Here is a 72,089-nt window from a genome sequence, read left to right on the forward strand (position 1 = left end):
ATCTCAATTTGATTTCTAGATTTTTTTTTAAGATGGAAAAATAAATGTGGCATGATTCTAGGCCCCCCATATGATGGCTTATAGTGGCTGCTTCATATGATTTTGGTTAAACTAGAATGGCCAAGGCCCAAGGATGACTTGGGATATCCACGCACCTGCATGGCTGCATTAGAATGGCCTTGTCTGGATATGCATGATGAAAAAGTTTTTGTCCATCACCTTTGATGAAGAAAAAATGCACCATTTCACTGGACTAAGCCACATACTGCAATTAATAAAAAGGCAATATCTAAGGTAACTTAATTTTTTTCTCAAATTTTTTGACCAAAATATCATTTTTCTTATTTTACTTTATTTTGCTTATGCTTAGCTAAGATGCCAAAAATAGTAACAGATATCATAATAATAGTATGACTGCTTTTGCATCCTATAACATTCTATTATATCTTATAAAAATTATCAGGATGTCATAAAAAATGATAGAATGTCATAATAATGGTATGACATCATGTTATATTCCATGACATCCTATTGCATCCTATGACATCCTAAATAATTATCGAGATATCATAGAAAATAACATGATTCATAATAAAGTATGACATTATGTTGTATCCTATGACATCTATCACATTCTATATATAATTATCGAGATATTTTAAAAAATAATAGGATGTCATAATAATAGTATGACATCCTGTTGCATCTTATGACATCTTATTGCATCTTATTAATAATTATTGGATGTCATAAAAAATAATAAGCATCATAATAACGGTATGATATCATGTTAATTCTATATACAATTATCAGATGCCATAAAAGATGACATCATGTTACATTCTATATAAAATCATCGGATGCCATAAAAAATAACAAGATGACATCTTGTTGCATCTTATATATAATTATCGGGATGTTATAAAAAATAAAGAACATCATAATAATGGTATGACACTTTTTGCATCTTGTGACATCCTATTACATCCTATAAAATAGCAATAGGATGTTAAAAATATTATCAGGGATATCGTAGCATTCAACAGAAAAGGCATTTTGATCGGAACAAAATTTAATGAAAAGCTTTGTTGTACTAAATGGATGCCCCTATATTAATTACGCTACGCGGCCCAATCTAATAAAGTGGTGTATTTTTTCTCCACCGGACGTGGTGGATAAAGAATTACTTAATGGACACATGAACACAGTAGCACATGTTCATGGGCCATCCAGCCTCCCAAGTCGGAAGCATTTCAGACGGATCTGAGCTTAAATTTTAAACCTGACAGGTGGTTAAAACAAAACTGAACTCAGAATTTGATTAGCGTGGCTTGGGCTCCCTGTCCTCCTCCTCCATCCTCCCCTCTCTCTCCCCTTTATCCCCTCTTCTGTTTCCATTCCATAATTTTCTAAATTAAAAAAAATTAGGAAGTCCAAAACTTAGAGCAAAGCTAGAAATTTGAGAAAGTATCAAGCTTGGGTCTGGGAAATAGGCCAAAGGCTGAGCCAAGCCAGCCTCCAGCTGACTAATTTTGGTTATACGTCAGTTGAGTCCGACTTGGCCCGACTGATGAACAGATCTCGCGTACAGTGAAATAGATAGATGAGCCTTTCGACAAGTCTGGATAGTGAGAGGGATCAATGATTGGTGGACTACAAGACTAGAGTTATTGTCCAAGAAGAATTTAATTATTTGCATGATTATCTCCACTTATTGCAGCTATTTTGGAAAAGTCTGTAAAATTCTATTACTCAACTGATAAAAACAAATGTTGTCCATTTATTCGGACCAATAACGAATATCAAAAGCATGCTGATGATCACCAACAAATCTCTGGAAATACTAGTATTTTGGATGAACCATCAAAAGATCACCAAGTAAATTAAACCATAGAGACAAATTTGAATCTCGAGTTGCTGGAGATGCATTAGTAAAGATGATTGTGTGGTGACAACCAACCAGCATTCTATTGGTGAGCACTTGAAAAGATAAAAAGTTGGAAAGAAGATAAGTTAACTTGTCAATTTGCTAAGAGAAAAAGGCTTGCAATTAAAATCAGGAATGCAGAGGAAATTATCAGTAGTTATATCTGATGACAATGAGGTTTTTTTCCCATGTGAGTAAGAGAAAGTTTTGAGCCACTTGGAAGTTTGCAGGTATAGTGCTGATGGATGGAGTAAAGATCAAATGCCCTACCATCAATGATCCACATGGGAGACAAATAAAGAGATGTCGGAGTGGTCTCATCGCAAGATTTGCTAGGCTAGGCTATTTTTCACCATTTAAGAGCTGCAGGAGTTGATGATATTGTTCAACGTTTGCACCAACTATTACAGAGGCTTTAGGAGCATTATTGCTGCTGCTCCCTTCATGTGCAACATCTCTATTGGTTGCTATTCCTGAAGGTTTGCACGGTGGTTGTGGCCAGTGAATGGTCCAAACTCTATAATTTTGCCCTTTCCTAGCTTTGCTACTTTGGAGGGTAGCCAACAATTTCAAAGCATTTGTCTTTGGTGCAATGTCTACATACAATGCTTACATAATTCTCTAGATCTAGCTGGGGTCCATGTTTGCCATGCTTGCTAGTAGTTCTGCCTGCTGCATCAACTGATGGTGCTCTTGAAGTAGGAGCAAGTGCTCATTGCTTCTCATGTTGGTTGCCTTAGTATGGCCTTTGCTCATGTTTGGAAGAGGTTCAGCACCCAAAATCTATAATGTAATAACATTAGAAGTATTACTAAGCCCCACTAGAAATTAATGGATCTTTTCTTTCAAACTCTTTTACTGCACCATAAATACATTTTGTATTTATTTGGTTCATGGAAAAAATTTTCTTCCTGAAAAATTACTTCCCAAAAAGTTTTTTCTTGGGAATATAATTTTTATATATTTGGTTGATTATAGAAAAATAGCTTATTCATTGTCGGTGGGATGGCCTTTTGCTGAATAATGTCGGTGGAGTAGCTTTTGCAGAATCTTTGTCAGATTTTTGTCAGTGCAGAGGATATTTTGATAAGATTTCTTATCAGTGGAGTAGCTTTTGCAGAACTTTTATCCGTACTAATGGAACATCTTTGGTAGGTTACATTCTTGGCGTAGGTCTTGCTGATGGAAATGAAGGAACTCATGCAAAACTTGTATGATGTATTATGTACTAGTATATTTTGCGTCTAGGTAGATGAGAACAATGACCTTTCTTTAATGCTGGCTGCATAGTCAGTTGATGAACAGCTTTTGATGCTTCCGCTCTACTTCTTCTTCTTCTTCACTTACTAATTCTGATAGATTTTGCTGCTGCTAATCTAGAACTTGCAGTAGATTTATGCGGCAAGAATCTGATCATTGAAGATTCTATTATGACAAACTGTTGGGAATGTCGAGATAGCCATTCCAGAACTCTTGATTTGGTGGCCTATTATCATAGTATTAATATAATATTATATCAATATTTATAAGGATAATAATAGAAGGATATTTTCAAAAAAAAAGACCACCAATTTTCATCTCATGTGAAGTCTCAAAACCTATCTCCTCCATGGATTTAAATTTCTCATAGAATGTGAAAAATATCTTCTTATGAAAAAAGCTTTTTATATTCTTTCTTCTCTTAAAACTCCAATCAAATAAGATGACTATCCTCTCTTCCCAAAAATTTTCACTTCTTGTGATCCAAATAAGCCCTTTGGGATGGTAATATGGGTGCTAGATCATCCCATGAACCCTTCAATAAAATAGAATAAGCTATAATAGAGAGATTATATTGAAGCAAATGGGAGAGACCCGGCTTCCAACTACAAGATTGTGCATTTCCTTGCAAGAATAGATCTGGATCGATCCACATGTATCTTGCATAAGCTATGCAATCATGCAAATCATTCGCAAATGAGTTGAAAATCCATGAGATAACCATGGCGTTGTACTTCTCCAGGTATTCTCATCTATGGAAGGTAGTTCTGGTTTTGGGAGAGACGAACAAAACTGAATTTGTTTTATAGGTACAAAGAGCATTCTATATTATTCTCTTTCAAGTTGGATAATTGTTACCATTGAACAGACAAGAAACTAGTTTCATGTTTAGATTATCAAAAAGATGGCAGTACTAAGATGTCAAATCTGGTTCAGGGTTGGAGACTGCTGGTTTGGAGTGATGCCAGGTATCAGGTGACTTGGAGACTAGAGTTGACAAGGAGAAAGCTGCAAAAATGGAACAGGTTCGAGGTGGAGGATATCTTCAGAAGACTTGAGGCAGTGGAGGTAGCCATCTCGAACTTTTAGGAGTGAGAAGATTAGGAGGGAGGTCTCACGGAGGATGATATGGTGATATGGTTGTACTCTGAGGTAAGCTCTCCAAACACCACTCTCTTCTAGGGTAGCAAGAGATTCTATGGAGATAAAAATCCATGGTTTAGTGGATCAGGGTGGAGAATCGGAATATGAGATTATTTCATCAGGCTATCATAATCCACAAGCATAGAAATTAAATCAGGGTGATCAGGGGCGCTAACGACCAATGGCTGACATCCGATGAGGAGATCAGACAGCAGCTAGTGCACCTTTTCAGATCTTGGTGGACAATGCCATTGGGTGGGGTTGGGACTTTCATGCCACCCCTCAATGGTGTGGTCTCAGAGCAGAAAAATAGAGACCTCCTTTGAGTGGTGATCGAGGATGATGTGCGGTGAGCAGTCTAGTCCATGATAGAGGAGAAGGCCCCTGAACCATATGATTTTTCCCCCTTCTTCTTTAAAAATTATTGGCAAATCATTTGTTAGGAGATTGTTACTATGACATAAGAGTTCTTTGCTACTGATCGATGCATGACGCTTGGAAGCAGACTTTTGTGGTCCTTCCAAAGCAACAAGATGCCTTTGAGCTAGGTCACTTTAGACCTATGAGCTTGTGCATTACTATGTACAAGGTTTGTGCTAAGCTGTTGGTGTACAGGATGAAACCCATTCTTCCACAGCTGATCTGTTAAGAGTAGGGGGCCTTTATTGGTGGTCGTAGTATATTCAACAATTCCTCATTGCTCAGGGGTTCATACATAATCTTCATCAGGTGTCCAGCCATTGAAGTTCAATAGCAATTAAGCTTGATATGGAACAAGCCTATGGCTGAATGAGCTAGCAGCTCCTTGAGAGAGCATTGGAGGACTTTGGCTTCCATCCTCGATGGATTAGGTGGATCATAGCATGCATTCAGAGTCTTTCCTTTGCCATCTTGATCAACAGGACACCATCGGACTTCTTTCTTTCTATGGTCAGGCTATGACAAGGTTGCCCACTATCCCCTTACCTCTTTATTATTTGTGCTCATGCTCTCTTATGAGCTCTTTGTGTGGTGTCTCAGGGCTTGGTACTCGATCCATATGTGCCAACCTTAGGGATTGTGCTAATCTTATATTTACTATTCGTAGATGACTGCTTGCTGGTGGGTAGGGCATCTGTCCAGAATGTCGTTGGATTTAGGAGGATTGTGAAAGAGTACTATCTTGCTTCAGGGCAAAAAATGAATCTCTTCAAGCCTACGGTGTACTTTTGCCCAATGATGTCGACTCAGCTATGGCACCCATCAGAGACAAACTCGAAATTGTGGTGCATGATGGACCCTTGTAGTACCTAGGGGTCCCCATTTTTGGGTGTAGATTGAAGAGCATAGAGTGTGTGGGCATGGAGCAGGTGATCCATGAGCGCTTGGAGGGCTAGTAGGCTAGAGCCCTCTCCATGATGGGCAGAGTCATCTTAGTGAGGTTAGTTCTCAGCTCTATACCGTTTATCTCCTATCAAACTTGATATTGCCTAAGACATCAGTGCTCAAGTTAGAGCAACTTTTTCAGTGCTTTTTGTGGAGATCGCACCCGAGAGGTTGGAGTATACACCTTCTGACCTGAGATGTGGTGTGTTAGCCATTGGGGGATGGCAATCTTGGTATCTAATCTCTAATTGTGAGATGGGAGGCCCTGATTGCTTGGCATGCAGTTAGATTCCTACTCAATATAGAGAGCTTTTGGAGCACATTGATGAGGGCTAGGTATGGCCCTTAGCATGCAAGTAGGGAGTTCCTGATCAATCGGAGTTGCTCCTTCTCATGGAGAGAGATCTGTTTGAGAGCCCTGAAGGTGATCACCCAGATGAGATAGATTGTGGGGGATGGTCGGTCTGTGAACCTTTTGTTGGACCCATGGATTGCGGATTTGCCATTATGCCAATGGCCGACCTTTGTTAGCTTGGAGGTTGATGACTCTGATAGATTTTATGATCTCATTCGTTTAGATGATATGGGCTGGGATCTAGCGACAGTGAGGTGCATTTTTGGGGAGCAGATGGGAGAGTGTGTCCATGGTGATCCCTATTCATAGTTGCCAAGATATCAAAGTCTGGAGATCCTCCCATACCCCGAGAGTTGTGATGGCTGACCTATATCACTCCTATCGATGGGAGCCTATTAGGCGTCTGGATGCCTGGTGGATTTGGAGGATAGGTGTCCACCTAAGAATGAGTCTGTTCTTATAGAAAGTGGCCTGGGGCTGGCTTCCAACTAGGACGTTGCTGAGGGATAGAGGTATGGATCTCCCTACTGACTACCCATCCTGCGGCTTAATGTGTGAGATGGTAGAGCATGTCCTCTTTTGGTGCCCGAGGGCTAGATAGGTGTGGTATCTTGTGGGTCAGCATCGTAGGCTTGTTCTTACTGAGGCTCCTATTCAGGCCTTTCTGCAGGTTCTGAGATAGAGCATGAAAAATGGTGCAATCAGGGTGACTGCCATTCAAGTGGCATACACAGCTTACCACATTTGGCTGGCAAGGAACAACATGGTGTTTGAGTCCAAACAGTGCCTGACAAGATTCACCCGAAAAAAATACTCATTACGGTAATCGAAGTGACTGAGATGACCTTAAGGCCTTGTGAGATCTGGGACTCCCATCTCACTCCTATAGTGACTTGATGGATCTTCATTTCCTAAGAGCCCCCACCTCCAATGCACCTCAAAGTCAACTTCGATGGTAGTATCAGAGGCAAGAGCAGTAGTGCTGGTTTTGTGATCTATGGATCAGGGTCTTACCTAGTGGTGGCCGAGTGAAGCTAGCTCTTTGAGCCCATGATCCTGAGAGCGGAGCTTCACAATGCTTGGGTGGGGATTGCTTATGCTTGGTGATACCTACATGCTGACCATCTCATTATTGAAGGAGACTCCACCACAGTAGTGACCTGGCTATAGCGTCATGGGTGGAAAGCCACTATTTATCCTCTTCTACAGGATATCACAACCTGTCTAACGGGGTGCGCCAATCTCACCATTAGACATATTTTGAGAGGCTAACATAGCGGCAAATTGGGCGGCTGTCTATGTTGCTGAGCATACCGGAGATGTTTTGTGGACGAGTGTAGGGATGGCCTTGGACCATCTTAGGATATTTTGTTCTCTAACTCTTTTGGATGTATTCACACAAAATATATATGAATATTCCGCTTTCAGCAAAGAAAAATCAAATCAAGCATGAAAGGCTTGAGATGTATTTGTCTCGTCTTCTATTGTTTTGAATGGACAAAAAAATATCCAAATAAGTACTAGAACTTGATGCGATGCTCTAATACACTCATACCCCCGATTTGAGATTGCAAGTCAAAAGTCATGGCAAATGCCACATACACAGAATGCTCTACACAAGCATGCATAGTATTTCAATATGATACCATAAATAAGAAGCGAAAAAAATTCAAACAATTAACATTCAAACTTTAATTTAAACAACTAAATCAAAATCAAATATCTCACAAAATAATATTCTAAAATCTTGTATCAACTTTGATAAAGAAAATCTAATATAAAAAAAATTTGTCTCTAGTCACTTTTTCATAATGAATCTTTGAGTCAAACTAATTCTTCGAATCCATAAAAATAATTAAAATATAGAATAATGAGCTATACAATCTAGTAAGTAATGAATATTTTATTTAAATAAATCAAGCAATAAAATAAATAATAATATAATTTTAAATAATCATGCAAAATATTTTTTTGAAATCAAATCAAAATATACAACACTAGCAGAATAATATGCATGCGAATTCAATTTTTTTTAGCATTTATAATTTATTCAAAAATCAGTTTCTTTCAAAATATCAAGTTTATCTTGACAGTCATTAACCAGAACTATATTTGTATCCTATGATTTGGTTAGAATATAAATTCAATCGAAGTACCACTATATAACCCCCAATAGCAGGATATTAAAGTGCTGACATATAACCCTTACTAGTATAATATCGAAGTATTAACATACCCACTAGTAAGATATCAAAATATCAATATGTAACTTTCATTGACAGGATATCAAAATATCAACATACAATGGCTAGGTATTGAAACATAGTTTGGTTGCAAGTTCAAATTCATCTTGAATCAAAATTTTTTTTCTCAAGAATATATTTCATATTCTAAATCGAAAGATTTATAAAATTATATGACATCAAAATCAGTCAAATGCAGTTTACATCAAAATCAATATGTTCAATTTTGAATCATTTAATATTTTAGAAAAAAAGATATGTTCAATAATTTAAAATGCTATATGCAAATTTAATAAATTATAAATAATTTAATATAAAAAATATTTTATAATTTGTTAATAAATCTACAAAAAGAGTTATATTAGTTACCTTATGAGCAAAATCAAACTACAGATCCAATTAATTTTGAAAATCCCTCTTAGAGCCTAACATTTAAAAATTATATTTTCATCAAAATTTTGTGTGACTATTTTTAAGAATAAAAATTTGAAATCACAACACTCTCATAGTGCTGGTGCCCAATATTTCGATTAGTTCAATCTAAGACATCCAATAGATCAACTATAAATCAAGAGTCATGCTAAAATATAGTAATCCTATAGAAAATATTGATTGTGAGATCTAGTGGTGCTCGACTTGACTGAGGTGGAGATTAGCACACCTTTCGATAGCCATGATCAGGATCCTCTTCACTATGGTCAATCAAAATCATTGAGAGAGAGTTTATCCAAGATCTGAAAAACCCTTGTAGAGAAAGAAAATATGTAGAGAGAGAAGTTAGAGAGAGAAAGTTAGGAAGAGAGAGGAAAGAGAGAAGAAGAAAAGGGAGAGAAATGGACTCTCTCTCTTTCTATTTTCATTTTTTTTTCTTTTTTTCTTCTCTCTTTCTCTTTTTTTCTTTTCTTTTTGGCAACATAGTGGAGGAAGGCCTCCTCTTATTGATCTCCAGGAGGAGGAAGAGGAGATGGAAAGGGTGGTGAAAATTTGTTAAGGTGCAGCGGTACAATCGAAGATCTAGCAACAGATACTTAGGCATGGTCGGTGATGACAAGCAGTGAGAAGAAGTGCGAGAATCAACCAAAATAGGGCCGAACAAGAGCCCTTTGCTCATTATTCCTAAGTCCTAACCCACTTACTGGCAATTGGGGCCTTGACTCAAGCCGGAGGCTGGTGCAAAGCAGAGCCTAAGGCCCTTGGTGATAGGATGACTGGAAAGAAGAGAAAATAAGGCTGGAAATAAGGCCAGAAATTCAAAGAAAATAGAGCATCTTTATTTCAATAAAAATCGAGCAATAGTCGATCGAAAACTATGGTCTATAAACTAAGAAAGAAGTGGAGGAGGATAAATCAAAGATGCTGGCTCTTACTTGGCTTCTGGCGATGTTTAACCATGAACCATAGTGTTGATGGTGTCTACTGATCATGAAGAAATCTAGTGGCTAAATCTGATTAGGGGTTGGAATCATTGGTGAGGGGATCAAAGGGAGGCTGAGGAGGCTTAAATAAAGTGGGAAATGCACTGAGAATCCATCTCGGCAATGGATTCTCTCCAGCAAACTTGGGGAGGAGATTTCTATCGAGAATCTCTTTCTTTCACACACGCACCAAGCACACCCACCCCCTCTCTTTTTTGTTTTTTGGGGCTTTTTTTCAAATATTTGGATCGGTCAAGTAGACTAGGCATAGTTTCTTTTGGACTGGGTTATCATAGATACTTCGTAAACTTTTAAAGAGCCCATCTATGTCTTCACTCTTTTAAATATATATTACAACATTACATCTCTTGATTGAAGGATTTAGAAATATGTCAAAATAGGAAGATTTACATGATTATGTCATCAAATTAGAGAGAAGAAAGAAATTTCTTCAACCTGTTCAATCAGAAGTAAGGTCTAGGTCGTGTTTTCTTTGTTAATAGATAATAAAATTAATTTATAAAACCTTTATTTATACTAAAAAGATCCATCCTCACATGATTCAAGTAAGATTCCTCTTCTAATTTAAAAAAAATCATAGCTTTCTAAAATAGACATGACTAATGAAAATAATTATGCAAAAGCTAAAATTTTATAGAAGATAAATCTTAATTTTTATATTAATTTTTTTTAGAGCCACTTCATATAATTTTTAATTTGGGAGATATGCCTTATTCAAGTTTGTCTTGAAAATTAAATTTTTTATTTTGATCAATCAATTTCAAGATTCAAATAATAAAATTTGAATATTATTGTCGGCATTCTAATAAGATGATGTCACGTTATGAAGTTTAAAAAGTTATCTAATTTTAAAAAATAAACATCTCAATCATGCATAGTAAGGCAAGTTCGGCCTCTGGAAGTTTAATATATGGTATAGCTTTTTATTACGATAGATCTTGCTTAAATCCTATCCAAATTTTTATGCAGCAATCAATGTATCTGTACCAAATCTAATAATCCTACTAAATCATAATGTACAGCTAGATTTATAAAAAAATTAAGAAAAAAAAATGCTATGCAAAAATCACTGCTACGATGTTAATATTTTCTTTTATCCTCTGCACCGTCAAGTCAATTAGTGTACTCTTAAACTATTTAAGGCTCATGTACTATTACTTACATTAATATATTAGTGAGGGGATTATCTTACTCCCCTCGTTTTTCTTAAAAAAAAAAAATGTCAAATCTAATAATCCTTCCGAATCATTATGTACGACAAGATTTATAAGGAAATTAGGAAAAAAAAAAAAGAGAGAGAGAGAGCAGATTCAACCTATTGGCATCCTAAAAGGTTGTTGCCACATCACTTTTGCCTTAAATCCTTACTCTTACGTTGCGTCCTGTCAATGGGACCTCCGCCATTCCCGCTTGTACCCTTCCTATCTCCACAAGGAATAGTTGACATGAATTTAACTATATATAAGTTTTAGCATGAACATGCATTTAACTCATCTACATGGAGAGACTGACATTGCCACATGTACATTAAAGAACTACACCTGTTTTAGTAATTTTCGATAGATTTGTGCCATCAAGATATGTCTGCTCGTGGGGCAAAATATGATTGCCAAAACTACCTCTGAAATCTGATTGCAAGTTGGTAAAGCAGAAGATTAGAAATCCAGAGAAGAAAAATATCAAGTTTGGCTTGCTATCATTATCAGTAATCCCTATCATGAACCAAGTGGATCTATGGAGCAGCCAACAAGGAGATGGGAGGCAAAGATCATGAATTTGGTAAGACGTCCAGTTCTCAACCACAACATAAGCCAAGTTGAAAAGTCTTCAGTCATGGACAACCATGATGCTATGGGGGCTCCTCCATAAAATTAATTTTTCATACAAAGTTTTACTGGAGCAGTTATTTAGAATTTGGTTTTTAAAGTATATGACTATAACTCAAGAAGAACTACAAAATTTCAGCTACAAAAACAACTGAAAATGCAAGGAAAATATGATTGGCATTACCATCCCAAACTTAACACTAACAAGGCTATCTGTGTTCGACTCAAACAATTTTTTTCTTCATCATTAATTTCTACCAAGGATCATCTTAATTGCGGCTATTTCTAATCCTTCCTCACAACTTCCATTTATGTTGTTCTATGTCCGCTCCTCTTTCTTGTCAACCAAGCCACACATTTTGCTGAAACCTGCTAAAATCTTTCTTGCATGTGTGCATGAAATTTGGACAGTTTCTCCAATGATCCGATACCCAATTTTCCTGTGATATGATCCCTTCTAACTATAAGCTTCACAGGTTTTTTTTTCCAACATTCAACATTTACTTCGACCTAATTTTCTCTTTAAGGTCGATATTGCAGTCCACACAGCACTACATTCCTTTATACAATTACTGATTTTAAGATGGGAAATATTAAGAACAAATTATACATGAAATAGTTAGCAGATGCAGATGGCAGGCAAAACTGTCAAAACTTGTTAATCTACAAATAAACTTTGTCTGTAATAAAAACAGTTTGAAGCCATAATTTTTATACAGATGTTGCGAAGGAAGCAGAGCTTCACTTCATATTATGAAATCATCTAGCCTCAAAAAGGAAGAGTATACTCTTGTAATTTACAAGGAAAGGATCTCAATATCCCTTCTGCATAGAGGGCAAGAGCCATGTCTGGTAAGCCAGTTATCGATGCATGGTAAATGGAATACGTGCCGGCACTCAGGCAAGCTCCTTGCTATCTCTCCAATTTGGAAGTCCTACAAAGCAAATCCAGTCACTTGTCAATGCTAATTAGGAAGCTAATGCTCGATCAAATTATCATTTATCCAAATAATTTACAAAGAGGAATTTCCAACCTGCAGGCATACCGAACAGCAGATTCTGTCACCTGAGGCATCCACATTGTTATCTGTGGTAATTTCAATCTTTGGGAGCTTGCTGACAGAATCCTTCGACATGCCCACCGAACCTCCTGTTTCAAAGAAATCAGGAACCTCTATGTAGGGTGAGTCCATAGCACTCATCTGCACTCCAAGAACATCCAGAATTATCCAAGATAATTTAACAGCTAGTTTATCTCAATTGATAGAATTCAGCTCCAAACAAGTGGATACCTGACTCTGCACTGCACTTTGGACAGCTGGTCCGACCTTCTCTCGAACAAGCCTTCCACTCAAAAGACTGGCGACGATGTCCATCTGTTAAGAATCGAATCTCAATAAAATGTTTTGACAAAATTCTAACAATAAGCTTTGGCCTTGAATAAATCTTCCTTTTATTGTGAGGCTTTGGTATGACATGAGCAATTCTCTCTCTCAGAAATAAAAAGGACTTGAAAAATGTTAAGAGGAGTAATGCTACCACTTGGTTTGCATATACCAATTGGTTGCTCCCTATGAGTGTTTGATAATTCCAGCCTTTTTACCCTCCAAAGACTCATTTGAGTGCTTCAACTTACCAGGTATAAGATACTCCAAATCCCTGATTCATTGGAGTTCCAGAGATCAAGAGAGGATTCGACAACCTCGATTGAGAAAACAGCCCCAGAAATAGCCCCAATTCCAGCCCCTCGGAATAAACCGCTCTCTGTCGCCAGGCCAATCAAAGAGCCTGTAACAGCCCCTATGAATGAACCAACTACATCAAAGAACAAAAAGGAAAAACAATTATCAGCAAAGAATTTGCAACAAGTCTCATTGACCTCCTCTTCGGCAGAAAGTAATTGGAAAGCAAATATTTTTGCAAATCGAACAGGTGAAGAAAAGAATAAAAGGGGAAAGAAAACAACATTACAAGACCCAGATAATGACAAACAAAGCAAGTTGTGAAGAAAAGGCCTCATGAAACAATAATCATGAAATCGACCAAGGAAACAAAGATTGCATCCTTTTGGGAACTTCATTTCAAGTTTCTTTACTGATCAATTGGTACAATCATTCTGATGATTGGATTCTAGTTTCAAACATGGTGTAGTTCATTTCATTACCTCATTGAAAATAATTAATGAGTATTGCTCACCCTTTCTCCCCAAAAAATTAAACATCAAATCAAATCACACAAGCAAACCATATAACCCATTTGAAAATTAGCAAACACCCACATTAGAAATCAAAACTTGATGCATATCAAAACTTGGTGCATAGAAGAACCCACTTTACCAAATAAACAGAAGAACACAACTTCATGACTTGTTTTTGTTCCAATGTCATAGAAATTTCAGACAAATTGATAGATAAACTAGAAACAACAAACAGAGAACCAAAAGAGGCCCCTGGAACACCACCATCTTCACAAAATCTCATGACACCTTGACCAACTAGCCAGACACCATTAGAAAGAACTAATTGGAGGACAAAAAAACAGAGGAAAAACCAACCTATGGCAAAAACACAAGTCAATATGGCACAAATCACCCTTGTAACCATCTCAGAAACAATGGAGCTGTAGCTGCCACCTCCTCTCTCTCCCCTAATCCCAGAAGAAGAAGTCAAGGAAGAAGAAGAGGAAGAAGTAAACAAATCCATGTTAAAGGGGTGGTTGAGAGGGGAATCAAGCGCTTGTGGAGGGATTGAAAAGGATTTATAGGAAGTGGGAGGAGGAAGAGATGCTTCGCAGCTAAGGAGAAGAGGAAGGGGAGCGGAAATAGAGCCTTCGAGAAGGAGAGGGGTAGAGAAGAGGAAAGAAGAAATGGCCAACCGTGCAGTTATTGTAGTTTTAATGTGCCTTTAGAAATCTCAGGGACTTTTAATCTTAGCCATGAGCCTCTCCACTCCGTAGAGAGTCTTCGAGTCGCAACCGTGTTTGGATGGCCGTCGTTTCGTATGAACGTGGACTGTGGAACAAGATCGAAGGAAGATTCGGTGGGACTCTGGCAAAAATGTTTGAAGAGACCAGTTCGTCCGTGGCCTCTTTCGCCTTTGGGTGGCTCCTATCTTATGACGATGAGGTCGATACATGCACCGAATTTTCCTGCTTGCTACGTTACCACCAGCAGTCTAACAACTTTTTTCTTGCAACGTTTTTCTTAAACAAAATTACAAGTATAGACACATTAATTGATTAGTACAAAATGTTGGACTACAATCGTCCCCTACATCTGCACCGAAGGAAATATCTAAAATTCTCCTATATTTAGTATGCCTTCCTAGCAAAAACAAAGTAAATTACAGCGGCTCTCCTTCGAGTTTGAAAGGTAAACACTTTAGTCCCTAAACTATTTTTTTTTTTAATAATTAGATATTGATACATCTCGAATTTGACCCTGTTGTGGGCCTTCACTCCGGCCTCGATCGATCTAATCCTTTGTTATAGCCGAAGCGAGCAGAGATCAGTTATGGTTGACTTGACAAAATCCAAAGAGCATGATCCGAGTTCAACAGGTCATCCCAATTCGGCAAGTTGGCAAACTCAGATGAATAATCTTTCTCACAATCGCAAAAAGGTTAGGTAAGAAAATCTTAATTGTCAGGATTCGATCATGCCCTGAACAGCAACTACTAGCTGTCTCCGAATCCCAAATGCAGAAGCGTGATCATCATTAGCGCGATCCATGCATACTTTTTGAGAAAGATCAATCCCTCTGGCATACACGACTCTTACTCTCTATAAATAGGAGGAAAAGAGAATCCCAAGTAAGTTCTTGAGAGTCTCAAGATGCTCCATAACTTTTTCTCCCTCACTGTTCTCCACTTTTTAGCTAACTTGAGTGTTGGAGGATCTCCATCAGAAAATCTTTGGTCAGTAACTTTTTAAAGGTCCAACTCCAGCACATAAGAGACATCTTCAATATTTCATCTTCAACCGAGGACCCTCCCACCTCGTCTTTGCCTAAGGACTTCTTCTCCTCATCTTCTTCTAGAAGGACCAAGTCTGACCTCATCAAGTTGGGATTTGACAGCAATAGATTGACACTATAGAAAGGCCTTTGCACTCCAGCCACCATCAAGAGCTCATTGTGTGTGTGTGAGAGAGAGAGAGAGCATTCCACTATGCGATCATAAAGAGGAATTTGTAATGCCTCCTGCTGCTCCAACTGTGCACGACCAATGATGTTCAATGGAAAGCCATTGCGTCTGAACTAGTTCAGGCACCACATCCTCCTCAATCAATGTCGGCGATCTCCAATGACCAATTTAACAGCCTCATCCAGCATGTGTAGTCCTTGATTGTTATGGTACAAGGAATGTAACAGATTGCTATAGCCTAGCTTGCATTAGATGCTTCGCATTGAGATCAAGCTAGATTGGCAATCCAACACTCACCTCTTCGTAGTCTAACGTGGGAGATAGTCGACACAACCAATCTGCGAGCTCTAATCGAGGACAACATAGGTGCTCACCAACTCCATAGTTAGGGAATGACTCCACTTTGGGCAACTTCTCTCATCGACACTGAGACCTCTACATGGCTTGAAATGCCAAGGTGGAGAGGAGATTTCAGAAGATGCAGCAGTGGATCGAGGCTCTACAAGACCAAACTTAGTAGCACAAAGTGAAGCTCGACTTCAACACCGACCATCCATTCTCTAGGAGGATCATGGATGAGCTACTTCCCTCCATAGTTCAAGATGCCACAATTAGAGCCGTATGATAGGACCTCATACCCTGTCGACCACTTAAAGAGCTTCAAAGATCTTATACTTCTCTACAGAGTAACTGATGGAATGCTTTGCCTAGTATTCCATCTGCTTTGTATAAAGCTATCTGATATTAGTACTCGAGCCTTTAGCCCCAGTCGGTTAACTTTTTTGAATAGCTCGACCGACTATTTGCAACTCATTTTGTCAGCAATCACCGATAATGTCATGGCTTAGATTCGTTCTTCAGCATTAAGTAGTGGGAAGATGAGTCTCTTTGAGAGTACATGAACCGCTTTAATGTCACGACTCTCAAAGTATGCAATTTAGATCAATCAGTGGCCATGACTACTCTCAATGTTGGGCTGCTCAAGAATGATTTTCTCTTCTCATTTGAGAAGAGGTATCCTAAAGATTTTGCCGAGATGTTGGAAAGAGCTAAAAAGTATGTGAATATGGAGGAGGCATGGACTCGACATGGAGAGCATCCTAGCAATGAGCCCCAAGGAAAGAAAGAAGATGGCAAGCATGAGGGTAGGGAGCATAAGCTTGAATGCTGATGAGGTGATAAAAGATCATGCTGATCCTAGATACCTCCCATGATGATTAGATGAGGACTTTCTCAGATGCTGTTTGATGCAGAACAACTCTAAAGAAAAGAGAAAAAAACTAATCCTAAAGATCAAGCTTCCTTCTATTCATCAACAACAAATCACATCCGACTAGAGACATCATTATTCTCAGGATAGATAGTATAGTATAGTTGCCTATACTCTGCTCAAGAGACGTGATTGATTGATACGACATCAAAGCGAGATCAATCTAAATGATGCAGATGTTGAAAATTATATTCCAAAATCAATCGTCAGTCTGTTGACGATTGAGCTTATTATTATAATTATATATGAATTATTAAATTAATAAATATTATTTAATTTTCTCATCACTGTGTACATCTTATTTTGAACTCCTATTATGTGATGAAGTCTTTAAGACTATTTGATTCGATATAGGAAGATATATCATTTAGTCCTTAAACTTTAAGTTCACGATCAAATGATATACTATTATTAGGATGATAGCTATATCAAGTATAGGTCGTTATGTGCTATATACGTTGGTTGTCCTCCTAATCAAAGAGTGTGGAGACGATGGTATGGTATGCAATTGAGATATAGGAGTATATCTCACTAAACATGACCACTGCTGAGCACTCTACTATCAAGAGTAGCTCATGAAGGATATGGATATAAGTATCTATCCGATCTGAGATCACCATGATGACTTACAAGCAACTCACTGTGCTTTGATGTTAGACTATCTAAATTTTTAATTCAGTGATGAAAAGTTTACAGTCATGTACTTGAGAAGTCGGTGTGTGAGTCAAGATAGAATTGACCCCTCCGAATAAGTAGGAGTTAATGTATCAGTGTGTTTCAATTCAATAAAATCTCGATCGGAGTAATCCATATAATAAATTTTAAAAATTGAAATACAATATGGATGACCATATCAGGGTTGATAGTTAAATCCTAGGTCACCTTGAGTATTTGGATCAAAGGGATGAATTATACAGTAACCATATGCCAATAGATTCTTAAATGATGCTTCACAATCTTTCGACCTATTCGGACGTCGGTATCATTGCTAGATGGTCACTTTGATTAGTATAGAAGATTATTCATATACTACCAACTTAGGTTTGAACCTATGAGGTCACACTCAAAAAAATTTCTAACTAATCATATGGCTGATCGATGATTAAGAATCATTCTAGGATAAAACAGTCAATTCGATTGATGATTAATCCTGTACAAAATTACAATAAATCAATTCGCTAATTGTTGATGAATTGTAGGAGGATTGATTAATAATTAGATTGCTAATTAGTTCAATTTGATTTAGCATTGAAGTTTGGATCAAATCTAATTGAATTGGATTCAATTTGGTTTGACCTGATTAGGTTATGAGATAATCTAATCGCTAAGGGTGTTCGACTTCTGATTTGATTAAAACTTGAGCTCGATTAATTTTTAATTTGATTAAGATTTAATTGAAGCTATTTGCTATCTATTAGATTAGGTTTAGTGATCTAATTATTAAAAAACTGGGTAGGCAGCATGTATAGATTTTAAAAACTTTGAAAACTACAACGAAAATAAAATGGGTTAAACCCTTTAATCCCACATGCAAAAGATCAAATCTAATCCTATCCAAGTTCAGGAGAAAACACATATATACGATCTAAAATTTAGAAATAAATATGACATCAGATCTCATTACCTTGACACGAATAAATATTCACCACTTCTGATGATCATAGATTCGTAGATGCTCGAGCGCACACGTGTCCGGCCTCTACGCATATCCATCGGGATCAATTTCGAATTGATTTTTCTCGTAGAAGATTCTTCTTCTCAAGAAGAACTTTAGTCTTGAACACTTTGATCAACACCTTGATCTGGACTGTAAGATCAACTCCTTGATCAGCAGCCTTCTTCTTTTTCTCCTCGATCTTCAATCTCTAAGTCATCAAGTACTACCTCTTGGTGTGTGGAAGAGGGGACGCCCAACTCTTGGGTGTGAAAAGAAGAGAGGGAGGAGAGGAGGCATGGAGAAGGAGAGAGAAGTTTTGTTGATCAAAAATTCTATTAACTAAAAATCTAGAGACCTCCTTTTATATAGATACTACCTGACATATATAAGGAATCCAATTATCTTAAAAAGGTAGATCCTTATCTCATAAGAATCTTCTACCTTTTTAATCTGATTTATACTAATTAAAATAGATATAATCAGCCCCTTTAAGCATGTACAAGAGGCATCATAGGAATACATGTCAGGTAGTTTTGGCGCCCCACAAAATGGTTTCTAACCAAATAAGAAAGGAGCGTGGCCCCACCTCTCTCTTCTCCATGCCACACATGAGAAGGGCCGAGTCCCACTTGCCAAATCTAGGGGGTTGGCGCCCCTGGTCTTGCCAAAAGGAGAAGTTGCACCTCCCTCTTTCCTTCAATTCCACATGCACACTTAGAGATAATTAGGAATAAAGAAGAGATAATGTTAGGATAATTATGTCAATAATTGACTTAATCAAATCTTTTGGGCTCACAATTAAGAGTCTAATTAAATTCAAATGATTTAAGTTAGGTTCAATACTATAGACTCGATCAAATCGAAGTTTCAAAAAGAATTAGGTTTAACCATATGCTAGTATGGTTCTCATAAATCTAATAGGATTTCAATACACCCTAACCAATTAGAACTTCATAAGTTCAAATGGCAAATTCAAGATTAAATATCTTAATGTGTAACCCATAGGTTCCATTCTATCTGGTAGTAAGATATATTATGATTTCCATCACAATATCATCGAAACTCTTTTCGATGGATTGGAACATTTTCAATTTTATCCTTCGAATCATCAATATCAAGATGATGCCCGATGAGTCTCACAATCTACCAGTGACACCTAACATATGTAGTGACAATCCAGTAGAATGAAAGTATGAATCTCTAGATACATTATCGTATAATTTAATCCTTCTATCGTGAGTCTCGACTTGATGGAGGTCATGGAGAACTCGTCAGACCCCATCGCCAGTTATATGCTAGATTGGCTCGACTCAGTTCATTTGTGAATTTCGTAAAAAATTTTTTCAGTATTCATACTTGCTTTGGCCAAAGATTTCTAAACTCAATCTCACAAATCAATAAGATTCTTCTTTTCTATCAAGGTTGATAGATTCTATCTAGGTACATCCTACTCCAAACAGTGAACTGAATCTACTGAAGCAATATACACAGCAAGGATCAAATGGTTAGGATCAAGAGAACATGCAGTCAAACCCAGTAGCCTCACTGCGAATAGCTAATGACATCGTAGGTCAAAGACTACTCACACCACTGCAGCATCGAGAAGAACACTGATGAGTGAGTAGACATCCATATGGTTCTTGTATTGATCACGCTCAGTGCAATTATTCTCTAACAACCACCTGCACTTTCACCCCAGTGTCTCTACACTGCAGATTTGAAACTTATCTATCCATAAGAGAGGTAAACTGTACATCAATCTCAATAGATTGATCATGTCCTCCATGACATCTTTGATCGGAGCATTTAGAAATTAACCACTAATTAATGTATGTCTCAAATTTTAACTCTTTAAGAATATATAAAAATTATCTTTATTAATTTATAAGACAAATCATGGATACAAACATGATTGGAATGAAAAACCTTTATTGATTATAAAAAAAATTATAAGTACAAGTTTAGGTCTTAGAATTACATAATGTGTCAGCCAACAATTGACTTGTAGAGCACAAATCCAACAAACTCTCACTTGACCTAAAGTCAATTGGCCATTTACCTAAGACCCATCTTCTCAAGAAAGCTTCGATCTTCTGTTAGCTGAGAGGCTTGCTTAGTGGTCCCCACATTCAGTGTGGAGTCGACTCTCTGCACCTCATAAACTTCTTCTCGAGATATTCATATATGATGTGAAACCACCGCTCTATATATTTGGACTTTGGTAAAACTTGGCTCCTTAGCGAAGGCTATGGCATCGTTGTTGTCACAGTGCAATGCAATGGCATCTGATTGCATCACACCTAGCTCCACAACAAACTTCTTGAACTAAAAGGCTTTCTTAGCAGCTTCAAGGCGACGATGTACTCGACTTCCATGGTGAATCTGAAATGATCGGCTGCTTGAAATTTTTCAGATAACTGCACCATCATTACACAAAAGATACACTTCGATGTAGATTTTCTATTATTGACATCAACAATAAAGTTTGAATCAGTGTATCTCTAACTTTAGCTTCTTTCTCTACTAAAGACCAACATCAAATCTTTAGTCCTTCTTAAGTACTTAAGGATATTTTTAACAATAATCTAGTATTCTTCATCTGGATTATCTGATATCTACTCGTGACACTCATGGCAAGTGTTATATCAGGGCGTGTACATAACATGACATACATGAGGCTCCCTATTGTCGAAGCATAAAGGATCTTGCTCATGTCTGGATCTCTTCAGGTGTGTCAGGGCACATCTTCTTGGAGAGATGAATGCTATGTCTAAGGGGCAAAAGATCCTCTTGGGTTTTTCATGCTGAACCTCTTCAGCACCTCCTTTATGTACATATGCTGTGAGAGTCCTATCATTCTCTAAGATCTATCTCTATAGACCTTTATACCAAGAATGTAGAAAGCTTCTCTTAGGTCTTTTATGGCAAACTCTTTTGATAACTATATTTGACTGATGTCAGCATGAAATATCATTCCAATCAGGAAGATGTCATCCACATACAATATGAGAAATATGACAGTACTCCACTAATCTTTTTGTACATATATGGCTCCTCCTCATTTTTTAAAAATTAAACATTTTGATTATATCATTGAATTGAGTGTTCCAACTTCGAGATGCTTGTTTGAGTCCATAAATGATCTTTGCAGCTTGCAGATCTTGTGATCACTATCACTGAACGTGAAACCAGAGGCAGCTCCATATAGATATCTTCTCAAAATATTCATTTAGGAAGGTAGTTTTTACCTCCACCTGCCCAATTTCATAATCATGAAATGCTGCTATGGCAAGCAGAATATGGATGGATTTCAACATGGCTACGGACGAAAAGTTTCATGATAGTCGATGCTTTCGCATGGACTATAATCTTTCGCGACTAGCCTTGCCTTATAGATCTCTACCTTACTATCCAACCAATCTTCTTTTTATAAATCTATTTACACCCAATAGGTACAATACCTTCAGATAGATCTACTAAGGACCAACTCTGTTGGAATGCATGGAGTTAATTTTTGACTTCATCGCTTCCATCCATTTTTCGGAGTCTACATCTAATATTATCTCATCGTAGGTTTTGGGATCATTTCTAATGTCTCTATTTTCTACAAGAATGCTTCTTCTAAATCTCTGTAAGAATACCTAAGTATCTTTCAAGAGGATGGAAGACCTTAATTGATTACGAGGTGGAGGAGGTATCACATCTACTGGTTCATTATTGGTTTAGGTTCTTGGACTCGATGCTCTTCAGAGACTTTCTCTTCGAGCTCAATCTTCCTCCCACTGCCTCCATCTTAGATAAACTTTTTTTCAAGAATATGGCATGACACCTCACAATCACATTGTGTCTCAAGAAGATAGAAGTAGTATCCATGATTTTCTTAAGATATTCTATAAAAAAGTCCTAAAGGATCTAGCCTTTAACTTGTCTGCCTGTTGTCGCTTGATATGGGTCGGACATCTCCAGTTCTTGAGATACCCAAGAGTTGGCTTCTTATCATACCATAATTCATATGGGCAGTAGAATGGATTTAGAGAGAATCTGATTCAAAAGATGAACCACAGTAAGCAAAGCATATTTTCAGAAGAAGTCAGAAAGATCTGTGAAGCTCATCATGGATCGGACCATATCTAATAGGGGCTGATTCTTCTTTTCGGATATCCCATTGAGCTGAGGTATCCCTGGAGGTGTCCACTGTGAGATTATGCCATTATCTTTGAGATAGATCCGAAATTCTTCACTAAAGTATTTTTCTCCTCGATCTGATTGAAGAACTTTTATGAATTTTTGATCTATTTTTCTACTTCATGTCTGAACTCTATAACTTTTCAAAGTTTAGACTTTGGTGCATTAAATATACAAATCCATATCGTGAAAAATCATCGATAAAAATTATGAAGTAGATATAGCCACTCCTGACTTGTTCATCGAATGGACCACACACATCAGTGTGTACTAGGAGTGGCTATATCTAGTGGCCCTTCCCCTTGTCCCACAAAGGGCAACTTGTTCATTTTTTTTGAAGACACGATTCACAGACTGGATAAGACTCGAAAGTCAATGATCCCAGAAGATCATCTTTCTCCATTTGTTGAGTTTGTCTTCTCCAATATGGCCTAGCCTAAGGTGCCACAGATATTTTTGGCTAATCCTATTTCTAGTCTTTGTACCCTATACATTCACTATTTGCTCGTTAATATTTACACTTGCATCGATATGCAAATGGTAAAGACTATCAATCAAGAAAGTATTGCTACAAGTTTATTTTAAAAAAATAGAACACATATTTTATTAAAATAAAAATTATAATTATCCTATGCCAGTACAGAGATAGAAATTAAATTTCTATTGATACAGGTACATAATAATTATCTTTCAAAAGTAAACTAAATCTAACAGTAGTCGCAGAGGGTAGGTTTCGATGGTCACAGTAGCAACCCTTGCTCCATTGCCGACCCAGAGAGTGATATCACCTTCTCTCCCCTTAACTTCTTCAAGACCCTACATTGAAGTCACAAATGAGCACTTGAACCAGAATCAAGAACCCAACTAGAAGAAGAGGAAAGTGTTAGATTAGTTTCAATAACGAGCATTTCAAATGTACCTTCAGAAGGTCTATCTTTTTTCTACTCTTGACATCGTCAGGTAGGTCGGACGGTTCCTTCTCCAGTGGCCTTCGACGTTACAATGGAAACACTTTTTTTGTCATCGGCCTTCTTAAAAACCTGCTTCATAGGTGGGCCTCGTTCTTTTGTTTCTTCACAGACTTTTTCTTTTTCTTAAAAAAACTTCCTTTTGGAGGAAGCCCGCTCACTCCAAACTAAAACTGTGCCCTTGAACTCTTCAAAGTACCTCTACAGTCACTAGCATATTCAATAACTCAGGCAAAGTAGCATCGATCTTATTCATATGGTAGTTCATGATGAACTGCCGATATAAATAGGAAGAGATTGGAGGATTAGATCCACCTACAATTTCTTGTCCATGTTCATACCGAGTTTCTGAAGCTCCTCTATATCCTTGATCATTATCAGACAATGATCATTGACAGACTGCCCATCACACATCTTTGCTCTGAAAAATCTCTGAGAGACCTCAAAGTGAGCTGTGCGACTCTGTTCACCTACATATGACTCTGTTCACCATACAACTCTTATAGGTAAACCAGTATCTCTCTGGCTTCTCATGTCTTCATATTGTTGCTGAAGATCGTTGGACATGGACGCTAAGATATAGCACTTTGCCTTGTTATCTTCATCCATCCATTTTTCAAGTACAGCTCATTGATCAGCGGATGGACGAGTAGGTAACATAGGCATTTTCTTATCTAGGACATGGGTAAGCTTTTCAAAATTAAGAATAATTTTTAGATTTCGGAGCTAGTCTTTATAATTTATGTTGGTCAATCTATTTGTATCGAGGATTCGGCTAAGGGGTTTGAACTTGACATGATTATCTATAGAAAGAATAGTTTAGTTAGATTTTGTACTTATAAAGTTGTTTGTTCTAGAAACTTTAAAAATAAAAAAGGCTTCCACTATTTTTTTGAATCTCCCACACTCTCGATGGAGAAATAGAAACCTATACGTGATTGATTTTAAGTGGGTACCGTGGTCCTAATTAGTCTATACACACCTCACTAACAATTATTGATGAGTACAGATCAATGAGTGGACAATACTTTGTCCATTGCTTTACTAAGCAAGATATAGGTTTGATCTCTAAGTCCTATGGTCTCACCTAATAGTTATTGACACATTTCTTAGTTAAGTCAGATCCATTGTGTAAAATCATCATTGAGACCCTCATCTAACAGTTATTGGGCCCAACCCATCTCTATCCCGAGACATCAAATATCAATAGAGTGATTGTACCTTTCTGATGCAGCCCAGAACGATCAATGCCAGGAAGGCACTCGCATCTCTACAACGATAGAAGACCTCTAGACTTAATATTTAATGAGAAATTTGAGTTTAGATCTTTTTAAATCAGTAAATCTGACATCCGACTGATTAAATTAAGTCAGCACATCAATATGTCTAACCAGCCTAGTTGGCATGGGTGAACTCCAATCAACAAGTAACCTAACATGAAACTGAATCTCCCAATATGGCCAGATAAGTTAAGATGCATGGGGATCCCTCCATTGCTTTCTTTCGATATCAATTAAAATTGGTCAGGTCAGACAACGGAATCAATTAAATAACCACCATCTAAATACTTGCCTTAAATACCAAATTAGTCGATTAGAATCGATTAGATTAACCTATTGAAATAGGTCTGAACCACTGAGCCAAATTCGATCTTGAGTCAATCATTCACATCAACATGTGAATTGATGCGACCAACTACAACTAAACTTGATTTTGAGTTCCTTTGATCTAATCCTAATCAACCATCGATTAGGTTCAATCAACTGCTCAAAATCGAAAATAGATTCTAGCCTGATCTAATCAATTAGATCTTAATTGTAGTTTGATCACTTAGACCTAATTTATTTTTCTCTTACCCACATGCAACAACATAATTTCAGATCTAAAAATAATTTTTAGATTATATTTATTGCATGCAATTAGTGACTTATGATCTTAAACTATTTCAGATTTAAACTTAGTTTCATATATCAAATATATGTAGTTTTAGATCTAAATAAAAATACATCACATATACATCAAATTTTAGATCTAAAACTAAATTTAATATATATAATATATATAAAACTAGATCTAAAATAATGATTAAAATATTTTAAAAATATCTTTTCAAAAATTGATTCACATCAAACTAGGACAATCTTTACAATATAGGGATAAACCCTATATCAGGATAATCTTATATTAGTTTGATGTAAATTTTTAATCATTCTAATTTTAGATCTAAATTCAAATTAAACATATCATATATGCTAATTTTTAGATCTAAAAATTTGATTTAATTATTTTAAAAATAATTTTCAAAATCGATCAATCTTATGCTAAGACAATCTTTACAATATAGGAGGTAAATCCTATATCAGGACAACCTTATATTAGCAAAAATTAATTTTAAATCATTAAAACATTCATATCTAATGTAAAAATCAGATCATATGTATTTTCAAAAATCTGTGGCTCTGATACCACTGTTAGAAAACTGGTAGGCAGCATGTGTGAATTTCAAAAACTTTAAAAATCGCAGCGAAAAATAAAATGGATTAAACCTTTAACCCCACATGCAAAAGATCAAATCTAATCCTATCCATGCCCAGGAGAAAACACATATATACAATCTAAATTTAAAAATAAATATGAGATCAGATCTCATTATCTTTTGATAGATATTTACCGTTTGATGATCACAGATTCGTAGATGTTCGAGCCGCACACATGTCCACTTCTATGGGTATCCACCAGGATCAATCTCGAACTAATTTCTCCTCGTAGAAGACTCTTCTTCTCAAAAAGAACCTTAGCCTTAAACACTTTGATCAACATCTTAATCTGAACTGTAAGATCAACTCCTTGATCAGCAGCCTTCTTCTTCTTCTCCTCGATCTTCAATCTCTAAGTCACCATGCACTACCTCTTGGCATGTAGAAGAGGAGATGCCCAACTCTTAGGCGTGGAAAGGAAGAGAGGGAGGAGAGGAGAAGTGGAGAAGGGAGAGAGGAATTTTGTTGGCCAAAAATTCTATTAACTAGAAACCCTAGAGACCTCCCTTTATATAGATACTACCCTGACACATATAAAGAACCTACTTATCTTAAAAAGATAGATCCTTATCTCATAAAATCTTCTACCTTTTTAATCAGATTTATACTAATTAAAATCAGATATAAATGGTATATAATCTGCCCCTTTAAGCATATACAAGAGGTGTCACAGGAATACATGTCAGGTAGTTAGGGCACCAACTCTTGGCGCCCCACAAAAGGGTTTCTAACCAAATAAGAAAGGGGTGTGGCCCCACCTTTCTCTCCTTCATGCCACACATGAGAAGGGGGCTAGCCCCACTTGCCAAATCCAAGGGGTTGGCACCCCTGGTCATGCCAAAAGGAGAAGATTGTGCCTCTCTCTTTCCTTCAATTTCACATGCATACTTAGAGATAATTAGGAGATAAAGAAGAGATAATGTTATAATAATTATATCAACTACTTGACTTAATCAAATTCTCTTGGACTCACAATTAAAAGTTCAATTAAATCCAAATGGATTTAATTTAGGTTCAAGGCTATGGACTCAATCAAATTAAAGTCTCGAGAAGAATTAGGTTTAACCGTGTGCTAGCATGATTCTCATAAATCTAATGAAATTTCAATAAATTCTAACCCAATTAAACTTCATAAGTTCAATTGACAAATTTGAGATTAAATCCTTAATGTGTGACCCCATAGGTTTCATTCTATTTGATAGTGAGATATATTATGATCTCCATCATAATATCATCGAAACTCTTTTCAATAGATTAGAATATTTTCAATTTTATCCTTCAAAGGCTATCAATCATCAAGATGACATCCGATGAGTCTCACAATCCACCAGTGATACCTAGCAGTATGTAGTGACAATCTAGTAAAATAAAAATATGAATCTTTAAGTACAGTTATCGTATGATTCAGTCTTTCTATCATGAGTTCCAACTTGACGGAGGTGATGGAGAACTTGTTAGACCCCATTGTCAGTCATATGCTAGATTGGCTCGACTCGAATTCATTCGTGAATCCCATAGAAACTCTTTTTCAGTATTCATACTTGCTTTGACCAAAGACTTTCTGAACTCAATCTCACAAATCATATAGGACTTCTCCTTTTCTACCAAGATTGATAGATTCCATCTAGGTGCATCCTACTCCAAATAGCGAACTTGAACCTACTGAAGTCAACATACATAGTAAGACTCCAAATGGCTAGGGACCAAAGAAACGTGCAATCAAACATAGTAGCCTCACTGTGAATAGCCAATGGCACTGCAGGTCAAAAGATCACTCACACCACTGCTGCATCGAGAAGACACTGACGAGTGAGTAGATATCCATGTAGTTCTCATGTTGGTCACGCTCAGTACAAGTTATTCTCTAATAACTACTTGCATCTTTATCCCAGTATCTCTATACCGCAGACCTGAGACTCATATGCCCATAAGAGAAGTGAACCGTGCATCAATCTCAAATGAATTGATCATTGTTCTTCATGACGATCTTTTGATTAGGAGCATTTAAAAATTAACCACTAATTAATGTATGTCTCAAATTTTTAACTCTTTAAGAATATAAAAATCATCTTTATTAATTTCTATAACAAATCATGGACACAAATATGATTGGAATGAAAAAATTCTTTATTGATAATAAAAAAAATTAAAAGTATAAGTTTAGGCCCTAGAATTACATAATGTGTCAGCCAACAATTGGCTTTTAGGGCACAAATCCAACAAACTTCTACTTGACCTAAAGCCAATTGACCATATACCTAAGATCCATCTTTTCAAGGTGAGCTTCGATCTTCTACTAGCTGAGAGGCTTGATTAGTGGGTCTGTCATATTTAGTGCGGAGTCGACTCTCTGCACCTCGATAAACTTCTTCTTGAGGTATTTGCATTGATGTGAAACCATCGCTCAATGTGCTTAGACTTCTGGTGAGACTTGGCTCTTTACTAAGGGCTATGGCACCGTTGTTGTCGTAGTGCAGTGCAATGGTATCCGATTGCATCATACCTAGCTCTACAACAAACTTCTTGAACTAAAATGCTTCCTTAGCATCTTCAGAGGTGGTGATGTACTTGACTTCTATGGTCGAATATGTAATAATCGGTTGCTTAAAATTCTTTCAGCTAATCGCACTACCATTACACAAGAAGATACATCTCGATGTAGACTTTCTATCATTGACATCAGTCATAAAATCTAAATTGGTGTATCCCTCAACTTTCAATTTCTATCCTCTATCAAAGACCAACATCAAATCTTAAGTCCTTCTTAAGTACTTAAAGATTTTTTTAATAGCAATCTAGTATTCTTCATCTGGATTTGCTTGATATCTACTCATGACACTCATGGCAAGTGTTATATCAGGGCGTGTACATAACATAACATATATGAGGCTCTCTATTACTGAAGCATAAGATATCTTGCTCATGCGCTGGATCTCCTCAGGTGTGTCAGGGCACATCTTCTTGAAGAGATGAATGCCATATCTAAGGGATAAAAAACTCCTCTTGAAGTTTTTCATGCTGAACCTCTTCAGCACCTCCTTTATGTACATATGCTGTGAGAGTCCTATCATTCTCTTAGATCTATCTTTATAGACGTTATACCAAGAATGTAGGAAGTGCTGCTCGATATTAGTGAGAGCTTCATACCATGCCTATCAGTAGTAGAGATCATCAAACTGTAAAAAGATCATGAGTTCTGAACTCAACCAATGTGATCTAAAAGTCAGATCAGATTCAGGGTATCGATGTGATCAATGCAGTTTTCTATTTTATATTAGATTTTATATATAAATTTTTTATATCATAGATCCTTAATTGGTAGTTTAATCTGATCCAAGGTATGTTTAAAAAATTAAAGTATTTAATCTTTTATTTTTTACTGTAAAATTTTAAAAGTACATACTTTGAACTATCCATTTTTTCTTCAATTGGTATCAGAGCCAGGTTTCTTATGACATAATTTTTCTTTGCATATAACCTGATATTATATGTATTTAGATTTATAATTTAATTTAAATTAGATCTGATATATGATATTTAGATCTGATCATACAAACTGATATAAGATTATCCTGCTGTAAAGTTTATCCCTTACAGTGCAATATCCTAGTTTGTACTGATTTTTATAAAATTTAATTTTAATTATTTAGATTAGATTTAAATAATTAATTTAGAATCTGAGTAGTATAGTAATCTAATTGGATAGATCCTCATAGCCGTCCAGTCATAAGAAAAATCAGGATTTCGTAACTCTATTTATCCATTCGATGGGATCTCTTATGGCATGTAGGGATACTGTGTGATTTTTTTCATGATGATGAACAATAAAAAAAATTTTAAAATTTTATTTTAGATCTAAAATAATATATATTAGATCTAAAATTAGTATAAGCATGAAGGTTGACGAGGTGATAAAAGATCATGTTGATCCTGGGCACCTCCTCGTGATGACTGGATGAGGACCTTTCCAGGATGCTATCAATCTAGATCTCCACCTCAAAGATTCAAAAATTATACCCCTCTTAATGCCCTCCGAACTTAGATGCTTATAGAGATAGAGCACCAAGGAGATCTACCAAGGTCGAGGAGGATGATAGCCCCACCTCATAGGTGAAATACAAGAAAATACTGTCGATATCATCAAGATCATGGCCATAATATTGAGAAATATTGGTGGCTTAAAGTTGAGATAAATGCACTCATCAAATGGGGATGACTGAGGTGGTATGTTGAAGAATGACCGAATCGAGAGAAAACTAGGCTCGAACCATCTCATCTCGATGGTTTCTAGGAGAATAGGCCTATGGTGGGGGGTGATTTAGACCATTTATGGGGGGCAGCTCAACAATCTGACCTTAGAGCTGAGTCGAGCTAAAAAGGAGAAGTAGAAGAGGTAAAAGATTAAAAATAAAAAAATTACCTTCTCTGACACCGACCTCTAGGGAATAAAATATCCCTATGATGATCCGATTGTAGTAACTCTAAATATTTCAAATTATGATGTATGTTGTATTTTGATTGATAATGAAAGTTCAGCAGATGCCTTATTTTATGATGCTTTTGTAAGAATAGGTTTAGGTTATGATTAGCTGAGGAGGCTTGACTCTCTTCTGGTCAGATTCTCTAGAAATATAGTGCTTGTAGAGAGAGTCATCTCTTTGCCGATGACTACAGGTCGAGCTCCAAGGTAGTCAACCATCTAAATCGATTATTTGGTCATAAAAATTCTATCAGCTTACAATGCCATACTAGGTTGGCTAGAGTTGAACACTCTTTGAGCTGTGGTATCAACCTATCATTTGCTGGTTAAGTTTTCCACTCCGTATGAGATTGACGAGATCTAAGGAGATCAATAGCTAGTCAAAGAATGATACATGGCAACTCTACATGAGGAGGCTCTTGTGGAATAATAGCCCATGGAGGACCTTGATGTTCGGATGAGTTGATGGAATAGAGAGGGCAATTGGTTGAAGACCTCATGCCGATCGTGCTGGAAGAGTTTGACCCAACCAGAATAGTCCAAATTGGTTCCAACCTAAATGATGAGGACCATCAGGATCTTGCTTCATTTCTTTGATCTAGTATGAATGTCTTCGCTTGATCGATCTCAGACATGTTGGGTATAGACTTGGAAGCTATTATTCATTGCCTAAATATGGATCCAAAGCATCATCTTGTTAGCCAAAAGAAGAGAAGTTTTGTACCAGAGCACCAGAAAGCTATAGAGAAAGAGGTAGATAAACTCCATAAGGCCAACTTCTTTCGAGAGGTGAACTATCTCGAGTGGGTGGCAAATGTGGTGCTGGTCAAGAAGGCAAATGAAAAGTGGTGTATGTGTGTTGACTATACCGTCCTCAATAAGGTATGTCCAAAGGATAGTAACCTGCTATCTCGAATTGACCAACTGATGGATGCCACTTCAGATCATCAGCTTCTCTCCTTCATAGATGCCTTCTCTGGCTACAATCAGATCCGCATGGCCTCTAAAGATGAGGAGAGGACTACCTTTGCTACTGATAAGTGTCTTTTTTGTTACAAGATTAAGCCTTTCAGCATGAAGAGAGCGGAGAATACTTGCAAGAGGCTCGTCAATAAGGTCTTCAAGGAGTAAATCAAGAGATATATAGAGGTATATATGGATGACATATTTATCAAGAGCAAAGCTGTTGAGCACCATATTGTCAATCTCGAAGAGACCTTTGCGACACTATGGTGTTTCCACATGAAGTTTAATCCCAACAAGTATGCCTTCGAGGTCACCTTTAGCAAGTTTTATGATTTTATGGTATTGTAGCATGGGATTGTAGCAAATCCAGAGAAGATTTGGGCTCTTAAAGAAAAGATGCCGTCGAGGACAATCAAGAAGTACAATGTCTGATAGGGAGGATAACAACTCTTAATAGATTCTTCTTGAAATCGATCGAGAGGAGCCTGCCCATTCTTCAAAGCTCTTAAACAGATGAAGGACCTTCAGTGGCATGGAGAATGTCCAGCTACGTTTGATGAGATAAAGAGATAACTTGGCTCCCCACCATTCTTCAATAAACTGAAGTTTGATGAGGTGCTATATTTGTACCTTACAGTCTCTCCTCTAGCCATCAGCTCAATGCTCATCTGATAAGAAGGTATGCTTCAAAAATTATGTATAATGTGAGCCGAGTCCTCCATGACACAGAAACTAGGTAGACGAGGTTAGAAAAGATGGTACATGCTCATGATCTCGACGAAGAGACTATGTCCATACTTTTAGGTGTGCATGATCGCTGTTCTCACCAACTAACTAGTCAGGTTGGTACTTCACCGACCTGAGACCTCTTGGCTAGCCAAATGAACCACTAAGCTCAGGGAGTTTGATATAAAATATATCCCTAGGCTATCCATCAAAGCTCAATTATTGGTGGACTTTGTTTTGGAGTGCATTATCCTTGAGGAGCCAGAACCCACACTAGAACTCGAAACTGATGAACCCGATGAGTATTGTGTTCTCCATGTAGATGATTTCTCTAGTGCAATAGTGTCTGAGGCCAGATTGATTCTCACCAGTCCGAGCGATCATGAAGTATGTCCCACACTTTGGATTCAAGGCTTCATACAATGAGGCTAAATATGGGGCCTTAGTGACAGGACTTAAGATTGCTAAGGAGTCGGGAGTCTGACACTTAAAGGTTTATAGTGATTTGCAACTCATCGTTGGCCAAGTGCGAGGCAAGTACGAGACACAAGAATCCAATATGGTTAAGTACCTACAAAAGGTGAAAGATCTCACATTTGACCTTGCATCTTTAAACATTCAACAAATCTTAAGGTCCCAAAATACTAGAGCTGACCTCTTGTCCCAACTTCTCACCATAGGAATCTTTGACCTCAAAAGAAGCTCATATGTGGAAACTTTGGAAAGTTCGAGCATCGAAGAAGCTTTAGTCATGCAAATTGATCACGAGCCGAGCTAGATGGATCCGATCATCCAATTCTTAAAGGACAGAATGCTATCCATCGATCACGAGGAGGCTAGAAAGTTGAGGCATCAAGCATCTCGATATCCGATGTATGAAGGAAATCTGTACAAGAGGTCTTATTAACTATCATAGCTCTAATGCCTCCCACCATTAGAAGCAAATAATGTCATTCAAGAGGTTCATGAAGGTATTTGCAGCAACCATCTGGGAGATAGAACTCCGGCTTACAAAGTATTGTGACAAGACTACTTCTAGCCAACATTATAGTAGGATGCAGCCGACTTGGTATCGAGATGTGATCAGTGCCAAAGAAATATCAGTGTCCAACATCGACCATCCACTCAATACTGATTACTACACCTTGGCCCTTCATCCAATGAGGGATAAACATCTTCGGATCTTTTTTGATTGTTGTAGTGCAAAAAAAATTTCTGCTCATCACAATTGAGTACTTTATGAAGTGGATAGAAGCAGAGGCACTAGCATGCATCATTGAAATTAAGGTTCGCAACTTTGTATGAAAATCTATCATCTATTGGTTTGGCCTACCATGGGTCATCATCATGGATAATGGATGCCAGTTCGATAATGTGAAGTTTGTGGAGTTTTGCAGACAGCTTGGAATCACTCACCACATGACCTTGATCTGGCACCCTCAAAGAATGGTGAGATTGAAGTGACTAACCAAACTTTGTTGTAAGAACTAAAAATAAAGCTGAACCAAGCTAAATGTCTATGGGTGGAAGAGCTCTACAGTGTCCTCTAGGCCTATCGAATAACATAGCAAATTTTCATTGGAGAAACACCTTTCAACTTGGCCTTTGAGACTAAAGTTGTTATACCACTCAAAGTTGGCCTTTCTTCACTCAAGGTAGAGAAGTTCAATGAAAAAAGTAACCTAGATGATCTGTTGGCAAATTTGAACCTGTTGGAAGAGACACGAGAATGAGCTTGACTTCAAATGGTGACTTAAAATTAGCCCGATATTATAATTCAAGGGTCAAAGGAAAAGCTTTCCATGTAAGGGACCTCATCTTGTGAAGGGCTGAAGTATCTTGTCTCATAGAATAAGAAAAGCTGTCGCTGAATTGGGAAGGCCCATATCATATCGATGAAGTGGTGCATTCGGGAGTCTATCGACTCCATCAATTAGATGGAATGCTAATTCATTCGCCTTTACAGCTTGAAAATACCTTTCTAATATTTCTAACCTCTAGACAGCCAACGGACACTCTTCATCCTCGGATAAGTCGATTGGAGGCTAAAGAAGATTGCCAATTGGTGCTTCTCATCTCCGGACGAGCTTAGTAGAGATTGATAAATAAGACCAACTTGCACTTCTTATCCTCGAATGAGTCGAGTGAAGGCCAAAGAAAATGGCCAATTGGTGCTCCTCCTCCTCAAATGAATTGAGTGGAGCCAGAAGATAGCCAATTGGCACTTCTGATCCCTGGACAAGTTGAGTAGAGGCTGACCATCAAAGCCAAAGGGGTGCTCCTCATCCTTGGATGAGTCGAGCAGAGGCCAAAAAGATAGCCAATTAGCACTCCTTATCTTCGGACGAGCTGAGTAGAGGCCAACCATCAAAGCCAAATGGGTGCTCCTCATTCTCAGACGAGTCGAACAGAGGTCAAAGAAGATGGCCAATTGACTCTTCTCATTCCCGGATGAGCTGAGCAGAGGTAGACCATTAAAGTCAAACAGGCACTCTTCATTCTCAGATGAGTCGAGTGGAGGCCAAAGAAGATGGTTAATTGGTGCTCCTCAACCTCAGATGAGCTAAGCAGAGGTTGAGCATTAATGTCTAGACCCAATGCTTCTCATCCTCAGATAAGTCAAGCAAAGGCCAAAGAAGATGGCTAATTGACACTTCTCATCCTGGGATGTGTTAAGCAGAAGTTGAGCATCAAAGGCCATAATTGGCACTCCTCATCTTTGGATGAGTTAGATAGAGACCAAAGATAATGGCCAAACTAGCACTCCTCATCCTTAGACAAGCCGAGTGAAGGCTGATTAAAGGGTCAAACTGATGCTTCTCATCCTCAGACGAGTCGAGCAGAGGTCAAAGATGATGTCGAGGGATTCACCCTTTGAGGACTTTTCGATATGGTTAGACTAGTACTCCTTGTCATTAGATGAGTCAAGCAGAGGCCGCAGACTATATCAGCTAACTCTCTAGGGTTTGACCTCCATAGACAAAAGAGAGCAAGCAACAAAGACAAAGTTGAAAAAAATAAAAGTTTGCATTAAAAAGGGAGAAAGATTTACATCGGATTGGTCAGGCCAATTCAAAGTTAATTCAGCTTAGACCAAAGAATACTAAAATTACCTGACCACAAAATTTGCTCAGCCATTATCGAGCTAGAGTACAAAAGCAAGAAAGAAAAGAAAAAAGGTCCAAATTTTGGGCATCTACGGGGGCATCGGACTTCTTGATCGGTGCATCGAATTTCGCCAGCACGATCATAGGTAAAAGCTAGGAGGCAGCTTCAACAACCTCAATCGGTGCATCGTAAGTGTTAATCGACCCAACTCCCTCATTGGCATCCACACGCTCATCTGCAGCATCCATCGAACTGAGGTCAATGTCCCAAAAGAGGCTTTAGATCTTAGCCTTACAATCTGCAAAGCCCTCTAAGTAAGATTTAGCGGTGAACTCCAGCTTGGCCACCAAGAAGTCATTTATGGAATAAAAAGCTTGGACCTGTCTTAAGCTTCCTCTTTCACTAGGTGGCTGCCATGTGGAGAGCATCAATCACTCGAACCTCGACCTTCATCGACTTTATTTTAGTCTTTAGGGACTCAATCTCCCTATTGGCCATCACCTCCAACTCTGAGGCCTCAGCCACCTTCTTCTCAGCCTATGCAGTTCGGGCCTCAACCTCCTCCAAGGACTATCGAGCCTCCTTCAAAACTCCCACAAAGTAGTCCACATGGTGGACAAGCTATGGAAGAGATGAAGCCAGTAGAAAAAAAGGAAGAAGAAGAAAAAGAAGAAGAGAATTTTTTGAACTTACCCAAAGAAGGGAGTCATTAGAGTCCTTGATGCGATATTCAAGACTTTCCGTATCAATCACCTCGACGTCAACCAGAAGAATGGTGATCCAAAGTAGTTTACTGGCAACTCGATTATTCGTCAATAATCATGGGCACTGGGCCGTGCCTGGCACGGAGCCCACCGGATCAGGGTCCAAACGGGCTGTGCCAGGAATGACCCATTTAGCCCGAACCTCAACCTAGCATGGCCTTAGGCCCGAGGTCTGGTAGGCCATGCCAGGCACGACACGTGGCCCATCAGGTTTGTGAGCTTGATGGTCGGTCTTTTTTTTTAATATAAAAAAATAGCCCAAATAGGCCATGCCTGGCATGAGCCGTTTAAGCCCATCACAAGTCATACCCAGCACGACCCGTTTAGTGCCTGGCACGGGTCAAGCACGGCCCGTAATAGCTAATTCAATTTTTTTTTATTTTTTGGACCGGATAATGGCTAGTTTTTATTATTTTATCATTTTAATCCCCTAATAGCCATAATATGACTAATTTTTGGGGTAATTTGAAAAAATAAAAATATTAAGATTTCGATGACGATGATTGGTTGGATGCCGAGGCAAGATTTCAAGATAAAGATGGATATGATATAACATCTGATGACGATGATGACATAAATACTATCGATGTATAACGATCAGTAAGATCTTCAATTATTAATTTTTTAGATTTATAATTTTTTAATTTTTATCTTTTAATTATTGATATGAGTCATCTCTATTTCTTCTCTTTGTCTTATTGTATTCTGGAGGTCAGGCCCAGCCTCCTCCATTGTACCATTTTGATTGTTATTAATAAATCAGTTGGGATCCATACCAAACCCTCCACCATTACAAGATGGGTTTTTATATTTACAAAAAAAATCTAATATTTATATTTAATTTTGCTCCTTAATTTTTTTAGTTTATAAAGAAAATTATTTTTTTTCAAATTAAAAAAAGGGCCTGGCCAACACTTGGGCCATGCTTAGATCGGGCCTGGACCATGCCAAGTCATGCCTGGGTAGTGTCGTGCCTGGCCTGCGGGTCATGCTAGCCCAGGCCCTTATGGGCCATGCCGGACCTGGACCGCAGGCCACAAACCCTCAGTCCAGCCTGGTCCATTTTAATGGGCCATGCCTGGCACGACCCGTTACTATAGCAGTCGGGTCATGCCATTTCATGCCAGGCCGGGACATGTAATGGGCAGCCTGGCCCGTTGCCCATGTCTATTTGTCAGGCTCAATCTTTGGTCTTGAATACCCTATATGGGTTTTGCAGGAGACTTTTGTGATGTTAGATGTATGTCCTAGAAGTCAATTATTAGCTGATATATTTTTTATTCTATGATGTAAATTTATATTTAAACTATTGATTTAATTCATAAAAGATAAGTTTTTTTTTATTCAAGTATTATGTATTCTTGAATTATCTTTGAAATTGATGTTACGATACATATTCTAAATTATTGAGAATTAGAGGCATATATGATTGATTTTTAAATTACTCACGATTATAGGATAGTCATGGAGATGATGATCGATCTAGATAGATCGACACATGGTTCGCTTCCTTCGAAGTAGATGAGTCTCTAATCTATAGTGTAGAGATACTGAGTGACAAGTATGGATAGTTATTAGAGAATAACTAGTACTGAACGTAACCATATGAGAGATCATATAGATTTTTATTCAATCGTCAGTGATTATCTCGATGTTGTAGTTGTGTGACTGATTTTTTGACCTGTGATGTCACAGTTGCTCATAGTAAGGCTACTGTAGTTTGACTACACATAAGCATTAATTCGATTATGAGTCTTTATAATGGATGTTGGCTGCAGTTGGTTGAACTATGAGAGCAAAGTATGCATCTAGATAGGAACTATCACTCTTGATAGAGAGGAGTAGTCCTACAAGATTTGAGAAGCTAAGTCCACAAGTCTACGGCCATAGTAGTATAATTGATGAAAAAATATTTTTATTTGAAATTGCTATTGGACTTGAGCTGATTAGATCTATCATATGATTGATGATGTGGTTTGACAATTTATCCATAACCTACCTCTAGTCGGGACTCACGATTGAGGGATTGTATCACACATTAACTACACCTAGAGATTTTTTTTTGATTATGCTAGATTGCCACTATATATTGCTAGATATCGTTGATAGATTGTGAGAGCTTAATAGGATCATTTTGGATCAATAATTTTTATCGAGTTAGAGTAGAATTATTCCAACCCACTGAAAAGAGTTTCAGTGATATTTATGATAGAGATCATGGTATAACTCACCACCAGACAGAATTAAATTTATGAGGTCACATATTAAAGGAAGAAGATCTGGATTGGTTAAATTATGCTTATAAAGTATCAATTTATATAGATTTAGAGAAATCCTATTGGGTTCATGTTAATCTTATTAGCACCTGAGTGAATCCAATTCTTCTTATGGTTAGTTTGCTTATATGATAAGTATTAACCAATTCCTATACTTGATTTGAACCTAATTGAATTTGATTCAATAGGCTTCAATGGTTGGATGCTTAATTTATGGCTTGAATTAAAATAAGAAAGAATTTCTTAATTTTTTTGATTTTATTGATTGAAAATTCACTTTGATTTTATCAAGATCTCTTGAATTGAACTAATGGAACCATGTGGGCTGATTAGAGCATGTTTAATTGATTCCCATGTGATGGGATGCCTAGCATTGGGATGGGCATGGGTCTGGGCTGGTTGGTGCCCCATTGATTTGGTCCAAGGGATTTTAGGCTAGGACTTCTAATAAGATTAGAAGGAAGGATCCTAATTTGATTAGGACTCCCTTATATAGTCTATTTAAAGGACCCTAGCCGTATCTTTCATCTAATCTCATAGTTTTTCTTCCTTGCCACCACCTTCACTGTGCCCAACACCCCCTCTCCTCTCTCTCTCTAGCCCATGCCCTCTCTCTTTAGGCATCCTATCTCTTGGATCTTAGAGAGAGGTGGAAGGTAACTCCTTCTTGGTGTCAAGGGTTGGTGCCAAAAGATTGTTGGTGTTCTTCTTCTTCCTCTCAAGTTTGTTGGGATATTATTACAACTACTTCTTGATTAGTTCTTGATTAGTTGAGGGATCAAGAAGGGTGCTTGGTTTCTTCAAGAACAGAGAAAGAAAGATCAAATAAGGGTTGGTTTATTTAAGAATTAAGAAAAAAAGGATCAAGGTTTAATCTCTATCCAGACTTGGTTCAAGCCTATTTAGGCTTTGAGTTCAAGTGAGTTGTTTCAAAAGGAGCCAATCTAGATCGGTCCTATGGATATTCATAGAGGCAGGATACTTGTATTGCTGATTTAGAACCTGCTCAACTCCAGATCCAGGGATCGAATTGGATTCAACCTCAGTTACAGATTTGAGGCAAAAGAAAAGTGATTCAGATATGCAACTTGATCATGGGCTTTCATATCTTTCTACTAAAATTAGTTTATGTTAATTTTAGTATATGAACTAGATCTATAGGTGCTTTCATATGATGAATGCATATTTTGATTAAAATTATTTTAATCTGATATTCCATTGCATTTTAGATTTAAAAAATTTTTCAAATTCACATGCACTAGCACCTGTAGAAATTTAATATATGGGGTCGAGGTTGGAGGGTCGGCTCAGCAAGGAGAGCCGTGAGAAGAACCTCAAGGTGTAGCTGCACCTCGAAAGGATGATGATGCAAATGAAGGGGGAAGATGTTCCCCCTAAGCAACTAATTAGAGGGGAGGCACAACCTGAGCTCCTGAGGAAGAAGCCCCACTCCTCAGAACTAAACCCCAAGTCGGCACCCAAGGAGAGCCAATGGCTAGTTGGCAAGGACAGCCTCGCTTCTACCTTGCTTGGGGGTTGGAGCATCACCCGAGGACTTCTTTCTTTTACCAAAGTAGCACAGCTCCTCAAGTTCCTCAGGCTTCATGTCTAAAAAATAGAATTGCTAGTTAAAAAAAATCAAGGTGAAATATGAATTGCAAATATTTGCACTTATCTTGAGGATTGGTCGAACTCAACTCGACCTTATGTAGTATTTCCTCAGAAAAAGAGTGTACATAGAGGAGGAGCGGTATGGCTGAAAATGAATGTCAAGACTTCCTTTTCGGTGCCTGAGAGCATGGAAGCTTTGTTCAATGACTGCCGAGGTCAACCCCATGAAGTATCAAAATCCTAGGGCTACTCGGTTGAAATAAAATAGTAACATTCCTTCCAATTATGAATAGAGGAAGGAGCATCTCAGAAGAGGCACCACCCCATCCGAGGAGAAGGATATCACCATGTGACCTCTTTTAAGTGTTCCTTGAATAAGAAACACACGCAAAATAGGTAGATGGTTGACTCGATGTCGAGAAGGAAACAGTGGGAAAGGAAGGACACTATAAGGTGCTATTAGTTCGGTGCCACACAATAGGGAGCTACTTGAAATACCCTAAGAAGGTCTACAATTAAAGATTCAAAATGTAACCTAAGGCCAATCTTGAAGGATTCTTCATACAGTTTGACTTGACCTAGAGGAGCTCTAGCTATCCAGTCGTTGGGATTGACAAGCTCCAATTTGTGTCCTGGAGGAATCTGATATTGGAGATGGACAACATCCAAGTCCTTGCGGATGAGGATGGAGGCAACTTGGAAAGGGTCAAAATTTGGCACCTCCTCGACCTTAGAGCCCTTTGAGGAGGACTCACTATGGGACTGAGGATCCTCACCAGATGAATCCTGATCAGAAGACCAACTACCACTTGAGGAGTTTGAGGCGCTTATTTTTGACAAAATCTAAAAAAAAAAATGAAAGAAAACTAACCTACAGCAAGAACAACTGAGAAACCCAAGGATCAAACTTCGGGGGTTTGAGCTCGGAGATTGGATCAAGCTGAGAATGATCACCGCTATTGACGATGATCATCGGAGACTTGTCGAAAATCATGAAAGGGCCTTACCTCTCTCTTGCACAACAATGGAGTAGTAAAGCAATAAAAGTGAAACTTGAGGAATGGAGCACTTATATATAGGAGCTTGGATGGCTCCGATCTGGTGGTCTTTCACCTAGCCACTATTGATGGTGGCCAAGTAGCGGCCCGAGGTTGGCCAAAGTGGACACTATATGAATCTGCATCTCTAATGGCCCAAATCGATAGATCAAAGAGATTGAGTGCATGGATCGGTGACACATGGTAGGTTCTCAGCAATGTCTGAGTTTGGCTGCCTAAGCATATTAATCAAGCCCACCAAGATGGCCTCTGTCGGGAAGAATCCCGTATAAGTACAGAATATGGATTCTCCATCTAAGATCGCTAACTCTTGTGATGATGTCGATACCACAACAGAAAGAAAGAAAAAAATAAAAAAGAACATAATCAAATACGTGGATCGGCCCAAGGTTTACTTTCGTAGGACATGCAAGCTTCATTATGAAAGAAAGAACAAATACAAGAGGTGATCACATGCTCTCAACTTTCATATATTAATCTCTCTCTCTCTCTCAATAAGAAGCTCTCGACCCTTACAATGCTCTCAAAAACTCCTAAGGATGACCCTCTGTCGCTCTCTCTGCTCCATGGGTCATTCTTAGCTACTACAGTCTCTTTTCCCTGCCCACAGGCTGTCAAGCCTCTTTTATAGAGCCTAAATCAAGTCCTGTTAGATTTCAAAACCCGTCTTAGCCTCCTGATCAACCCTGCAAGCTTCCGTAGTCATCCGATCATGCTCGCATGCAAATTCTAGCCATCGGATTGTGCTATCCTATGTGTGAACTGCATATAGACCGTGTGCTTCTCTCTTGAACTATGGACCAGACCTCCTTGGGTGCGCTCGTGTCATGCGCTCATCCGTGCATGCGTGAGCCATGTGAAAATGGCCTTGGACAGCAGCGATCTATGGGGAGCATGTGGACTACGACTCCTCCTGTTGCTGCACGGTGGACCGTGCTGGGTCGTTGGGCCATGCACTGTGGGTGGGCCCACATGCTGTGGGTCACTCGCATTGTAGGCCGCACATGCCAGTGGGCCTGGGCACCCATAGGCTAGGCTTGTGGGCATGCAGGCTGTGCCTCCAGGCCACGCTACTGTAGGCTTCTCTATTGTGGGTCGAATTCGAGATGTCAAAACTCAACAATCTCCATCTTGACTTGACATTCGGCCTCCATATGACTTTGAAAGTTTCTAGATAATCTCATCCCTATGTCCTAGGATATATACCTGACTGTCCATAGATAGACAAATATAGGAGTCGAGCTAGGCCGCTCGATCCCATCTCCATCATATGCTGTGATCTGCTTGATCCGAGACATGTTCGAAGTAGCCTTCTGCGGCAAGAATAGAAACTTCATTGTGCAACATCGCTGTCATCCTCCCAAGTTTTCCATCTTATGCTCAATCCATCTGTACCTAGAGCTCCATCTCACTCTGAGCTTTCACTGGCTCCTGAAGCTCCATCTTGCATTGAACTATCTGTCAAGAGGTAATGTCCTTTATACCTCTTCTCCTTTAACATAATCCTATTGCCGCACAAAATCCTCAGGATTCCATCATCAGCTCTCCATCTGTAGCTGTGTGAATCCAGTCTGCTTAGTAAAATTGGATTTCTCTTGAAATTGGGTATGTATCGGATCTCACTCAATTTCTTCACTACTCCATCATGAGTCTATAAGCTGACAATCCTAATATCCTTGATTGCATAATTCAATCCATCGATAGATGAATAGTACCCTTACTGTTCTTTAGGGAGTCAAACAGCTCCTATCTGCAATAAACATGATGCAAACATACAGAATCTAAAATTTATCATGAAAAAAAAAGTAGATACCTCATTAGATATTAGAAGAACATCACCATTTTCTTCTATATCGCTGCCTAGGACTACTACCGCAGTAGCCCTCATTCGATCTCTAAGCTATGGGCAATCTTTGACTCGATTTTTCAACTCATCACACCTGTAACATTTGATCTTATTGTAGTTTCTTGACTTGGACTTGGACTGCCCACCTTGCGATCCTCTGTCTCTTCATTTTCTGCCACCACCATCTTCAATTGCCGCCATAGTCGAGTAGTCATCTGAACTCGAAGTTTGGTTCTCTTGCTTGAGAATCTTGATCTGAAGAAGTACATAAGTAATCTCATCCATCTTGATGGTGCTCTTCTCTATAAGAAGAGTAGTTATCAAAGACTCAAAAGAAGAAAGAAGCGATAAAATCAAGACCAACGTTCTGATTTTCTCCTCAACCTTCTCACCAACACTAAGGAGATCTATGAGGATCCTTTGAAAGTTATTGAGATGCTCCTATACGCTCTGTCCTTCGCTCATCTATAGTTGGTAGAATTGCTTCTAGAGAAAGAGAGAATTGGTAAGTGACTTCGCCTGTACATCTCCTCGAGCTTCATCCATATCGCCATCAGAGAAGTCTCGCTAAACATATGGATCACCACATCATCCATCAAGTACAAGCAGATCGTACTCACCATCTGCATTTGAAGCTATCTTCAATCTTTCTCCTACATGGTAGTCGACTTCTTCTCGTACTATAGAGCATCAATCAACCCTTGTTGGATGAACATATTTTTCACTCTCGCTTGTCTCATAGGGAGAAATTGCTCTTCTCATCATATCGATTGATCTCTATTTTAATTGAGCCTGTCTTTTCCATCTTCTTCAACCTCGATCAGTACCATCACAATCTGGACAACCACATGCTCTGATATCACTTGTTGGAAAGGATCTTTCATGAGTGTGGAATACAGATCCCTTATCTAAGATCGTTAATTCAGATGACGATGTCGATATCATAACAGAAAGAAATAAGAGAAATAAAAAAAGACACAATCAAATATGTGGATCAACCCATGGTTTATCTTCACGGGATATGCAAGTTTCACTATGAAAGAAAGAATAAATACAAGAGGAGATCACATCTTCTCAATTCTCATACATCAATCTCTCTCTTTCTCTTAACAAGAAGCTCTCGACACTTACAATGCTCTCAAAAACTCCCAAAGACGATCCTCTACTGCTCTCTCTACTCTACAGGCTATTCTCAGCCACTACAGCCTCTGTTCTCTACCCACAGGCCATCAGGCCTCTTTTATAGAGCCTAAACTAAGTTCTGTTAGGTTTCAAAATTCATCTCAACCTCCTGATCAGCCTTGCAAGCTTTCGTGGCCCTCCGATCGTACCCATAAGCAAATTCTAGCCATCAGATCGTGCTATCCCATGTGTGAACCATGCGCTGTTCTCTTGCATGGTGGATTGGGCCTCCCCGCATGCGTCGAGTGTCGCATGCTCATTTGCACATGCATGAGCCGCATGAAAATGACCCTGGATCACGGTGGTCCATGGGGAGTGCATGGACCGCAACTCCTCCTGCAGGCACACAGTGGACCGCGCTGGGTTGCTGGGCCGCACACACTGTAAGCCCCACTTGGGTCGTACGTGCTGCAGGCTATGGGTGCCAGTGAGCATGGGCGCCTGCAGGCCCGCCTTCAGATCGCACTGCTGTGGGCTTCTCTACTGTGGATCGAATTCAAGATGCCAAAATCCAACAACCTCGGCCCTGAATTTCTACTCTCTTTGACTAACCTCATCTCGAGCTTGGACTTGAGAGTGGGATGCATGTGTTGTGGGTTTTCATCCGAGCCTTAACCAATCTGATCCTTGGTTATGGCTTAGGTGAGTAGAGGTTGGCTATAGGTGATCTGACAAAATCCGAGGAGCATGATCTATGTCTGATAGGTTGTTCCAATTTGGCAAGTTGGCTAACTCAAGTGAATAATCCTTTTTATAATCATGAAAAGACCAAATAAGAAGATCCTAGCTATTAAGATTCGATCACGTCCCGAATGGCAACCACTAGCTGGCTTCGTATCCCAAACATAGAAGTGTGATCATCGCTAGCACAATCCATGCACACTTTCTGGAAAAGGCCAGTCCTCCTGATGTATGGAACTTTTACATGCCCTTTGTAAATAGAGAAAAAAAGAGATCCCAGATAAGTTCTCGAGAGCCTCAAGACACTCCACTACTCTTTCTCCCTCATTATTCTCCACGTTCTAGCTAATTTGAGTGTCGGAGGGCCCCCACCAGAGAATCTTTTGGTCAGGAATTGTTTGCAGGTCCAGTTCTAGCACCTGAGAGACATCTCCTTCAGCACCTTATCTTCAGTCGAGTATTGTTCCATCTCATCTTTGCCTGAGGACTTCTTCACCTCATCTTCTTCTAGGAGGACCAAGTCTGATCTTGTTGGCTTGGGATTTGATAACAATAGACCCGCATGACATGTCATTGCCTACTAATTGGAGCCTGACATGGACTAGCCATCAAGCTCTTTGAAGTCCAATAGAGTTGTTGGAGAAACCTTTGAGCCATCAAGTTCTTAACTCATATGCTCAAAGAGCCCCTATCAGTGGAGATCTACTCGAGAGCCTCTCATAGTTCCAGGCTAAGTACTATCCCACAGAGATTAAATCTCTTTTGAACTAACCGAACTTTGCTCTTTCTTCTCGCATATAGACTCTATTCCCACTCACTTCCACTACCTTCTTGATTTTTCTCTTCTTCTTCTACTACTATCTCTTTCAGAACCTTCTCTATTCCATGAGATAGACTGACTTAGGCATCAATGGTTCCTCCACCAAGAAACCCTTGCAAGCGAACTTCCTCTATCTGTGGTGTTTCAAAATGCTCAAAAAGGTTGGAGCATTGATCCGATCCTCTTCAACTACTTCAAGATCTCTAGCTAGCTTCCAAAGTCCTTGAGTCATCATCCTCTATCTCTCATCATCAGCTCTAGCTCATTAGTTTGAGTCAGATCGACCCTCATAGCAATAAATACCACAAGTTATTTTCTCACTGCAATATAGCTAAGGGTGGCAATTTATTATTCAACCCATCAAATCGATCCACAAATAATCTGCCTTAAGTAAGTTTGGGTTTGATATAAATGGAATTGGGTCATAAATAGGTTAACCCATCAAGACCTATTCATTAAATAGATTACATTCAGGCTTAGCCCTTCGACACGTTTAATTCATTTTGACTCATTTAGTAATTGAGTTGGGTCATACTTAAATACCCTTCCTAGACTTGTCGATCCTTAATTGGTGCCTGCTCCATCAATGCCAACTACACCTCCCATGCTCCATGCCTCTAGGACATCTATGCGGAGGTCCTTTGCATCCTTAAGCACCTCAGTCGAGGACTTGAGCAAGTCCTAGAGCTCAAACACTCTCCCTTCTAGGGGTGATAATTTTAGCCAACCTATCGAGCATCTGATTCAACCTGATCTGAATGAGATGGATTTTATTTGATTCGATTCGATTAGAATCTAGAGTAGGTATGGGTTTTAGAAAAAAATATTCAAAATAGATTTGAGTTAGATACAGATAATGGTATGTTCCAAACTAAATCTGATCTAATATAATCTTAATATATATCTCATATACAAAATTATAATAATTTTATATTATTTATATACCTCTGATCCGATCCACATCTTTACTTGATCCGATCGGACCTGGTCCGAGATGGGTATGGGGTGGATATGGGTGTGGGCTGACCCAACCCATATCCGATCCATTGCCATCCTTACTCCCTTCCTTCACAAATATCAGCCTTCCTTGATCATTCCCTAAAACTGATGTTGCCCTCACCCTACAAACATCCGGTTCTTCCTCCTACTAGCGCTCCCATCATACTTGACCAAAGCACCATTTTCAGGTTTCTCCTCTTGAAGCAATGTGTATTTCTTGGAGTTCCTCAAGAACATGAGCTGGCCTAATACCTTCTCCCATCGATATTTAAGTGCAAAGATGATTGCTCCAGTTATCACTATCCCCTCACCAAAGGCTACCATCAGTATAGTGAGTACAGGGATCGACTTCTATTGCTGCAAGGCTTCAGAGGTGAGGTCGGTGCTGAATCGAGCTGAAGAGCTGAGAGTTATATTGATGTGAATTGCGAACAAAACTTACAAAAGAAGTTTCAAAATCATGGTGTGCTCTATGATTTAGTACCTTCAGATGCTTAAATCAGTCAGAGCCTTGAGAATAGGTAGTGAACATGAAGAAGTAGAAAGCTAGAAGTGAGAGTTTGTGAATGAAGAGAGGTAGAATAAACTTTAAGTAGAGAGAACTCTGGATCCTCAATGAAAATTTTAGCAAAATTTTATCTCTGTGAGTTCAGACTCAGTTTGAATTTGACTTGGACTTGAGCTTGGACTTACCTTCCGGAGGGCACCTTGTCCCTCTTTTATAGAGGGAGCTTGCTTAGGCCTTAAGGAAAGGCTGTTAGGCTGTTAGATATCTGTAGATTGTTAAAGATCTATTAGACCATTGGATTGTTGTAACAGAACGGTCAGCTATGCAGAGATTGTGGGGTAGTTGTCCACATAGTAAATGAGCTGGAATATAACTGAAAGACAATTACGATTGAGCTAGATGACGGCTGTCAGATAATCATACGTACTTCTGAAGGCACATCGATAAGATATCGATGCAGAATAATTGATATCAGTAAATTTCTGAACTGGGCATCAGGTCTTGAGTGTCAGTAATCAGATCGATCAGAAATCGATATAAGTTTTGATTCTATTGAGGGAGATCAACAGATAACCAAGATGAGTGTCCTGCTTACTAGCAGTTCTGGACTAAGCCAATTTAGTGAATAATATTGAAGAAGTAGGTCGGTCTCAGGCCGATGTGATCTGAGAGGATTTTTATCTTAGATAATGATCTGATGTCACGTGTCCAGATGATGATGAGGTCGGCTCTCTTATGAGGTCAGTTTTTTGATGAGCCTCATGATGAGCTCCACAGTCGAGTCTTATATCAGTATTTTTGTCAATCCGAGAACTTCTGAGTATGAGTCCCGAGGACATCAGCTGAGGTGGTATGACCCCTATAATAACTTCTTTTAAAGTAGTAGAGTTGGTGATGGTGATTATTGCAATAGTATCAGTGATGTCTCCTATTATGCCGATGGCAGGTAGTTATTGCAGTGAGATACCAGGTGCTACCGATTTATATACCATTAGGGTTAAAAGTATAGACAACCCCATTTATAAACCCCTTAGAAATTGGAGGGTAATTTTGATATTTTCCACAATCCATTAACATTTTTAGAGCACAGATTGACAGCTAGGCCGCATATGAAACTTATAATGTATAATTTAGATACTTGGTCCCCATGTGAGGATTGGAGGGTAATTTAGATAGTTTTGGCAATCCACTAATGGTGTTAAGATATAGATTGACAACAATGAAAAGATAACTTATAATGTATAATAAAAAAAAAATAGTTTTAGGGTCAATGTGTTGCTTGTTTAAACTTAAGGAATGTCGCTTTAACTTAATTACCCTAACAAGAAAAAAAAAAAGAAGAAGAAAATATAATGCTTTTGTTGGTCTCTATGTGAAAGAATGGCTTAGCAGCAACAACAAAGGATGAGGTTCTATCAAAAAAAAACAATAAAAGATGAGGAAAAGAATATAATGAACAATAATAACAATAAAAAAGAAGAAAGAAAGAAAATATGATATTTTTATTGGCCTCTATGTGAAATGATGGCTCAGCAACAACAATAAAGAAGGGAAAGAAGAAAAAAAATATAATGAACAACAACAACAATAATAAAGAAGGACAAAAAGATGTAGAAAATGAAATGCTTTAGTTGGTCTCCCTGTGAAATAATATGTTTTTTTTTTTCTTTGGGTCTCCACGTAAAATGATGGCTTAGCGACTGGTCTCATTCCAAAGAAATAAGGTAAGCTGATTTGCAGCATGGCAGGTTTGCTGATGTTCTTTTTTTAATTTTCGTTGTTGGTGGATGGGACCCATTGGCAGTCATGTGGTAGCACTATCAAGTGCGTTTTAGACCATACTGACGCCAACAAAAGCAAATCCAATCTCAGATTTATAGCAAACCAACCAATTACCAGAAGGTTAGCTATCACCTTCTAAATGCTGCATTGTTAGGTCTTGGTGGGGCTAAAAGGCAAAATTTGAGAGAATATCATCATTAAGACATACATTTGATGCCTTAGGTAGGAAACTATATATTTAGTGGATTAAGTTTGTCTTGAAGGACGTAAGATAAGAACAAGGGAGGTGTCAATCGAATCACATATGTACTCTTAAAATAAAAATGGTAGTTGAAGTTCTTGTGATAGAAGAGGATCACAAATCCCTTCCAAAAAATTGAAGGTTAAAAACGTGGGGACAATAAGACTATTCAAGCGACACATTTCATTCAATTGGTAGATGTATTGTCAATGAGTTTAATGTATCGCAAGACCAAATTACTGGCAGTCTAAGAGAGGGTTTTTATTTGTGAAAACCACACTGCAAGGTTTTAACGTGATCTTCACTTATTTGATAAAGTTAAATAATATTTGATTATCCAATTATAATGTTATTAGTGAAAGAAAGATATGGTAAACATAATTTAGTTTTATCAAACTTAGTGGTGTTACCTTTGCAAAATGATGAAAGATAGAAAAAGCTTATCGATTTGGGGGATTCTTGTACATGGTTGGGACATGTTAGCGGCCGGTATTTACAGTTGGAAACTCCAGAAAGAAAGAAATTCCAAATTTTTTGATTTATTACTAAATCCAATATCTTGATGATGAAGATAAATCTATTTGAAAGCATTGGTCTTCTAGTGTTGTGAAGTATTCTAGTTAACATGCATTTGCTTCCTGCATGAGAGGTGGGGGATATGTAGAATTGTAGACTTTAAAACAAGGAAGACATTTTTGCCATTGGAATACCATTAACTTGAATATGATTTAAAGACTTTTAGCAAGCTTGTGTAGTTGTGTTGGCAGTCAAGTTTTCTGAATTATTTATTGAATGATAATAGCAGTGAGATACATAAAAAATGTTGCTTGGTGAAATCGTTTATGCAATCCTTTTATTTTGAAGTGACTTATCAACTATTTACTCTTTTCCTTTGGTAGTGAAAAGAGGATAAAGATCTTACAAAGATAGATTGGCGAAAATCCACACATAATGAGTGACAAAGATCACAAGAAAAGCCATCCTTCTAAATAATGTCCTCTCTTACCGTAGCAGTTTAAACGACTTGATTTAGCTTCTCTAAAGATATGACTCACTAAAAAGTTGGAGAGAACTGAAAAATCTCTAAAATATCAAGTAGGTCAAATTTTATATCTCTCTAGAATTAATCCAAGAGATAGATAAATGAAAATTTTTCCATCCAATTTCAGCTTCCATAAGATTTCATGACAGCTTGGTTGTATCAAGCCCCCTGTTACTCAGCCATACATGCAAAGAAAGGTTTGATTGCAATCATCATAGGATAAGAGAGAAATGGCCACATTGTTGCTTGTTACAAGCCTTACAAATCGTACAACTGATGAAAAAGAAAAATAATACTTGGATCTTTTTCAGCTTTTCTGGTTTGCTCCTTCTGGAGAGTATTGATGAAACTTTATGACCTTTCTAAAGACTTTATGAGAATTGTGGATGCAGGTCAGAAAGGTTGTGCCGTATGATTACATGACTCTATACCATCATAAATTAAAATTTTGGACAAAAGGGTTTAAATTTCTAAAGACTTTATGAGAATTGTTGATGCAGGTCAAAAATGTATCACCCCATGGGTTATATGACTGTAGACCACCATAAATTAAATTCACTTGAAATTCTAAAGACTTTATGAGAATTGTCGATGCAGGTCAGAAATGTATTACCCTATGGTTATATGACTCTAGAACATCATAAATTAAATCTTTAACAAAAGGATTTAAATGGTTAATCCTAGTCTAAAGATCACCAAAGTTCATAAATAAGTATTTGGACTGGAGGCCGTATTTGGATCTTTCACTACCATAACGGGAAGCCTCTAAACAACTTGAAACACTTGAGTCACAAGTATTCAAGAAGCTTAATTTTAGTAAAGTGGATCTATGGTAGGCCAAATTACAGAACAGGAACAGTGGAATACATACATCACCATGGTCAGCATAAATTGAATTTGAATTTCTACTACTATTACATTCATTGTGAAATCATCTTTTAAACATATCTTGAGACACCCCAATTAGAGGTGGAATGAGAAAGATACAACAATTTTACCCAAAAAAATGCAGTTCCTGACGAACTTCGAGATAATTATAAAAATGCCATTCAGCAACCTTCATGAATTAAGGATGATTTTTTCAGATTTTTTGTTAGTTTTTCTGTTTTTATCTTCTAGAAATACTTATTGATTATGTCATAAGTCCCACCAAACTTAAAACTGTTATTTATTCTTTTGTAATAATTGTATTCGTATGAACTAGAAATTTTATGATCTTTGGAGTCTATTACTATAAATACCCTCTCTATGTTCTCAAATCTGGACCAATGAAAGTATTATTCCGTTGGGTGCACAATCGTGCATTCTTTTTGTTGGAGCAACGCGCACCGGATTGGATCGATCTGGGCTTGTGATCTAATATCTAATTTCTTTGAGACAATTCACCAAACACATTGCAGGCATAAATAAACAAAGACAAAGAACCAAGATTTACGTGGTTCGGCACAAAATGCCTACATTCACGGGGAGGAGGAGCAATCCACTATAAATCCGTCCCGAAAAATAGATACAATATGAGGTATAAAATACCTTTTTCCGAATCCCACAAGAAGGCAACAATATATCGAATAGAAGGCAACCAAGATCCAATCGGATCAACCAATCTCAGCCTCGGCAATAGATCAAGATAATAAACAATACCTGATGAAGATACCTTCCTCAACCCTCGGCAAAAAATCAAGATGATACCTCCTTACCAGCCGTAGCAGCACAAAGTATCTGTGAAACCGAGAAGAAGGAAGGCAGGTAGACCACCAACCGAAGACCAACAGAGGCAGACCAGCAACCAGCACATGGGGCACAGACAATAAATCAGCCAGAGAGCAGATCGGCCAGAGAGCAGAACACCCGCGCACAAGAGATGAAGCTAGAAACAGGCCCGCACAAGAAGCATAAGCAAGAGAGAGAACCAGAGAACAGGCCCACACCGAAGCACAGGCGAGAGAGAGATCAGCCAGAGAACAGGTCCACACACGGAAAACCTAGCAAAAGAAAGCCAAAATAGCACAAGAGCCCCTGGAACCAATCTTCTCTCAATCGAACCCCTTGTCAAACAAAAGGATGCCCACGGCCTCCTTATAAAGAAGGAAGTCCTTCTTAAAATAGAGATTCAACCGGTGTAGAATTCCTTGATATCACGGGAGACGGAAAATGAAATAAGATTTGGAGCCAAATATAACAATCCTCCTCCTTGCGACAAATATTGTACCTTTATATCATATGAAAAAATTTATAACCTCCTCCTCACCACAAGCCCCGCAGGGCATTACCAAATATTTATTCCAATCAAGTTCAGGAAATTCCTGAACTTAATTGCAGGGATTGGTTTAGTAAACATATCAGCTGGATTATGGGCAGTGTATATTTTTTGAAGTCTGACATCACCTTTCTCTACTAGGTCTCTGATGAAGTGATATCTGACATCTACATGTTTTGTTCGTTCATGATACATCTGGTCTCTGGCAAGGTGCAAAGCACTCTGACTGTCACAATGAATGTCTAAACAATCATGTTCGAGACCCAAATCCTGTACTAACCCTTTTAACCAAATAGCTTCCTTTGCTGCCTCTGTCAATGCCATATATTCTGCTTCAGTGGTAGATAAAGTAACTGTAGACTGCAAAGTAGCCTTCCAACTGACTGCACATCCAGAAAGAGTAAACACATATCCTGTCAAAGATCTTCTCCTGTCCAAGTCACAAGCATAATCTGAATCACAAAATCCTGTAACTATGCAATTACTCTGTGTAGAGAATATCAATCCCAATTTAGAAGTGCCTTTCAGATATCTAAGTATCCATTTCACAGTTGACCAGTGAGCCTTTCCAGGTTTATCCATATATCTGCTCACTACGCTTACTGCCTGTGAAATATCAGGTTGAGTGCAGACCATCGCGTACATGATGCTGCCAACTGCGCTCGCATATGGCACTCTAGACATATATCTCTCCTCATCCTCAGTCTGAGGAGAGTCTCTGGCAGAAAGTCTAAAATGACTGGCAAAGGGGGTAGTGACAGGCTTGACTGTAGACATACCAAATCTGTCCAAGACTTTTTCAATATAACTATGCTGAGTAAGGAAGAATCTACCTGACTGTCTATCACGAATAATCTCCATCCCAAGTATCTTCTTTGCCGATCCAAGGTCCTTCATATCAAATACAGTACTGAGCTCAGTTTTCAGTTTCTGGATGATTGTCATATCTTTGGCTGCAATTAGCATATCATCCACATATAATAACAAATAACAAAAGGACCCATCTGAAAGCTGCTGGTGATACACACAACTGTCATATGAAGATCTACTGTATCCATGGTCAACCATAAATCTGTCAAATTTGTGGTACCACTGTCTTGGAGACTGCTTGAGACCATATAATGATCTCTTGAGTAAGCATACATGATCTTCTTTATTTGAAACCTCAAAACCAGGTGGTTGTTGCATATAGATCTGTTCCTCTAAATCACCGTGAAGAAAGGCTGTCTTAACATCTAGTTGTTCCAGCTCCAGATTTTGAGAAACAACAAAAGCAAGTAACACACGGATAGATGAGTGTTTGACTACAGGAGAAAATGCCTCCTTGTAATCAATACCCTCTCGTTGACTGTATCCCTTTGCTACCAACCTGGCCTTATATCTAAAATCCTGAGGAGTGGCTCCTTCTTTTCTTTTGAAGATCCATTTGCAGCCAATTGCCTTTTCTCCTTTTGGTAATTTGATTAACTCCCAAGTCTGATTCTTTTCTAGAGACTGAAGTTCTTCAACCATAGTCATGGTCCATTCATCAGCTCGTGAACTACTAATGGCCTCCTGAAATATGGTCGGCTCATCACCAATGGTGTCTGCAACACTCAGAGCATAATAGACTAACTCAGCACAAGCAGAATCCTCAAAACCATACCTTTGAGGTGCTCTGATCTGACGCTTTGGTCTGCGAGTGGCAATACTCTCAATCTGATCCTGATCTTGTAATGTCACCTCCTCCTGAGTCTGAATCTGTGCATCTGTCTGTTGTTGTTGTGATTTAACAGTCTGATCAATGTCTACAACCTTCCTATCCTGCTGACCCCGATCCTGATCACTTTGAGAAGAATTAGGCTGTAGCTGCCTTGAATCAATGGCTGTCTCATGGAATGTCACATCTCTGCTGACTAGAAATCCTTGAGATCCAGGTTCTGTGCACCATAATCTGTAGCCCTTTACCCCATATGCATATCCAATAAATATGCACTTTTTAGCCCGAGGGTTCAACTTTCCATCTTTTACATATGCATAAGCTAGGCACCCAAAGATTCTGAGTTTTGAATAGTCTGCAGGTCTTCCTGTCCACATCTCTTCAGGAGTCTTCATGCTTAATGCTGATGCTGGAGATCGGTTTATAATATAGCAGGCTGTGTGAGCGGCCTCTGCCCAAAAATCTCTACTTAATCCTGAACTAGATAGCATAGATCTGACTCTTTCTAATAGTGTCCGGTTCATGCGTTCTGCCACACCATTCTGTTGAGGTGTACCTACTGTTGTTCTATGTCTAATAATGCCTTCTGACTTGCAAAAGTCATCAAATTCTGTAGAACAAAATTCTAAACCATTATCAGTACGAAAAGTTTTCACCTTCCTTTCAGTTTGCCTCTCGACCATAGACTTCCACCATTTGAATGTTTCAAATACATCACTCTTATTTTTAATGGTGTATATCCAGACTTTTCGGGAGTAATCATCAATAAAAGTGAGTATATATCTTGATCCACCCTTGGATATAATTGGGGCGGTCCCCATAGGTCAGAATGAATATAGTCTAATATACCAGTTGTCCTGTGCACGCCTGTAGTGAAGCTGACTCTGTGTTGTTTTCCAAATATACAGTGCTCACAGAATCCAAGTGCACCAATCTTCTGACCTCTCAGCAGACCACGTCTGCTCAGCTCCTGTAGACCTCTGTCTGAAATGTGTCCTAGTCTCTGGTGCCATAAGTGTGTCAACTGCTCAAGAGAAGATTGTACTGCTGATGCCTGACCAACAACTGTACTGCCATCCAAGTAGTAAAGGGTTCCACTTAATTTACCTTTTAATAAAGTTAATACCCCTTTATTGATAGTAATAGATCCTCTACCCCATCTGCCCTCATATCCTGCTCTATCAAAGGTATGTATTGAGAGAATATTCTTTTTTAATTTAGGAACATATCTGACATCATCCAATATCACCATGGTATTTGAATTTGATTTAATTTGAATTGTTCCAATACCTTCTATATTACAGATGCCATCATCTCCAAGAAGAACAGTACCACCTTCACAAGATCTAAAGGAAGAGAACCATTCCTTGTGAGGTGTCATGTGGAAAGATGCTCCAGAATCTACTATCCAAGTGTCAGCATGACTAACACTGCAGGCAGCTGTGAATACTGCATCATCTGATATACTGCTATGACTTCCTGAAGAAACTGCAATTGATGCTGTATCAGAGATTGTTCTTTTATCCTTTTGTTCCTTTTCCCTTTTAGATTGTAGAAGTCTACACTCAGATTTCCAGTGACCTGGCTTTTTGCAGTAGTGACAAATACCTGATCTTTTGAGCCTAGACTTTGATCTATTTTTGGACTTACTCCTACCTTGTCCACCCTTTTTCTGTTCATCTCTACCTCTAACAACAAGACCTTGAGCTGAAGTCTGAGCCTGATGCTGAAGCTGTACTTTTAATCTAAGTTCATTGGATAACAAAGTAGCTTCTACTTCTTCAAGACTTATTGTTTCTCTTCCATAAAGCATGGTAGTGGTAATATGTTCAAAGGACTTGGGTAAAGAGTAAATTAGAATCAAAGCCTTATCTTCTTCGTCTACATCGACACCAACATTTACTAGATCAAGCAGGAGCTTATTATACTCATCCAAGTGATCTTTAAGTGAAGTTCCTTCTGTCATATGAAATGTGTGTAATTTTTCCCTCAAATATAATCTATTAGTCAGGAATTTTGCCATGTATAAACTGTCTAGTTTTTCCCATACACTTTTGGCTGTATCTAGTTCCACAACATTACGAAGGACTTTATCACTTAAACCTGAAAACAAGGTTCCTAGGGCTCTCTCGTTAATCTCTTCTTTAACAGCTTCATTATCTCCCAGAATTGAATCCATACCCTTAAGGGCTTTTGCAACACCTTCTTTAACTAACAGATATTTCATCCTTACCTTCCATAGTGAAAAATCTCCCGTGCCATCAAAGACGGCCACTTCATGCCTGACGATGGTGGAGTGTGAGACAGACACCGGATCATTAGCCATTGAGAAACTTAGTTTCTTGTCACCAGCCATCCAAATGCTCTGATACCAATTGTTGGAGTAACGCGCACCGGATTGGATCGATCTGGGCTTGTGATCTAATATCTAATTTCTTTGAGACAATTCACCAAACACATTGCAGGCATAAATAAACAAAGACAAAGAACCAAGATTTACGTGGTTCGGCACAAAAGGCCTACATCCACGGGGAGGAGGAGCAATTCACTATAAATCTGTCCCGAAAAATAGATACAATATGAGGTATAAAATATCTTTTTCCGAATCCCACAAGAAGGCAACAATATATCGAATAGAAGGCAACCGAGATCCAATCGGATCAACCAATCTCAGCCTCGGCAATAGATTAAGATAATAAATAATACCTGATGAAGATACCTTCCTCAACCTTCGGTAAAAAATCAAGATGATACCTCCTTACCAGCCGTAGCAGCACAAAGTATCTGTGAAATCGAGAAGAAGGAAGGCAGGTAGACCACCAACCGAAGACCAACAGAGGCAGGCCAGCAACCAGCACACGGGGCACAGGCAATAAATCGGCCAGAGAGCAGATCGGCCAGAGAGCAGAACACCCGCGCACAAGAGATGAAGCTAGAAACAGGCCTGCACAAGAAGCATAAGCAAGAGAGAGAACCAGAGAACAGGCCCACACCAAAGCACAGGCGAGAGAGAGATCAGCCAGAGAACAGGTCCACACACGGGAAACCTAGCAAAAGAAAGCCAAAATAGCACAAGAGCCCCTGGAACCAATCTTCTCTCAATCGAACCCCTTGTCAAACAAAACGATGCCCACGGCCTCCTTATAAAGAAGGAAGTCCTTAAAATAGAGATTCAACCGGTGTAGAATTCCTTGATATCATGGGAGACGGAAAAGGAAATAAGATTTGGAGCAAAATATAACATTTTTCGTGGCAGATTCTGCACAAACTCTAGTAGCAAGCACTGGTGGACTTGGAGTGACGTTAGTGGATTTCGGGAAAAATCGATGGTAGATTGATAGATTCCTGTGAGTTATAGCACCCTTCAAGGGCATCTTGTATATTCAAGGAATTGACGAAGTTCTTAGATAGCAAGATAAAGCTATTAGTTATTCTTAGATACATTCTACTATCTTGCTAGTAGTTTTTTTATCTTCTAGTCAATCTTCTATCTTAATTTTTAGCATCTATTTTTCTTCTAATTTTTCTTTCTCGCATCTAGTTCTTCTTTAGATTATTTCTAATTTAGTTTTAAATTTAGATTTTGCTTTCTACTTCTACTTTGTCTTTCTGGAGCCTCTATTAATACCTCTTCACTTTCATCAACGGTCAACTTTGGCTCAATATTTTGAAAATAAGATTGGAAGATAACTAAGTGCCCTAAGCGGTTCACAGGTTGAGTCGGTCCGATCAATGATGTCAGCATGGCCTCATAAATATATTTTTTATTTTCAAAAATTAAAAAATAATAAAAAAATCAAAAAATAAGAAGAATTCAAAGAAAAAAAAATCCATCCTTTTCCTCCCCCTCATCTCCCCCTCCTCTACCCCTTCTAGTGATGTTCTCCCTTGGCGCAACAACTTCTACGCTTCCATCTCTCACCTTTGCTAGCAAAAAAGAAATAAAGCAAGATCAATATCTCATCTCTCCCTCTCTCACCTCTTCCCTCCTCTATCCCTTTCAGTGATGTTCTCTCTGTGCCAACGACCTCTACACCTCCATCTCTCACTTTTGTTGACAAAAAAAATATATAGCAAGATCAAATCCTCAAAAAATGATGGCAACACTATTCTATCAACAAACCAAATGATGGAGCTCTAATTCAATTAAATATGAAGAATCAATGGACTAGGAGGAAATAGGTCTTACAGTTTAGCAGAAAACAAGAAGAAGGGAGGGGGCAAGGGAGAAGGTATGAAAAAATATTTTTAGAGAAGAAAAAGAGAATAGAAGGAGAGGGCTTTAGCTTCGATTAAGGAGTGTGGCAATAAGAGAACCTCGGCAAATTAGGGTCATCTTTGAAGAGAAGAGGAGGATGGCTCAGTGACCGGATGAGAAGAAAATAGATGGGACATGTTGGGGTAAATCTTCGTCGCTTAATTGACTAAAGTTTATCCTCGTCCCCTTACCGACTGAACATACAACCTACAGAGCAGTTTGTGCTGACTTAGTTTTTTGGCCGATGATATAACTCGGAATTCAACCAACAAAGTAAGACTAAATCAAGTTTAAGCCAACTAAGTTTGACACAACGCCAATGTCCAGCTGGATACTCATTCGGGTTCTTCTCAAAAATCTTGATCTCATGGAAGTAAGAGTTTAGCAACAATTATTTAACGTGGGTGTTAATCCCCCATGTTCGGAGAATTATGGGTGTAACAATCTCCCATTGATTGCCGATTACATGATCTTAATGGCAGTTAAGAAGGTAATTGTCCACTAAGGGTAATAATGTCCATGTTCCTAACTCTAGGGGGTGGAGGTTATACAGTAACGGCACTCTCCATCCTATATAAAGTAGTAAGCAGGGGGATTGGGTCAATTTTTTCTGATTATAAAATTTTTGGGCTTTTACATTTTGGTCTTTTCAACTGTTCTTTTTTTCTGACTGATTTAAGTATCAGAAGATCTTCCGTCAGACAATTTTTGATAAGTAGACTTGTTTTTGTAGGTTTTCCATCATCAAGCAATCAGGCACAACACCTCAGCTTTTAGCAACTCACCAGAGATTCACGGCAATGGGACATATTGAGGTTTTTTTAGGTGAGAAAATTGAGATAAGATGGAGACCTAAACCTAAACCCTCTTAAGAGAAACTAGAAAACTTGGTCCAAATCGACCGGTCTAATAAATCTATCCAATTCTAACAGTTTTGTCTAATGTTTTCCTATTAAGTTTTTTAAACAATTCAAACTGGAGACCTATCTAATCCCCAGTCAAACCGGTAGGTCCGATCCAAATGCCAAAACATTGCTTTTGCTTTTGTCAGTTGAATATGTGGAAAAGGTGCATACACTTCAAAGCTTTCAATACTTTCTAATTCAATAGTGAATTATACTGTATTGTTGTAGCATTTTATATGCATAACGCATATGACATATTCAAATGGGATGTTACTTTTCTCATCATGTCTAACATTAAAACCCTGAGAGTGGTCCACATGCGCATCATTGATACCCCATAATTATGCTCATGTTTTCAGAATAGTTTCCCTTTTTTTACTCAATAGAAAAAGATCGAAAATTTTGTGTCTTCATATTATTCTAAGAAATTTTCTTTACGGTCATTTATCAAGTGGAAAGAGAGCTTTTATATGCTTTATCCTACATAACTGCCCCTTATCCCACATTTGTACGTAAAGTAGCAAAATGACGGAGATAAATAAAAGTAATAATGGAAGTAGAATTAAATCAAAGGATATGAAAGATATAACTAAAATGAAAAGTATTTTTATAATTTTAGAGTAATATTGAATAAGCAAAAGCATTGCACCTCCCTTCCTCTAAGGTCTTTGGTGTCATACTACTATCTTTTGTTGGATTTTGGTATCTCGAAATTTGACCTACAGCAGAAAAATCCACAGTGGCGAAGCATAATATGGAGACCCATAGGCGCGGCGAACAGCAGCGCACAGACTTGCAGGCTCGGCCTGTGGGTGCCCAGGCCCATAGGCTTGGCCTACAGGCGCCCAGGCCCACTGCATGTGGCCTGCAGCATGCAGGCTCATAGCACGCAGCCCAAGATGTGTAGACCACCATGCGGTCCACTACGTGGTCCAAAGTACGCCTTTGTACGAGATGTTGGATTTTCTATAGGTGCTAGTGCATGTGGATTTTTTTTTTTTTTAAATTCAAAATACTGTGAAAAATCAAATTAAAATATTTTTAATCTAAGAATGCATCCATCATATGAAAGCACCTATGGATCTAGTTCATATGCTGAAATTAATATAAATCGATTTTAAGAATAATAAACAAAAACTTGTAATCAATTCACATATCTGAATCACTTTTTCTTTTGCTTTAAATCTGTAATTGAGGTTGAATCCAATTCAATCTCTGGATCTGGGCCTGGACAGGTTCTGAATCAGCAGCACAAATATTTTGCCTCTATGGGTATCCACAGGGCCGACCTGAATAGGCTTCTCTTGATACAAATCACTTGAACTCAAAGTCTGAATAGGTTTGAACCAAGCCTGGATTGAAACAGAACCTCTTTGATGATCCTTTTAATTTTACTTTCTTGATTCTTGAAGAAATCAAGAATCTTTTCTTGATTTTTCAACTAATCAAGAAGAACAACAATTAAGAAGTGGTTGTAACTAACTCTCAACAAACTTGAGAGCAAAGAGAACAAGAACCAAACAAGTGGCACCAACTAATTGACATCACTCTTATGTGCCGCCCACCCCTTTTTGGCTCCAAGGGAGGACATCAAGAGAGAGAAGAGGCCTGGGCTAGAGAGAGGAAGAGGAGGGAGGAGTGGGCCCAGTGAAGGTGGTGGCAAAGAGGGAGAAGGAGAGATCTCATGAGAGCTAAAGGGCTAGGATCTTTTATATAGACAACTTGAGGATGTCTTAATCAAATTAGGATCTCTCATTTTAATAATATTAGAATTTCTAATCATAATATAGTTGGACCAATTAAATAGGGTGCCACCCAAAGCCACACCCTACTCTAGGCGTCCTATCATATGAGATCCAATTAAATACACAAATCAGCCCATATGATTCTATAAATTCTCTTCAAGGGTTCTTAATTAAGAAACTCTTTCTTAATTTAATCTAAGCTATAAATTAATTATCCAACAATTAGATCTTATTGAATCAAATTCAGTTAGGTTTAAATCAAGTATAAGGATTGGCTAAAACTCATCATATAAGTAAACCAACCACAAGAGAAATTGGGTTCATCCAGGTGCTAGCAAGGTTAATATGAACTCAACAGGATTTCTCTAAATCAATATTAATTAATACTTCATAAGCTCAATTATAATCAATCCAGATCTTCTCCTTTCATGTGTGATCCTATAAGTTCAATTCTGTTTGATAGTAAGAAATACCATAATTTTTATTATAGACATCACTGAAACCTCTTTCAGTGGATCAAAATAGTTTCACTCTAACTCAATAAGGATCATTGATCCAAAATGATCCTATTGAGCTCTCACAATCCATCAATGACATCTAGCAATATGTAGTGACAATCCAGCAGAATCAAAATAGAACCTCTAGGTATAGTTAATGTATGATACAATCCCTCTATCACGAGTCTCGATTAGATGATAAGTTATGGACAAATCATTAAACCCCATCATCAGTCATATGATAGATCTGATCAGTTCAAATCCAATAGTGATTCCTAATGAAAATTTTTTTTCATTAATCACACTATTATGGTCATAGACTTATGGACTCCACTTCTCAAATCTCATAGGACTGCTCCTCTCTATCAAGATCGATGGATCTTATCTAGATGCACACGTCACTTGCACCGCTCATCCAATTGAAGCCAACATGTACTACAAAAATTCATAATCGAGTTAATATTTATGTGTAGTCAAACTACAACAGTCTTACTGTGAGCAACTATGACACCATAGGTCAAAAGACCAGTCACACAACTACAGCATCGAAATGATCACTAATGATTGAATAGAAATTCATGTAATCTCTCGTATGGTCATGCTCAGTACTAATTATTCTCTAACAACTATCCACACTTCTCACTCAGTGTCTCTACACCATAAACTAGAGACTCATCTATCTCGAAAGAAGCAAATCATACGTCAGTCTATCTGGATAGATCACCATCCCCATGACTATCCTATAATCAGGAGTAATTTAGGAATCAATCATACATATATCTAATTCTCAACATTTGAAAATATGTATCATAACATCGATTTCAAAGACGATTCAAGGATACATAACACTTGAATAAAAAAAAAAAACTTATCCTTTATTGATTAAATCAATAGTTTAAGTATAAATTTATATCATAGAATAAAAATATATCAGTTAATAAATGACTTCTAGAGCATACATCTAACAATCTCCCACTTGGACTAAAGTCAATTAGCCATTAATTTAAGTTCCATCTTTTTAAGATGAGCTTCCATTTTGGACTGATTCAACTGCTTTGTTAGTGGGTCTGCCACATTATCCATAGAGTCTACTCTTCATACCTCAATATATTTCTATTTGAAGTAGTCGCATATACCACTGATCTATGTGTTTGGATTTCTGGTGAGACTTTAGCTCCTTAGAAAGGATATGAGACCATTGTCTTTGCAGTATAGTGTCATAGCATCTGATGGCATGACATCTAATTCTGCAACTAACAAAAGAATCAGAATGCATCCTACACATCTATAGCGTACTCAGTCTCCATTGATCGATTACTTTGAAACCCTTCCAACATATCGAACCAATGATTCAGGCATTCCTTCAAAAATCAAGAACAAATCCTTAGTCTTTTGTAAGTACTTAAGGATATTCTTTACAGCTATCCAGTGCTCATTGTCTGAATTCGACTGATACTTGCTCATGACACTCACAGTAAAGGCAATATCAGATCGAGTATATAATATGATATACATGAGGCTCCCAATCATCGAAGCATAAGAGATTCTACTCATACACTCGATCTCCTCAGAAGTATTAGGACACATCATCTTAGATAATCGAATACTATACCTAAGGGGTCACAAACTCTTTTTAAATTTTTCCATGCTGAGCCATTTGAGCACCTTTTCTATATACAACTTTTGTGACAGGTCAAGCATCTTCTTAGATCTATCTCTATAGATCTTTATCCTAAGGATATAGGATGCTTCCCCTAGATCTTTCATGAAGAATTTCTTAAACAATCAAGCTTTGATCTAAGTCAGCATGAAAATATCATTTTCGATAAGGAGAATATCGTCGACGTATAGTACAAGGAAGACAAGCATGCTCCTACTGATCTTTTTGTAAATAAGATTTTTTTTCATTTCTTATGAAACCAAATGATTTGATCGCATCATTGAAACGAAGATTTTAGCTTTGACAAGCTTGCTTTAGTCCATAAATAGATCTTTGCAGCTTGCAAACTCGGTGATCACTATCACCAGATATGAAACCCAAAGGTTGCTCTATATAGATATTTTTTTCAAGATGTCCATTCAAAAAAATATTTTTCACATCTATCTGTCAGATTTCATAATTATGATAGGCTACAACAGCAAGCAATGTGTGGATGGATTTCAACATGATACAGGTAAAAAATATCATGATAGTCAATACCTTCGCACTGACTATAACTCTTCGCCACCAGTATTTCTTTATAGGTCTCTATCTTGCTATCGGTACCTATTTTTCTTTTGTAGATCCATTTACATCCAATGAGAATAATTTCTTCTGGTGGATTCACTAAGATCCATACTTGGTTCAAGTGTATTGAGTTAATTTCTGACTTCATTGTATCTAACAATTTTTCGAAATCGATGTCAGACATCACCTCATCAAAAATATTAGGATCATCACCATGACTCCTATCTCTTATAAGGAACACTTTCTCTACATTAGCATACCCATATATGTTTTAGGAGGATGGAAGATTCTACTTGATCTATGAGGTGGATGTAGAACAATAACTACTGGCTCATCCTGGATGGATTGCTGAGAATCTTTAGCTCGTTGCTCTTGAGAGACATTCTCATCAAGCTCAATTAACCTCCTACTATCACCATCCTAAATAAACTATTTTTCTAGGAATATGGCATTATGACTCACAATCACATTGTGGTCTTGTAGAAAGTAAAAGTAGTATCCAATAAATTTTTTGGGATATCCTATAAACCAAGCTACAACTGATCTATCTTCTAACTTATCAGCTTTTTATTTTTAACATAAGCTGGACATCCTCAAGTCTTAAGGTAACTCAAACTCGATTTCTTACCATGTCATATCTCATATAATATGGTAGGAACAGACTTAGAAGGAACTCTATTTAAAATATGCATCATGGTAAGTAAGGCATGTCCCCAAAGAAGTAAGGGTAAGTCAGTGAAGCTCATTATAGATCGGACCATATCCAATAGGATCCTATTTCTCCTTTTGGATACCTCATTGAGTTGAGATGTACTGGAAGGAGTTCATTAAGAGACTATGTCATTTTTTTTAAGATATCTCAAAAATTTAATAGTCAGATATTTTTCTCCTCGATCAGATCACAGAATTTTTATGGGTTTACCCGTTTGCTTCTCTACCTTATGCCTGAATTCTCTGAACCTTTCAAAGGCTTCAAACTTTTGTTTCATAAAAAATATATACTCATACCGTGATAGATCATTAGTAAAAGTAATGAAGTAGCTATAACCATCCCTAGCCTACACATCAAATGAGCCACATATATTGGTGTATACTAGGGTTAGTAACTCAGTGGCCTTTTTTTCTTGTCCCACAAAGGGTAATCTAGTTATTTTTTCTCGAAGACATGATTCACAGGTTGGAATCGACTCATATTTAACTAAGTCAAGGATCTCATCCTTTTCAGTTTATTTATCCTGTCCTCTCCATATGACTAAGTCTATAGTGCCACAAGTACTTATGGTTAAACTCTTCTCTGGGTCTTTTTTGGCCTACAGCATTCACTACTTGCTGATTTAAATTCACATTAGCATCAACATGCAAATGATGAAGACTGTCAATCAAAAGATCAAATGCAATCAATTTATTTCATAAATAAATAGAATAAAAATCTTTACTACATTAAAAAATATATCCATCTTGTGCTAGTATAGAGACCAAAATCAAAATTTGGCTAGCTACAGGAATAAAATAACAGTCTTTTAAATCTAATCTAAAGCCTAACAGTAATCGAAGAAGATAGGTTCCAACGGCTTCTGTAGTAATTTTTGCTCCATTATCGATCCGAAAGATCATGTCACCTTGTCTTAACCTCTATTTCCTATTAAACCATGTATTAAAGTATATATATGAGCACTAGAATCAGAGTCCAATACCCAACTTGAAGTAGAAGAAATCATTATGTTAGATTCTATTATGAGCATACCTTCAGAAGGTTGATCACTTTTTTTCATCTTCAGGCTCTCCAGAAAAGTAGGATAGTTTCTCCTCCAGTGGCCATCGGAGTTGCAGTGAAAACATTTTCCTTTCTCCACAATTTTTTTTGGAGTATCCTTCTTGGGTTTGCTCTCCTTCTTCTACTTCTTTGCAGGCTTATTTTTTTTTCCTTGAGATTTTCTCTTAGAAGATGCCCGCTCAACAGTAAGAACAGAGCTCCTTGAACTTGTCAAGGTACCCTCAGCAGTGACTAGCATATTAACTAATTCGGATAATTGTAGTCTAATTTGTTCATGTGGTAGTTTACAATAAACTGTCCAAATAAATTGATCAGAGATTAGAGGATCAAATCTACTTCTAGCTCTCTCTGCATATTTAACTCGAGCTTCTCAAACTCCTTTAGATCCTTCATCATAGTCATACAGTGATCATGGACTGACTGCCCCTCCTACATCTTCATATTGAATAATCACCTGGACAATTCAAAATGTGTGGTTCGACTCTGCTCATCGTACAACTCTTGCAGGTGAGTGATCATGGCACGGACAGTGGGCATATGCTCATGCTGACTCTACAACTCATTTAACATCGAAGCCAGTACATAGCACTTCACCCTTAGGTCATCATCCGTCCACTTGTCCAGAGTAGCTCTTTGCTCTGCTGTAGAATGGGCTGATAAGGCTGAGGGGTCCTGATCAAGTATATATCCAATCTTTTCGGATGTTAGGACTATCCTGAGATTTTTGAGTCAGTTCTTATAATTTGTACCAGTCAGTCGGTTGGTTTCAAGGATGCGGGTTAGTGGGTTAGAGGCCAACATTATTTATCTACGAGAGTAAAAATTTTAGTTAGATATTTATACTTAAAATTATATTTACTTTAAAAACTTTTAGATGCAAATAGACTCCCATTATTTTTTGGATTTCGATACTCTTTGGATGAAAAACAAAAATCTGATGCGACCAATGTAAGGTTTTAAAGAGTGCTACGGTCCCATCGATGCCGTGCACCTCATCTAATAGTTATTGATAACACACATACCGATGCATAGGTAACTCTTTATCTAGGTGCTTCTCTAAGCATATTACAGCGACTTGATCTTTAAGTCATGAGAGCTCAGATAACACATATTGCTCCTATTCCTTAGTTAATCCTGACCTACTGTTCTCAAGTAGGTATGAAGCTGTTATTGAGTCCCTCAAATAACATATATTGGGTCCAACCCTATCTTCATCTTGGAGCAACTCATTGCTAGTAGAGTGATTGCATGTTTTCGATGTAACTAAATCACTGTAACCAGCTAAAAACAATCAACACTAGTACCATGCCCGCATTTCTACAATGATGGAAATCATAAGGCTTAATTTTAATTAGGAAGGTTTAGGTAAGGTCTCATCTAATTAGTTATCACATGACCGATCTAATTAGCATGGGCTAAACTAAAACTCTTTGACAATTAATGAATCCAATCATCCAATTAGTCAGGTAGTAAGACTAGTGGGAGGGTACACTATTAACTCACCGTAAGCAAAAATTATCTAGGTGAGTAACCTCCCAATTAGAAACCATCGATCGAGACTTGCCTTAAACATCAAATGGCTTATTGGTTTCAATTAATTAGCTTAGGTGAATAGGATTCAAGCTATAAAGCCGGATTAGATCCTTAGGTTGACTCGATTCTACATATGGGGTTTAATCAACTCAATCTACAATACTTGTAGAACCATAAGCTCAATTGATCTAATCTAAATCAACACCTGACTTGATTTGATCAATAGCTACATCAATTTCAATCTAATATGATCTAATTGTAACCTAAGATGTAATTCATTGACCTAATACAAAACTACCTATGCCCAATGATTTATGCACATATTAATTTCAAATCATTGAAACAGATTTCAGATCTAAATTAATTGCATAAAAAGTAAATTTTTGATTCTTAAAATACTTTTAGAACATGCATGCAATCATATATTATATACATAAAAAATTTTAAAATTTTTAAAAATTAATTTTAGATCTAAACATGCTATCATATATTGCATATATGAAAAATTTAGATTGCAAAAATTTAATTTCTAACCTATGCATGCTTTCATATATCGTATATATAAATAGAAATCAGATCTAAAATACTTTTTAGATCTGAACATAAACATATACATCTCATGTATGATCTAAAATTAAAATTTTAAAAATAATTTTTAAAATTTTTATGCTACTTTCATACATATGAACATATGGCTCTGATACTACTATTGAATTTTCTATAGATACTACTACATGTGGATTTTAAAATTTTTTAATCCAAAATACAACAAAAAATTAGATTAAAATATTTTTAATTTAAGCATGCATCCATCATATGAAAGTACCTATAGATCTAGTTCATATACTGAAATTAACAAAAATTGATTTTAAGAATAACAAACGAAAGTCGGTAAGCAATTCACATACCTGAATCGCTTTTCCTTTTGCTTCAAACCTGTAATTGGAGTTGAATCTAATTCAATCCCTAGATCTGGGCCTGGACAGATTCTGAATCAGCAGCACAAGCGTCCTGCCTCTATGGATATCTATAGGACCAACTTAGATAGACTTCTTTTGATACAAATCACTTGAACTCAAAACCTAAAAAGGCTTGAACCAAGCCTGGATCGAAACAAAATCCCTTTGATGATCCTTTTAATCTTTCTTTCTTAATTTTTGAAGAAACCAAGAATCCTTCTTCAACTAATCAAGAAGAACAACAACTAAGAAGTTATTGTAACCAACTCTCAACAAACATGAGAGCAAAAAAAACAAGAACCAAACAAGTGGTGCCAACTAATTGACACCACTCCTATGTGCCGTCCACCCCTTTTTGGCTCCTAAAGAGGATGCCAAGAGAGGGAAGGGGCATGGGCTAGAGAGAGGAAGAGGAGGGAGGCATGGGCCTAGTGAAGTTGGCAGCAAGGAAGGAGGAGGAGAGATCTTATGAGAACTAAAGGGCTAGGATCCTTTATATAGACAACTTAAGGATGTCCTAATCAAATTAGGATCTCTCATTCTAATTATATTAGAATTTCTAGCCACAATATAGTGGGACCAATTAAATGGGATGCCATCCAAAACACACCCAAAGTCACACCCTACTTTAGGCATCCCATCATATGGGATCCAATTAAATATACAAATCAGTCCACATGATTTCATAATTTTTTTTCAAGAATTCTTAACTAAGAAGCTCTTTCTCAATTTAATCCAAGCCATAAATTAATTATCAAATAATTGGATCTTATTGAATCAAATTCAATTAGGTTCAAATCAAGTATATGAATTAGTTAAAACTCATCATATAAGTAAACCAACCACAAGAGAAATTGGGTTCACCCAGGTGCTAACAAGGTTAACATGAACCCAATAGGATTTCTCTAAATCCATATTAATTGATACTTCATAAGCCCAATTATAACCAATCCAGATCTTTTTTCTTTATGTGTGATCTTATAGGTTTAATTCTGTCTGGTAGTGAGAAATACCATGATCTCTATCATAGGTATCACTAAAACTCCTTCTAGTGGGTCAGAACAGTTTCACTCTAACTCGATGAGGATCATTGATTCAAAATGATCCTATTGAGCTCTCATAATCCATCAGTAATATCTAATAATATATAGTGACAATCCAGCAGAATCAAAATATAACCTCTAGGTGTAGTTAATGTATGATACAGTTTCTCTATCGTGAGTCCTGACTTGATGACAGATCATAGATAAATTTTCAAACCCCATCATCAATCAAATGATAGATCCGATCAGCTCAAGTCCAATAGTGATTTCTAATGAAAACTTCTTTCTATTAATCACACTGTTATAGCCATAGATTTATGGATTCAGCTTCTCAAATCTTATAGAACTACTCCTTTCTATCAAGGTCGATAAATCCTATCTAGATGCACACGTCGCTCGTACAGCTCAACCAACTGAAGCCAACATTCACTACAAAAATTCATAATCGAGTTAATATTTATGTGTAGTTAAACTACAGCAGTCTTACTATGAGCAGTTGTGACACCTGCAGGTCAAAATATCAGTTACACAACTACAGCATTAAGATGATCACTGACAATCGAATAGAAATCTGTGTAATTTTTTGTATGATCATGTTTAGTATTAGTTATTCTCTAACAACTATCTATATTTTCTACTCAGTATCTCTACATCATAGATTAGAGACTTATCTATTTCGAAGGAAGTGAATCATGTGTCAGCTATCTGGATAGATCACTGTCTCCATGACTATCCTATAACTGAGAGCAATTTAGGAATTAATTATACATGTCTCTAATTCTCAATATTTAAGAATATATATTGTAACATCGATTTCAAAGATGATTCAAAAATACATAACATTTGAATAAAAGAAAAAAACTTATCCTTTATTGATTAAATCAATAGTTTAAGTATAAATTTATATCATAGAATAAAAATGTGTTAGCCAACAACTGGCTTGTAGGATATGCATTTAACATGAGGCACGCAGTGCACATGTGGTACATGAGCGATCCATGGCATGGAAATGCACCCAGACATTTTGCATGGTCTATGCCCAAGAAGATGTGATCCGATGGTTGAGGATGCTGATCAGGTGCTGTTTTGCACAATCAAATGGTCAGGAATGCGAGCAGGCAAGATCAAATGGTCAGAAGGGGTTTTTGGGTGCAAACAGAGTATGGATGCAATTGGAACTTGTTTTGAACTCTTTAAATGGGGCCTGACAGCCTATGAAAATAGAGAGCGAGCTTGAGGGTTTTGGTGAGCGGCAAAGGATTTTTTTAGGATATTTTGAGAGCATTATAAGGGTCGAGAGCTTCTTGTTGAGAGAGAGAGATTGATATATGAGAGTTGAGAGGGTGTGATCTTCTCTTGTATTTGTTCTTCATAGTGAAGCTTGCATGTCCTGTGAAGATAAATCTTGAGCTGATCCACGTACTTGATTATATTATTTTTATTTTTCTATTTCTTCTTCCTTCCTGTTGTGGTATCAACATCATCATCTGGGCTAGCGATCTTGAGCAGAAGATCCATATTTCGTACTCGTGAGGGATCCTTTCCAATAAGTGATATCAGAGCACATGATTATCCAGATTATGACGATGTTGATGGAGGTTGAAGAAGATGGAGAAGATATGCTCAATGAAAGTGGAGATCAATCAGTGTGATGGGAAGAATAATTTTTTTCTATGGCAAGCAAGGGTGAAGGATGTGCTCATTCAACAAGGATTGATTGATGCTCTCTTGTACGAAGAGAAGCTGACTATCATGGAGGAGAAGGATTGAAGGTAGCTCCAGATGCAGATGGTAAGTACGATCTATTTATACTTGATAGATGATGTGATGATCCATGTGCTTAGGAAGACTTTCTCAATGATGATGTGGATGAAGCTTGAGGTAATGTATATGATGAAGTCACTCATCAATGTTCTCTTCCTCTGAAAGTAATTCTACCAGCTATGGATTAGCAAAGGACAGAATATCTCAACAACTTCCAGAAGATCCTCACTGATCTCCTTAATATTGGTAAAAAGGTTGAGAAGAAGATCAAGACGTCAGTCTTGTTTTCATCTTTTTTCCCTTCTTTTGAGTTTTTGGTGATTGCTCTTCTTATGGAAAAGACCACTATCAAGATGGATGAGATTACTTTTGTACTTCTTCAGAATGAGTTCTCAAATGAAAGAATTGAGCTTCAAGTTCAGATGGCAACTCAGCTATGGCTGTGATTGGAGGAGGTGGTGGCAGAAGACGAAGGATAGAAGATCGCAAGATGGGCGATCCAGATCCAAGTCGAGAAACTACAGCAAGATCAGATGTTATAGGTATGATGAGTTAGGGTATTGAGTTAGAGATTGTCCATAGCTCAGAGATCGAATGAAAGCTATTACGACGGTGATCCAAGGTAGCGATACTGAAGAAAGTGATGATGTTCTTCTGATGACTGATGAGGTATCTACTTCTTCTCCGTAATGAATTTTAGATTTTGCATGTTCGCATTATGTTTATTAGAGAGGAGCTATTTGACTCTCCAGAGAATAGTGAGAGTATTGTTCATCTGCTGGATGGATCGAGCTGTGTGATTAAGGGTATTGGGACTGTCTGTTTATAGACTCATGATGGAGTAGTAAAAAAATTGGACAAGATCCGATACATACCCAATTTTAGGAATAATTTGATTTCACTGAGCAAGCTGGATTCAAACAGCTACAGAAGGAGAGCTGAGGATGGAATTCTAAAGTTCTACACGATAGTAGAGTTATGATGAAGGGAAAGAGATATGGAAGACATTACTTATTGGCAGGGA

General features: G+C 37.8%; 1 protein-coding gene across 1 annotated transcript; it reads right to left on the reverse strand.

Moving 5' to 3' along the window:
- Positions 1-12,190: 12,190 nt before the first annotated feature.
- Positions 12,191-14,400, reverse strand: LOC105061191 (NEP1-interacting protein 1). The gene is made up of 5 exons (XM_010945164.4): positions 14,110-14,400; positions 13,192-13,370; positions 12,848-12,931; positions 12,590-12,757; positions 12,191-12,490 (listed from the first exon to the last, which is right to left on the reverse strand). The coding sequence occupies exons 1-5, from the start codon at positions 14,255-14,257 to the stop codon at positions 12,353-12,355; spliced, it is 717 nt and encodes a 238-aa protein (XP_010943466.1). The 5' UTR covers positions 14,258-14,400; the 3' UTR covers positions 12,191-12,352.
- Between the last annotated feature and the right edge of the window lie 57,689 nt (positions 14,401-72,089).

Source organism: Elaeis guineensis, chromosome 11, assembly GCF_000442705.2.
Source record: "Elaeis guineensis isolate ETL-2024a chromosome 11, EG11, whole genome shotgun sequence".
Lineage (NCBI taxonomy): Eukaryota > Viridiplantae > Streptophyta > Magnoliopsida > Arecales > Arecaceae > Elaeis > Elaeis guineensis.

Bases quoted from the DNA above. Each gene is read 5' to 3' on its own strand.
- LOC105061191 (XM_010945164.4), bottom strand. From the start codon at position 14,257: ATGGATTTGTTTACTTCTTCCTCTTCTTCTTCCTTGACTTCTTCTTCT. The intron at 12,758-12,847 runs GTATCCACTTGT...CTTGGAGTGCAG, and splicing joins AAAGTGCAGTGCAGAGTCAG to ATGAGTGCTATGGACTCACC. The intron at 12,491-12,589 runs GTTGGAAATTCC...TTTGCTTTGTAG, and splicing joins GCTGTTCGGTATGCCTGCAG to GACTTCCAAATTGGAGAGAT.